We start from the raw sequence: 56,098 nt of genomic DNA, 5'->3' as shown, positions 1-56,098 counted from the left end.
AATCGTCTCTATCAAAACGAAATCTACTGAAGAAACAAACCAACAAAAGAAAATTAGTTCGGATCTGAAATCCGAAAGGTACGAATTCTCTTAAATTTACAATTTTTTTGTCATTTTGTAGTATCTAAATTGAAGAGTAAATTTTAGATGTTGATTTCAATCCGTTTTTGAATGATTTGATTTTAAAAATTTTCATCTAAAAAAGATTGACAAAAACAATTGATAGTTAATAATTATTGATAATAATAAAAATTATATAATAGATTTTTTTGAAAATTTTCTTTCAATTTTTATTGAATTTTAAAAATTATCCAGTCAATTATTTTTGATCAATTTTTCTATAAAATTGTATTTTTATTTAACTGAATTATATTTACAAATAAAAATAAAAATTATTTCTTGTATTATAAAATGTATTAAATTATTCTTATGTTTTGGAGCTCTATTTTGTGGAACATGTTTTAATTAATTATTTTATTATTCCACCGATTTATTAAAATATATATTTTTTTAACAATTAAAAGACATCACTGTATTTTTAACAATTTAAAAATGTAATAATGTAATTTTTTTTGGTGACATATGTTTTGTACCAAATTGGTCATTTTGTCACAGTGTTTGAAAATGACCAATTTGATAAAAGGGATATAAAGAGTGCAATTACTGCTCGTAAGATATTATTTATGTTTTTATGTTAATAATTTTTAATTTATTGTTTTAAAAAAATTTAATAGAAGTTGCAAGTTTTTGTCATAATCAAACAAAAAAGTAATATCGTCCATTGAACAGCGTGCAATAATTGCTCGTAAAGTATTATGTAACTTTTATGTTACTAATTAATAATTTATTTATTTATGATAATTAGGAATGAATAAAATTAAAGCGATAGTAAATAGATTTAAAAAATATTAATATAAGCTTCAAAAGTTTGTAAAACCAAACAAAAAAATTAATATTCAAAAACATTGCAAGATTTTATAATTTAAAAAATGTAAAAAAAAAAAACTTTGTAAAAATAAATAGAAAGAATAAAAATTTGTTTTTAATTATTTCTTCAAATTTATTACCTTAAACGTTTGAACTGCGATTGATTATATTTATATTTGAAAATATTTCAGTTATCGTTGTCATTATAAATTCGTCATGTGAAACTTAAATATCCAGTAACAAATTATTTTGCCTGTGTTGCAAAATAATTTGTTACTGGATATTTAAGTTTCACATGACGAATTTATAATGACAACGATAACTGAAATAATAATTATAATGTAATTCGCAAAAAATTTTAATAAATATAGAAAATAAGTATGAAATTAAATTATTTTGACATTTTTATGAAACACTTTTTTTCAGTATTAAAAACTCTTACTAATTCTTTTGACATTTTTATAAAATACTTTTTTAAGTATTAAAAACTCTTACTAATTCTTTTTATAGCCTATAAATTTACTATTGAAAGTTTTAAAAAGTCGGAATAATTCTTTTTACAGCCTCAAAAAATTATTCAAAACTTTTTTTAAGTATTAAAAACTCTGAAAAAGTCTTACTAACTCTTTTAGTAAGTTTTATTAACTCTGAATAACTCTTCTGGCAGAGACCGAAAAGATGGAATAATTCCTACTTTTTACGTCTTATTAGATCTTATTCAGAGTTTATAAGACTTTTTCAGAGTTTGTAAGAGAAAGTAAAACTTTAAGAACTCTTATTTAAACTTTGTATGCCTTTGTAACAGTTTATTTTTTCCATAAGGGTATGCCAAAGTAATTTATAATTTTATGATCTTGAGCTACAAAGGGCACAACCAATGATGATTGAAACTTTAAAGGTAAGAGAAGTTATTTTTTTAATTTTATATCAAAGTTTAAACCTAAAAAATGGTAGAATTGCGTGTCAGATTAAAATTTAAAGAATTTAGCTATCACAATCTGGAGTCCTTCTCTGTATCTATCAAAATTTTACAAAAACTTGTACTAGCGTTAATAAATCTTACAATGATATTGTAGCCAGCAAAAAGATTGACCATGTTACGGCTTGTCACTTATTTCAAAACCAAGACCAGAATTTCTATATAAAAAAAAAAAATATATATACTAGTACTCCATATATTGTAAGTTCGCATGCTAAATCAATGAATATGAGAGAGTTCATATGTACATATACATTACGCAATGTGTACAAGAAAGATACTATTATATGTTTGTGTGTATTCTTGCTTTTTTTCGTGTATGAAACTCGTAAATTGAACAGAGGAAATATTGAACGTAAATATTAGAAATTCCAAAACGATTCTGTAGATAAAGATCTACATATGTGTTCAATTTAGTTACTTGGAAAAAGGTATGACAAGCTTTGTGTGTATTTGAAATGGACGACGCCGAAATTTTAAAATCCAGATAACTTTTAAGCTGAACGCAGGACAAATCTAAAAAAAATTAAGGATATATATTTTCTTAATATTTATGTGTGGCCAAAAGATGAACTCTAACATTTCCTTCAACACTTATGTCGTCCCTTAAAAAATTCTTAAATTGATCGTTAAAATTAATTTTACACTTTTTAGTTAGAATTTTCAACTATATTTAAACATTTTAAATCAATTTATTATTCCTAATTGAATTTAAACATATAACTGTTATATGTTTTTGTAATACCCTTTTAATTTTATTTATTATTAACCTATTCGATAGGTTTGCTCAATTTTTTTTACCTAAAAACACCACCCATTGTAAGTTTTGTAAATACCCTGACTTCTGAGCTAACTTAGAAAAATTCAGACAACGAAAAAGTGCTAAGTTTTCGAGGTTGGATTTATTTTAAATTGGTCTAATTTTACATGTTGTTTAGTAGACTACGACCCAACTTTGCCGCCGGCCGATTTATTTTATCTCATCTAGAACAGGAGGTATTTTTTTAAATGTGTTTGGGGCTATCCTTTGTAATTTGGATTTAAACTAAGGATGCCTAAATTTTGAATTTTTCCCTATTCGCAATATTGGGCCCAGAGTAGCCCCAAACGAATTATCATTAATATTTCCGGTTCTAGATGCGATAACTACTCTAACAACTTGTAAAATTTGGCCAATCTAAAATAATTCTAACCTTGAAAACTTACCACTCTTTCGCGGTAAGTAAACTTACCAGAAGTCAGGGTGTTGACAAAACTTACAATGGATGGCGTTTTTAGGTTATAATGACCTAAATCTACAAGAATTATTTTGATTTATTTAAATAACTGTATTTTTTGGCCAAAAAACTCAATTTTGCGATTTTCCAGAAATGTTTGATTTTGGCTCCGGAAGTGGCACTATTTAAAAAAAAAAAAAAAAAAAAAAAAAAACGAGGTTAAACAGTGTGACACAACCATTTATCACATTTAGCTAAGACACTAACCATTATTTAATAATTACTTTACCGACGCACAGATGTCAGATATATATAAGTTAAATTCTTTTTCTTAAAAAAATCCTTATAATTATATGTTATGAAAAATATTAACATTTTCTATTTACATTTTCAATTTCTGAAATATTAAAAATACTTACAGTAATTTTGTATGTATGAATTTTGCATAAAAAGGAAAAAAATAATTAATTGTTGGACAAGGAAAGATGTATACATGGTTAACATATAAATAATAGAAATAGATATTTAAATTCAGATATAAAAGATAGTCACTGAATATCATACAAGCAGAGAGGAAAAAATGTCTTCAGTCTAATTCAACTCAGCAGTAACCAAAAGTCAACACCATGGAATAGAGGAAACTATATATACATCTTTCTTCGAGCAACAAGGATATGTATAAACTTCATTAACTTTATATTCTATTTCAAATGTAAAGGTGAGAAACAAAAAAAAAAACATTAAATATTTTAATTTAATTTTTGAACTTTATCTTATTTTATTTAATAAATTTGATAATAGTTCTATTAATTCAATCTAAGTGCTAAATGACAATCAAAAATGATTATTTTATTGATTAGTAAGCTACTTTAGATAGATGATATACGATTATTATTTTATACAGTACGGGAAGATTTATGTAACTTTTGGGTAATTCATGTGTTCTTTGGTGTGTGATGAATTTAACACTCCAGGATGTAGTTTAACATGAACTTTTTTTTGTTGTTATATTGTGTTGTCAAATGAGGACATTATAACTAATATTTTTTTTAATGATGTTGCATAAATCATCCCTGCTAATTTTTTTTCGAAACAATTTGTTTCCTTTAGATATGACTAACTCTTTATTTTAGACTATGTCATTTATATATTTTTCTTTTAAAGTTTATTAAATAAACTTTGGATTTTTTCTAATCCATTTAACCATTTTGACGAAGAAGAAATGGCCAATTCATTCATAACGACTTTGCATAGTGAGCAAGTGAAAATGTGTTTGAAATTATTAATTGAAATTGAAAAATTAAAAGCTGATAACCAAAGATATTGTAATAGTATAGATGGAACATAGGCAACGGGTATACGTTTCCGTGTAGCCGACCAAAGACGATGAATATTGTCACTGAATATTAGTATTCAATCGACCACTGACCAGTGAACATCTCAAGTAAATTTACATATTTCGTGTTTAAAATTGTAATTTTTTGTTATAAAATGGTTTCGTGCAGTGTGAAATCTTGTAATATTTAGGGTGTAAACTCGAAAAATAAAATTGATGGTGTAATTTACAAAAAGTAAGTACAAAAATATTTTTACCATTTTTTTATCCGCCATATTTGTTAATATATAATAAACTGTCATTATTTGTCAGTTTACCAGGTACGGATTATCGAACTTTTTTTAAAATTTTGTTTTATTATTTTCATGTTTATTTCTTAAAATTTTTATAACTGACAACTTTGATATAAGATTTATTATAAGAAAATAAAAGTATATTTTACGGGATAGAGAATCAAGTTATTTTTTTGGCTTTTTGGTTGTTTTGGAAAATGTTAAAGTTTTTCATTTCATAATAATATGTTTATATTTGTCGAAATTATGTCATGAAAAATCTGTTTAACTTGTATGTTAAATATAAAATACACAAATCCTTCCAAAAAATTATTAATATATTAATACGAATTCACAATAAATTTAAAAAATGTTAACTAGAGACAGTTAATAATAATAATAATACTGTATTTAAACCCATGGTTATTACAGGTGATTGGTACACAAAACAGAGAAAGAAGAGAGAAAAGAGCAATTAACAATAGTAATAATAATACTGATAAGAACAATAGTAATAATAACAATAACAATAGCAATAACAATAACAATAACAGATGTAAAAGAAAACAAGAACCAGAATAATAACAATAATAATAACAATTATAATAACAATAACAATAAGAAAAATAGCTTCAGTAATAATAACAATAATAATAACAATAAAAAAAAAATCGCTAATAATGTGGGATTACGATTCTAAGACTGAGAGCAAAAATGAGTGGATAACAATAATAATACCAATTTAAATAATAACAGTAAACAACAGTAACAATTAATAATCATATAATGTATATAAATGCATTAAAATATTCTGAAGATACAGTTTATAGGCGGATCGAAAGTGTTTTCTACTCAGACAAAACAAAACTTCTCAATTTAAGCGCGTTGATAGTATAGAAATAAATATCATTTATTTTGGAGATGCTGAGGTTATCAAGCAAAGATGCTGTTATATTTATTACATTTGTATGTTTTCTGTATTTTGAAATGTATTGATCCCTTAAAGATTTTAGAATTGGACATCTATGCAGAAAATGATCTAAGGTATCAAATTCATCCAAATTGCACATCCCACATTTCAATTCTGAATCCCATCTATAAACTATACCTCTTGTGCATATTCTGATATGGTTCTTATTTATAACGCGCATCTGGAAAATGACTCTTTTTTTATCAATTGGTATATCTAGCTCAAGGTATGAAGAGGTATTGGGTGGATGAAAATATTTATAATTTAAGTTATAATTAGATTCTAAGATTTTATTTTCATCCCTTGCTCGAATTTTATTTATATAACTTTGTATTATTTCTTGTTTTAATTGCTTAATTGACCGTGCATTCTGTTCTTCCCAAGTATAACCATATTCTAGATCAGTAACAATTTTCTTAAGTTGGGTGGCCCAATTAAGCTTATGAACATTATCAGGACTCTTATCTAGCTCCGCCATTCTTAAATAACTCACTTTGGTAAGTTTCGCACTGGGTGCATTCAGCATCTTAATCCACCAATTTAAAATTAAATTTAATGCTTGCGATCCTATGTGTGCTCTTGCGTTTCCGATCTCAGCATATAGTGTGGTGTGCTTCGCGGTAAGCACATAATGCTCTTGATAAAATTGCTTTGAATTTTATCCAGCCCTTCAAGGTAACGCAAACTCCATGTTTCGGCACAGTAGAGTAAAGTAGTTACAACTATAGAATTTAAAAGTTTCAGCTTTGTATCCCATAAAGTTGATTGTGACCTGACTAATGTTTCCCGTACACAACCAATTGCTGAATTTGCTTTTTTTGTAAATGTATTCAATGATTCTAGGAATAAGCTTGGGCTAGTGGAGGGGAAGCCCAAGTAGACGAATCTATTCACAACTTCTATTAGTTCATTGCAAAGATAAAATTTCTGTTGCTTAATCTTTCCTTTTTTTCTGAAGACTACAATTTTTGTTTTTGGGATGTTAATTTGTAACTTATTCTTGTTACAATATTTTTCGAAAAAGTTCAGATTTCTTTGGAGATTTATAGGCGAGTCTCCGAATATTGTGCAGTCATCTGCATACAGTAGATGAGTAATTTCTAATTGCCCGTTGAGACTAACTCCTGTCGCTCCATTTGTCTGGAAGTAACTGTCTAAGTCGGCTATAAACAAAATGAATAGAAGGGGACTCAAGGAATCTCCTTGCAATATTCCCTGTGTGATATGTATGTTTAAGGTATTTTCAGGATCTCCAAGATCAACGATCATTTTGGCGTTAATGTACATATCTTTTAATATCGACACAATTTTTCTGCTAATACCCAGCGAGTACAATTTATCCCATAAGAGGGAATGTTCTACTTTATCAAAAGCTTTTTTAAGATCAATAAAGCATGCATAAACTTTTCGTTTAGGTTGTCTAATGTGTGATTGAACTAAATTTGTCAAAATGAATATATTGTCTTGGCATCCCCTTCCTTTCCTAAAACCCCCTTGATGCTCGGGTAATATTTGCGCTTCTTCCGCCCAAGTAAGGAGTCGGTTGCTGAGAATTTTTGTGTAAATTTTCGTGATTGCATTTAACAGAGCAATACCCCTATAATTTTCGGGTTTTTGAGTGTTACCCTTTTTAAATAACAGTTTAAGTTTTAACTTGGTCCAATTTTCACCGCACTTTTCATTTTCGAAGGCTAGATTTAACATATTTAATAAGTGAGTCTCAGCTACTTCAGGTAAATTTTTAAGGAAATCGTTTGTTAAACCATCTGGGCCGGGAGCTTTACCCCTTTTAATTTGTCGTAATGCGGCTTGAAGCTCTTCAGCAGCGATTTCGACATCTAGGTATGGATGGTGGGCATCAAAAAAGGTGTGTTCATTTATAATACTTGGAGGATACAAAGTTTGAAAATACTGATTCCACTGATCTATATGTATAGGGTTTATGTTTGATAAATTACCTTTATATCGAAATTGTTTAAGAATACTCCAAAATTCCTTACTATCCCTGGACTTAATAAGGTTATCTTTAATAGCTTGGAAATATCCTTCTTTCTTGGCCTTTATAGTATCTTTGTACCTTTTTTTACTTTCTACATATAGTTTTGTAATCGTTAGGGAAAAGTTTGTGGTTTTTGCTAGTTTGAAGTTATTTTTTAGGGTTACTTTTAGTTGTTGACATTCCTTGTCAAACCATATCTTATTTTTATTTTTTAATATTTCCCCTGAGCTTGTAGTGATAATAGTTTTTTCATTGCACATATCGAGTTTAGTGGCTACATTCGTTATATTAGTAACCATAGTCTGATAAAACTGTGTTGCTGAGTGCAAGGTTGGCCATTGAGATTCTCTGAGCAATTCTAAGTATGACGAAACTTTTTCCTCATTCCACTTAAAGCTTTTAATTTTACTATATCTACGCTTGCTTCTACTACTGGAAACAGTGCTGTCGATGATCAGCATACAAGGTAAATGATCTGACGTTAAAACAATGTCTGTAATTGCAAAATCTATAACTTCAACCAAAGCCAGATCATTTCCCCATACGAGATCCACAGCGCTGTTTCCGTTTGTATTGAAAAACGTGAACTGTCCTTCTGGGTCCGACCTACTTCTACCATTTATAACATAAAAATTGGAACTCTCAAAAAATTCGTTGAGTTTTATACCTCTTCGATTGACTATATCTTGAGATTTTCTGTTTTTGTTCAAAAGTGTACAATCAAAAATCTCGCCATGTTCTTGACCCAATGTGCCAATCCTACAGTTCATATCCCCCGCAATAATAATTGCTGTATCTCGATAGTTTGTACTTATTAAACTCAACAAATCATTTAGTAAATCTATCACCACACCCACATCATAACTAGGCTTAAAATATACAAAGATCAAAATATAATTACAACCTGTTAAATTTACTTTTACTGCAATCCATAGATTAGAAGAATCTATCAACTCCGTATTAATAGACTTATTTACTAACAATATCAACCCTCCACTTGGTCTTCCGAACTGTTTTTCCTTAACAGCTTGCACCTCATAGCAATGATATTCCTCTTTTAATTTAAAGTCATTTCTAAAATTTCTGCATAGCCATGTTTCACTCAGTCCTATAACACTACAGTTTTTAAAATATTGTTGTTGTTTAGTATCTAAATTTAAAAAGTTATTTATTCCATTACAGTTCCAAAATATAAATTTTACTTTGTCCTTTAGTTCATCACTTTCTCCAATCATTCTGCTTCCATTCCCAGTTTGTAAAAGTTTCAAGTTGGATTGCTATTGCGTAGGTTGTAACGCCAGGCTGCTTTGGGGTTTTGCCTGGTTATCATTACCGATAGAGTTAGATCTCGGCCGTATGAACTGATCTAAAGTTGATGCTCTAAAAATATGTTTGCTTACTTTCTTGTTTACTTGGTTGTTAATTTTGTGGTCTTCGTAGCTTTTTTCTTCCGATGATAGTGGTCGTTTTTTTAAATTATATTCCATTTTTAGTTCATCCATATTTATATTTTGGCCATTTACAAACAGCTTATCTTGTTTGATAACTGCTTGCTTCCCTTCGTTACGAAGTTGTACCATATAAGGTATTAAATCTTTCCTTTTCTGACGAGCTGCTGGCGAAAGATCATCAGATAAATAAATGGACGTTCCCTTCAATAGTTTTCGGTTTTCCAGAATCTGGATTTTTATTCGCCATGACACAAAACCAACAATAATAGGACATTTAGAGCTATCTCCACTTGGTCTGAGTTTCCGAATAAAATCAATGTCTTTTATTGTACAATTAACTTTCAGCGTAATGTTAAAGAATGATATTATTTGTTCTTCCATAACATTTGTATAATGGCTTATATCAATTAAACCGTAGATTATTAAGTTTTTCTTACGATTTGTTGATTCTAAATTTTCAACTTTTTGTTCCAATAATTTTACCTTTTCTTTTAAATTAGTTTGCGCTAATTTCAATTCTTCGAATTTTTTGTCTAATTTTTCACTAACATTTTGCACATCATTTTTCAAATCATTCTTCAAATCCGCAATGGCCTTTAGTATATCTGCATTTGTCATTTTGGGAGTATTTCAAGTTCACTTGTAAAGGTAGTATTGATTTATTGTTATCAAGCAATGCTTAACGCTATTTGGGATAATGGGTTGTAGTTTACAGTGTTTTTAAGTAGAATAAACAATAGTTAAATCACGAATGTATATTTTATAAACAACAGTTTCTGGTTTAATAACACTATTTTTAAAGTTTGATAATATTGAGATGATTAAAAAATAAAACTAACACCAGTCGGACTCGAACCTCCGATCACCAGTAACTCTGCGATATGCACAATTGGTTCTGATTGGTTTTCTAGGGAACTTAAATTAGCTATTTCAAATAAAAAAATATACCATAAGCTTTACAAACAAACCAATTCAATTCGTTATTATGATCTCTTTACTGAAGCTAGAAAAGCCTGTAAATTATTGGTAAAACAACACCATAACTCTTATATTGATTTAGTACAACAATCTATTCCTCAAAATATAAGTTACTTTTGGAATTTTGTTAATAAACTCAAAAAATCAGGAGGAATACCAAATCATATGTATTTAGATAATGTAACTGCCGATGATCGTCAAGGTATAGTCAACTTGTTCGCAGCTAATTTCTCTTCTGTTTATGAAACTGCAGCAAATACAAATCCGAATTTCAGTTACCCCTCATCTGTTAATATTAACTCATGCTATATATCTCCAGAAATTATTTATAAAAAGCTAAATTCTTTAGATGTGAATAAGAAGCCAGGTCCTGATAATATCGCTCCTCTGTTACTAAGAAATCTTGCTGAAATCTTAGTCAATCCTCTTACATACCTTTTCAACTATTCTCTTGCAACTGGTGTGTTTCCTGACTGCTTAAAAATAAGTAGAGTTGTACCACTTTATAAATCTGGCAATAAATCTGACGTTCGTAACTATCGCCCAATCACAATTCAATCTACAATTGCGAAAATCTTTGAAAGTTGCGTGTTGGATTTTATTACTCCATTTTTCAAAAATATTATAATCTCGGAACAGCATGGTTTTACTCAAGGACGCTCAACTAATACAAACCTCTTAATATTTCAAAACGAAGTTCTTAATGCATTTGAAAGAGGCAATCAATTGGACGTCATTTACACGGATTTTAGTAAAGCGTTTGACAAAGTAAACCATAATATCCTTATTTCCAAACTCCAAGCCTATGGTTTCTCCGGCCCATTATTGGACTGGACATCCAGTTATTTAAGTGGAAGACGGCAATTCGTTAATTTGGAATCTTCTTCTTCTTTTATCTATTTAGCAACTTCAGGAATACCCCAAGGTTCACATCTTGGACCGTACCTTTTTTTGTTATATATTAACGATATCAAACCATTCTTACAACGTTGCTCCTTTCTGTTATTCGCAGACGATCTTAAATTATTTTTGCCTATTTCCTCTGATAATGACTGTGCAATTCTTCAAAACTGCATTAATCAATTAGATAACTGGTGCGAAATTAATCAATTATATTTGAATTACTCCAAATGTTCCATCGTTAGTTATTATAAAAACAAATCCCCAATTTTCAATCCCTACACAATTAATAGTCACACACTGGCTCGGTATGAGAAGGTGCGAGATCTAGGTGTAATTATGAGTCATGATTTGTCCTTTGCTCATTATATCGATACCACCTGTAAAAAGGCGCATCGAATGCTAGGCTTTATTTTTAGAACTTCTTCTAACTTTACAGACATGAACGTTTTACTTACCTTGTATCTTGCATTAGTTCGTCCTATCTTAGAATATGGTACATTAGTTTGGTCCCCGCACTATGAATGCTACATCGACAGAATTGAAAGCGTACAAAGAAAATTTTTGAGAATGATTGGTTTCAGACTTGGCTATACATTTGACGACCATAATTATGAGGAGTTGTACAGTAGATTTTCAATTGATTTGTTGAGTAAAAGACGAGATACAGCTGATATGGTATTTCTATATAAATTACTTAACAATACAATAGACAGTTCCTACCTCTTAAATTTAATTAATTTAAATGTTCCTAATGTGAACTTAAGAAAAAATCAATTATTTAATATTCCATTTGCCAAAAGTAATTATTTATTTCACAAACCAATTAATAGAATAATGCGTAATGCCAATAACTTTTGTGATTCCATTGATTTTTTTCAACAAAATTTATATACATTTAAGAGAAGTATACAAAATAATAATTCTTAGCCATAGCACTAAAATTCATTGCTTTAATGTATAAGTTTTCACTTTCTTTTATTTTATATATACAAATTTTTTTTGTTCTTTTAAATTATATTTTATAACAATTTTTATTGTATTTATTGTAGATATTTATATCATTTTTTTTTAAATTATTGTATTTATTTTATTCCTAAATTTATTGTATTTCTATATTTTATATTTTAATTATTTTTATTTATGTACATACTAATTATACTTGTAAAGGGTTAGCTGCCCGTTTATAATAAATAAATAAATAAATAAATTGGTTTCACGACCTTACTAACTGCGCCACCGAGTTCTTTTGTGAAAGTACGTTTTTTTTTTAAGAATTATTAAAACTGGCCACTTATTTGTTTTACGATTTTTCGTATTCAAAACTATCGAAATTATTCGCTGAGAATATTCTATATTCAAAAAGAAGTTACGTTTCCTTTTTTGAGTTCCTTGCTTACGATAAACGTGAATCACATCAGAATTAAATATTTATTTAACACAATGAAGCCATTTTACACTATGGTTTAACTGTCACAGATTTTTTTTTTTTTTTTAAATCACTTAATCATTAATCATTAATAAAGTGATTTTAACACTTATCACCACAATATTTAAAAAATATTTTGCACTTAAAACACTAAACTAAAATTATAAAATAAAAACTAACTTAAAATTTGTTTAAAAGATCAGGGCATATAAAACACGTCTTTACTCAATGACGACTGGGTACCAACTTAGACAACTAGAGTTAACTAGAGACAGTTTAATCGTTATCGTTTTCATATAGCATAAGTAATATGATAATTGTAAATTTTATCATGGGCATAACAATTTAAATAATGTGATAGTATCTAATAAATACATTTTTTTGTAGATTTCCACGTGATCTTCGGAAAAAAGGGTGTGGGTTGCAAAAACTATGAACGCCGATAGTTGGATACCAACAAAAAGTAGTGTGATTTGTTCACTACACTTTGAAGAAAAATATTTTTATTTATCTAAAAAAGCCGTTTGCTCAACGCTCATGCATTAAATAAAATCATTATTTTTCAAGAAAAATAAAAATATATAAAAAATGTATAAATTTTATTATTTTTTAAAAGATATCCCTCCAATTCTTCAATTATTCCTTAACAGTTCACTCACAAAATTTATATTTTTAATTGAACTAAATAATTTAATCTAAAATTACTCTGAGTACTTCGCTGTACAAAATAATACGTCATGCTTTCCCTACCATACATTCTTACTTCGTTTTCTACCGCACCATACCGCATAAGACGGCTTCATTGGTTTCTTAACATTTTAATACTGTATGGTCCATCTCTACTATTATTTTATCTATGCTGATAACCTACAATTGTTGAAGCTAGTCCACCCAGTGGCAACAACTAGCAACTCATCTGTCATCAAAAACATAAACATTAATGATGGCAATACTCAGGCTAAAAGTAAACAAAATTTGTCAACACAAAATAATAATAAACAAAATAAAAACAAACAACAAAGGTCAAATCGTACGAAAATAATAAACAATGCAGATGATACAGAAACGGAGCAGAACTTAACTGAATTGAGCAAACCTGAATCTGGTGATGATGAAGATGGATTTACCACTGTAAGATATAAAAAGAAACGGCAACAACCTGTAAGAGGAAATGGACCACAATCGCAAGAACTCCAATTTGCTGAATCTAAAGTGTGGGTTTTCTTGGGACGCTGTACCAAAAAAACAAGCGTGACAAATGTTAAGAACTTTTTAAATGAAACATATCCAGGTCATGAATTTCTTGTGGATTGTTTGGAAAGCAAAGGTCAATTTGAAAGCTTTCGTATTGGTTCTGATCCTACATTGCAGAAAGATATATATGGCCAAAATAAATGGCCTAAAGGTGCAATAGTAAAACGTTATTTTTTTTCGAGGACAATCAGCAAAGTTTAATTAGTAATTTTACTATTAATAAACCAAATAGTTCAGTGTCAAATAGCATAATAAACCACATTTCATTAATCCATACAAACATTCAAGGATTAAACAATAATATAATAATAATAATAATAATGGGGTTTAACCTCCGTTTCTCTGACATATACGCCTATAACAGAGGCCACCCACATCATTATTTGTGAATCTTTATTTTATTTAATTACAAATTATAGGATTAAACAATAAAATTAATGAATTTGAAATTTTTTTGCAAATTAACAATATTGTTGGTGATATTCTGTTCTTCGAAGAAAATTGGCTAAACGAGGATGAAATACAGTAAAAAAAATAGAAGGATATAATCTTATTGCATATCATTGCCGAACTGATATGATAAGAGGGGGTGCTAGTATATATATAAAAAAAGATCTTGAAGCTCAAAATATTAAAAGTATTAATTCTTTTAACATTGATGGTGTTTTTGAGTGTGCAGGTATTACTATGAGCTCAATACGAATAGTGATTCTATGTATCTATAGGTCTCCAAGTGGAGATATAAATCAATTTCTTGATATCCTTCATGAATGACTCCATACAGTTATAAGAGGGAATAAAATCAAATATAATATTATCATATGCGGAGACTTTAATATTAATTTACTAAAACATGATAAAGATTCACAAAATTTTATTGAGGTCTTAGAATCCTTTAACCAAATGCAAATAATATACACCCCAACAAGAATAACACAGAGTGCCGCCACCTGTATTGATATCATTTTTACAAATGTAAAAAAGTTTGAAACAAAAGTAATAAACAATCTACTTTCAGATGATACCTCACAGACAATAAATTTTTGTACAGAGATCAGTCCAAATAGAAAAAATACTATCAAATTTATGAGATCATTTAGTGACAATCAGATCAACGAATTTAATTGGTATTTAAGCCAAATTAATTGGTTAAAACTTTAAAAAATCTTAAAGATGCAGATACCATGTATGAAAATTTTTTTTTGGAATTTTTACATCTTTTTGAAATCTCTTTTCCGAAAAGAAAAGTATGCTTCCAGGACTCAAAAAATAAATGGATTTCCGAGGAAGTTAAAAATTTAACGAACAAAAAAAGGATACTTTTCCATATTATGAAGTATATGCAGGATTCCAATGAACTTAGGCAACGACGGCAAGATTACAAAAGAATATGCAAGCTAACTAGGTTAAAGGTTAGATCTGACAAATTAGCATATAATTCAAATAAAATTAGAAACTCCTAGAAAACAGGAACAAAGCAATTTGGAAACTAATAAAAGAAGCATCCAATAACGATCACAAAATCGAAACCATCAAGAAACTCAAACTTAAGGGCAATGAGGAATACATCTACGATAAACACAAAATCGCAAATGAGTTGAATAAATATTTTATTGATATCAACAAAGTTAAATCTACCGAAACCAGAGTATGATTGTAATATTAATGGTAACAATGCTTCAATGTTTCTATACCCATGTTCTCCTCCTGAAATTTCTGAAACGAGCATAAACTTAAAAAATAAAAACTCAGTTTCTTGGGATGAAATACCAGTGAAAGTGATCAAAGAGTGTGCACACATTATCTGCGAACCAACCAGTCTTATTATTAATAAATTCTTCGAACAGGGAAAGTTTCCAAGTAAGCTAAAAATAGCGATTATAAAGCCTATCTATAAAAAAGGTGATAAAAGTATGTGTGATAACTATAGACCCGTTTCACTCTTATCCAATATTTCTAAAATATTTGAAAAAGTCATCATAAACCGATTAAAATCATTCTTTGAAAAATATAACCTTATTTCAGAAGTACAGCAAGGATTTATAAAGAAGGGGTCTATAGAAAAAGCAGTCTTCAAAACCATTAGCAGTATTTCGAAGGCTTGGAACAAAAAATGGGCCAGTTGCAGGGCTATTTTTTGACCTTTCGAAAGCTTTTGATTGTGTTGACGTAAAGTTATTATTGTACAAACTTCAAAAGTATGGGATAAGAGACAAAGCTTACAAACTGTTAGAATCTTATTTAACAGGGAGATACCAAGCTTTGCAAATTCAAATTGGTAGAAGCAAAGTTCAATCTGAATCATCAAAAATAGCGTACCACAGGGCAGCATTTTGGGTCCGTACCCGTTTATAATTTACATAAATGATTTAGTCCTTTGTTTGGATCAAAAGCCAATAATATTTGTAGATGATATTTCTATTGTGTTTGAGGCTGAGAATATCAGTGAACTACAAGATTCTGTCACTAATACCGTGAATGATTTATGTACATGGGCCCAAAAAAATCGATTATGCTTAAACTTAGCAAAAACGCAAGGTGTTAAATTTAGTAATTATGGTGAAAAAATCGACCATCTCAAAATAGACTCTCAATTAAATATAAAATACGATGAAACTATAAAGTTCTTAGGAATACACATTGATAAAAACCTTGATTGGAAAAGGCACATTGATATGACAAATAAAAAAATTAATAAATACATTTATTTACTTAAAGCACTCAAAAATCAAATTCCTATCAATGGTATACTTAATGTGTATTATAGTTACGTATATGCAAGCATGAAATATGGAATAATTTTTTGGGGAAATAGCAGCTATGCTGAAAAATTATTCAAAACTCAAAAGAGATGCATTCGTATCATTTTTGAATTAAAGCGATATGAATCTTGTAGAGAAGTATTTCTGAAAAACAAGTTGCTTTCTCTATATGGCATTTACATATTGGAGTCCGCCTTGTTTGTTAGAAATAATTTTCAATTATTTAACGAAAATCAGCGCGAACGAACATATGATACGAGATCCAATGCTCCATACACAATCGACCAGACAAAACTTAATGTAATACTTGATGGCCCATATAATAACTTCATTAAAGTTTTCAATAAAATACCAATTGAAATTCGTAATCTACATAGTGATTCAAGATTTAAGAAAGCACTAAAAAGTTTATTGACTGAGAGGTGTGATTATAAAGTTAAAGACTTTCTGTACGCTATGTAAGCTAATTATAAAGATCATGACTATTTTCCATGTACAGTTTTGTATATTATTGTATATATATTTTGGAAATAAATTATTATTATTATTATTATTATTATTATTATTATTATTATTATTATTATTATTATAATGTTTTGGCCACCATTTTTTATGTTTAGATAATATTTGCATTGTTGGATCTTTTTATTATCCGACTGTCAAGAAGTAATTATATTTTTCGTACATATCTTGTATGTTTCTTTATTTGTATATTTCTTTATTACCTTGTACCTACCAAACGGCTGGATGGCTAAGGTATTTCATCGAGCCGTTTGGAAGATACAAGGTAATAAAGACATTGAAATGAAACTCCTTAACAGTCGAATAATAAACAGATCCAAAACTTCAAATATTACCCTAAAATAAAAAATGATAAAAAAAAATTAAAAGAAACTGCTATCTATGGATTCCTACGGTAGAAGGGTACGCAAACCCAAAAAAGTAGTCATCAGAAAAGAGATTATTCTGAAAGATTGTATATGTATAGTTTTGAACGCAAAGTTATTTTCTATAGCAAAAATGCGAGCTGAAAATGTTTAAAAATGCCTTCTAAATAGTATAAATTCCTATCTTTTAAATGTTAAATATCGACAACTTTGAAAATTTATAACAGCTAACAGAGACGGTCAATGGTCAATGGTCGTGCAGTAGACGCATGTCGTTAGAAATACCTTAAAACGAATATAACGATACCTTAGCTGTCAAAATCCACCGAGCCGTTTCGAAGATACAAAATAATAAAGAAATTTACAAACATACAAGCTACGCGTGTAAAATGCAAATATTATCTAGATATAAAAAAATGGTCGCCAAACCATTATAAGAAACTGATACTACCTGTGGATTTCAACGATTGAAAAATATCCTAAGACAAAAAAGGAACTTTCCCTTTTCCCAAGGGTCTCATTTTACATTTCTCAATTCTAAAACAGATCTTGTGACATTTTGTCCTGAGTTTTAAAAAATATTTCAATTTCAATACAATACCAAAATGTATTTTCCAAACTTCGATTTTACCCCTTCATTTTTATATGATAACAATACGATTTTCGCACGTACGAGTAAATTACACAATTTCAGTCTACTTACTTCTCGACATATTATGAAAAAATCATGAATTTTTATGATGCGCGCGCACAGGATGCGAGAAAACTACATATTGAAGTTAATTACAAATTTTAACACCATGAAGTTAGCCGATAAACGAAATGTCACTCATATTAGACAAGGATGGTTAAATATAAGATTAAATGTATGAAATGTGAAATGTAAATGAAACTAAATAGTAAAATATACAATTTTCTTAACCCCATTTGCGAAAGTTTGTGCGAGTTTCCCGTATTTTATTAAAAGTTTTAATGACATTGAAAAAAAATCTGTTAATACTGGCGTTTTTCTTCCTTTTTAGTATTTATTTTCTTTATTTCAATTACAGTACACAATTATTGAAAGTATCCAGTTTTAAATAATGTTTCTTCAGTGTTGAGTTTATGTTATTGTCAACTAGCATATCACTTTGTCCTTTTTTGCATACAGGTGACTGATTACTTATTTTATTTATTTTTCATTAATTTTATTTATGTTAACTTTATATTATTACTAGCTTCATACCCGCCCGCTTCACTGAACTTAGGAGTAAAATCCACCGCTTTATAGCCTCCATCTCTCTTGATCTCACTTATCCCCATTCCATAACACTCGCAGGAATTGTTTTACACAACTAAAATATATGCAAGTTTTCAATTTGTTAAAGTGTAAAATAGTCATAATTCAAAGAGTATATTAGAAAAGTTGGATATGAATTGTTTGACTTTAACTATTTAAAATTTTTACACAAAGCTTTAATTTATGATTCAGAATGATGTCCATAGATGGGGCAGTAAAATGTCAGCTTAAATTTTATTATATTTTTTTAAATATATCTTTATAAATTATAGCTCATGTGTTATTCTGATGTATGAGCTATATTATTGTTAAGTTTGATTCAAATACATGCATTATTTTTTGCGTGAAAACGTAACAAACTAACAAACAAACATCCTTACTTTCACATTTATAATATATAGAGATTTATATTTATTCAAATTTATATCGACAGATCATGCCAATACAGTGATGCTACCGATGCTACCAGTAATACTATGCTACCGATTCATAAAAATCAGAGCATGCTTTAACTTTATAGCTTTAGCAAGCCACAAAAGTATATAAGTGAAAAATTAGAAGTTTTATTTCTTCAAATCCTAAATTTTGGAGTTCCTCAAAGTAAAGCTCTCTACAATTAATAACAAAATTCGTTCTTTCTGAAGTCAAATGCGATCAGAAAGTACCTACTTTCGACTAAGGGATATAGAAAAAATTTTAATATTATTTTAGATGGTTTATTAAAACGCTTTACAACTTTTGTACAGTATACTGGAAAAAAAGAACACCTAAAAATTTACAAATATGAAATTTTCTTCTCTGTTTATAACAGCCTAAATGGCCGAGCGGTCTAAGGCGCTAGTTTTAGAACGTTTGACTATTTAGACTTAGGTTGCGGGTTCGAATCCAGGCAGCGGCAGTGTGAACAATTTATAATTAATGGGAGTGCAGAATTGATCACATTGTCATCGCTTGGATAAGAACGAAGTAACCGACTCCACCCACATCGAAAATGTAATTGTAAATATGTTTGTAATTTAATAAATAAAGTTTAACAAATAATGATGTGGGTGGCCTCTGTGATTAGACATGCGTCGCAAAAACGGAGGTTAAACCCCCCATTATTATTCTCTGATATAATTTATAAAGATTAATTTGTAAAGAAAAATTAATTTAATCATACATTACTATAAATTACAGATTTCTGCAAAAGTAGTCATTCGACATTACTATAAATTACAGATTTCTGTAAAAATAGTCAATATAAATTATTTCACGGCCATCTTTTCTGATATACTCAATGAATAATTACGACTATTCTACATTTAAAAAAATAGAAAACCATACATTTATTTTACCTGTGTAAAACAATCCTTACCATTATTTCGTTTCGTCATTAAGTTTCTAATATTTTTTGAGAGTTTTCTAAGACTTATTAAGACTTATTCTTTTTTCAAATATTTTTTCCACCAGGGCTTACTTTTAAACTCAGCGAAGCGGTGGGTATCACTCTAGTTTTAAATAAATTTCTTCAGTTTTTTGTATGAAGTTGAACTAAGTTTAAAGCAATTTTGAAAATTTTAGGGGGCAGGTTTCCGATTATTTAAATAAATAAATTACTTCAAAAGTAGGCATATTTAACATTGCTTTTATGGTAAAACGTTAGAAGGATAATGTTTTCAAAGATTTCTCCAAAACTAGTCGGTGGGATTTAAAAAAATTTTCCGTCTACACTCATGAAGTTATAAGAAATTCATAATGAAAGTTGAAAACAAGGTACAAATAATTTCAACCCTAAATCTAAAATTGCCTTGGTGCTCGTACTACTTGTAGTAATATTAAGGTGACAAGGTACTTAAATTTATATTTAGATCTCTTACTATTGTAATAATTATATAAAAAAGACTGATATCTTTAAATAAATTGAATTTGAATTTATTTAGAATTTAATCATCCGAATATGTCCGTACGGGTTCAATTTAACATGGTTTTTCACAAATTAACACTTTCGAGCCTCCCCCTTATAGAGTCCAACTGAGGTTTTCGTATACGGAATTGCCTCAAAATTTTGTTAACCACGAACATTTATCTATTAAGAACTTATAACAAAAGTTTCAACATGTTAAAAATATTTTTCGAGTTATAGCAAATTTTTTCTGTATAATATCACGATGTATGTTCAGGACGTAAAAAGTGAACTTAAATTCATAAACGAGCAACCAAAGATATTGTAATAGTATAAATGGGACATAATCAACGGGTATACGTTTCCGTGTAGCCGACCAAAGACGATGAATATTGTCACTGAATATTAGTATTCAATCGACCACTGACCAGTGAACATCTCAAGTAAATTTACATATTTCGTGTTTAAAATTGTAATTTTTTGTTATAAAATGGTTTCGTGCAGTGTGAAATCTTGTAATATTTAGGGTGTAAACTCGAAAAATAAGTAATTTACAAAAAGTAAGTACAAAAATATTTTTACCATTTTTTTATCCGCCATATTCGTTAATATATAATATACTGTCATTATTTGTCAGTTTACCAGGTACGGATTATCGAACTTTTTTTAAAATTTTGTTTTATTATTTTCATGTTTATTTCTTAAAATTTTTATAACTGACAACTTTGATATAAGATTTATTATAAGAAAATAAAAGAATATTTTACGGGATAGAGAATCAAGTTATTTTTTTGGCTTTTTGGTTGTTTTGGAAAATGTTAAAGTTTTTCATTTCATAATAATATATTTATATTTGTCGAAACTATGTCATGAAAAATCTGTTTAACTTGTATGTTAAATATAAAATACACAAATCCTTCCAAAAAATTATTAATATATTAATACGAATTCACAATAAATTTAAAAAATGTTAACTAGAGACAGTTTAATCGTTATCGTTTTCATATAGCATAAGTAATATGATAATTGTAAATTTTATCATGGGCATAACAATTTAAATAATGTGATAGTATCTAATAAATACATTTTTTTTTTTGTAGATTTCCACGTGATCTTCGGAAAAAAAGGGTGTGGGTTGCAAAAACTATGAACGCCGATAGTTGGATACCAACAAAAAGTAGTGTGATTTGTTCACTACACTTTGAAGAAAAATATTTTTATTTATCTAAAAAAGGTCGCCGTTTGCTCAACGCTCATGCATTAAATAAAATCATTATTTTTCAAGAAAAATAAAAATATATAAAAAAAATGTATAAATTTTATTATTTTTTAAAAGATATCCCTCCAATTCTTCAATTATTCCTTAACAGTTCACTCACAAAATTTATATTTTTTAATGAACTAAATAATTTAATCTAAAATTACTCTGAGTACTTCGCTGTACAAAATAATACGTCATGCTTTCCCTACCATACATTCTTACTTCGTTTTCTACCGCACCATACCGCATAAGACGGCTTCATTGGTTTCTTAACATTTTAATACTGTATGGTCCATCTCTACTATTATTTTATCTATGCGAGCAACATAAGTCAATTTTTTTTTTTTTATTAAGGTAGTTTAACGCCTGTACGTTAAACAGCTTAGGTCATATGTACAGCCAATAATATACAGTGTATTAATGTTATAATTTGTTAATTAATTTTGTATCTGTAAGGTAATGATTGAGCTTGGTCAGTATTGTGTTGTTGTCGGAGAGAAGTTGATTTAGATTAGGAGGCCGGTTGTGTTTATTTCTTGTATTTTCATATTTTCTGCAGTGGATTAGTATGTGTTCTATTGTTAATGTTGTATGACATGTTGTACATTGTGGTTGTAGATATTTTGTTAGTAAATACGAGTGAGTGAGTTTGGCGTGTCCGATGCGTAATCTAGCAAGGGCTATCTCAAATTTTCGATGCTGTTGATAACTGGTATCCCAGGTTTGGATGTCGGTTTTGATTAGTTTCAGTTTGCTTAGTGGGCTGTTTTCCCAGTTTTCGTTTCGAAGTAGAATGACTTTTTGTTTTCCTTGAATGATTGCGTCCTGGGCTGTGGATTCATGTGTTGGTGTACCGTTGTCATGAGCTTGTTTTGCAGCATTATCAGCCTTTTCGTTTCCACTTATTCCAATGTGTCCAGGAATCCAGAAGAATTTTAGGATTATTTTTGTTTGAGATTCATGTATATATTTTGAATTTCTTGTATTTGTTGCTCTTGCTGTTAAGTTTCATGTATGTTGGTGTAGTTTGTATTTGTATATGTTTTTGTTTTCTATGGAAGCACTTCCTGTCGCTGTGTTGTTTTTGGAACCGTCAGTGTATATGTATTTGTATTCACTAGAAACTGTATTTAATTTTTCTCGAAATGCTTGGAGATATCTCTGGGAACTTGTTGTTAGTTTTGGAAGTTCGCTTAATGTCAGATCCGTATCTATGTGCCATTTCATCCATGGTGGTTTGTTTTGTGGGATTTCTAGTTTTGAGGGGTTGAAATTGTGGGATTGTGGGTTTGTGTGGTTTGTAATATTTTTTGGATATTTATATGGAAATGTTTTGAGTAATTTTTTTTTTTTTTTTTTGTATTTGTGGAGAAACAAATCTGAATGGACAGTGTTAATTAGATCGAGAATATAATTTAGTCGCGTGTTGAAGTAGTATTACATTATCTGTTGGTGTCTGGATTCGGTGAGAGTAAGGAATCCACCTTCGCAATATAGTCTTGTTATTGGTGATGTACGAAATGCTCCAGTTATTATTCGAAGTGCTGAGTTCTTGATTGTTTCGAGCGGTTTTAGAGTTGAAGTGCTTGCGGAAACGTATATGTGACAGCTGTAGTCTATTTTTGACTTGATAATTGCGTTGTAGACTTGTGTAAGAGTTTTTCTATCGGAGCCAGTATTTTTGTTTGATAAAATTTTTAGGATATAATTCGAGGAGTTAATTCTGTTTTTAGGTTTTGTACGTGATTTTTTCATGTTAATTTTTCGTCATATATTAGTCCTAAAAATTTGTGTTGCTATATTGTTTGTATTAACTAAGGGTAACTTATTAATAACTGTAATTCTTATGTCACTTGTAACTGCACTGAAAAAATTATTAAAATGAAACATTTACTCAACAAAACTTACATAATAAAATTTTCTTTGACATAAGTAACTAAGGTTTTATTTTTGATAAGCAAGCCCTTTTCATTTAATTTATATAATGAATGAGATTTTTCACTGTAAAATAAAAATTATGTCATGTGGTTTAGAAAACATCTCTTCAAAATTTTATGGAGTCCAATTTTTTGCAAAATATGTAAAAGTTTATTATTATTATTATTGTTATTATGATAATATTAATATTTAACATTATTTTTATTTTATAAATAATATTTAATATTTATAAAATTAATTACTTTTGCGAATATTATTAATATTTTATCTGTTTAATTTTTTTGAAGCATTTAAATAGAATCGTTTTTACTACTATACTACTTAGAGCGTTGGTTGAGAACCCTATTCATTGAGGCATGCGCAATGGCGTCCAGCTGGTATTTAGCATCCTTGTCTAACTAGTAGCATCACGGAATCACTCTCTGTCACTTTATTTTCAATAACTAGCATCTTTAAGGGTAGGAAACTTCGATTTGCGATTTTTTTTACAGATAACTTTATAATGTGGCGCCCTTGGTCAATTCTGATTTTAATATTCAATATTGTGTGATTAGACAACCCTGATATTTAGTACACAATTAAAACATTTATTGTCGCCACAATGCAGGCATATAACAAAACAGCGAATCTTATTGGTTGTTGAGTAATCGGGTCAAGTCGACTCAGCTCGGCAAAAAAGACGAAAGCTGACCGCCAAGAATGAAGAAGACAAAAAGAAGCATTAACGACGAATTCTTCAATAAACACACATTAAAAAAAATCATCTAACAATATCTTTACAATCGAATATTTATATTTGGTATTTTATCAATTTAAATGTGAAACTATATGTAGTGGAAATTAGAATAAAAATTATTTTAAATATTTAATTAAATATACAATTTATTTAAATAATCATTCACCATCCCCTACATAATTCGTGACCCCGACGACAAAAAACAACACGTGCTACATACTTTTGGTCACTCTACATAATTAGTGACCTGACGACAAAAAACAACACGTGCTACATACTTTTGGTCACTCTACATAATTAGTGACCCGACGAAAAACAACACGTGGTTCATACTTTTGGGTTATTCTACATAAATAGTGACCCGGCGAACAATAAAAACAATACGTGCAAGATATTAGTGATCCTGAACGTTAAAAAGTGCAACATTTTGGTCATTTTACATTAATGGTGAGCACTCAACTAACAAAACGTGAAACATGTAAGTGGTTACGTACAACAAAAACACGTAATTGTGAGAACATTTTATTTTACTATACATACGCAACACATTGACATAAAAAATATAAATTTTTCAACACATTGACTACTGAAATAGTACGATTTTCAATCAAAATTCCACCGTTTTGGAAGAAAAACGTGAAGCTTTGGTTCACTCAACTCGAATCACAATTTGTTACCTGCGGAATTACGAACGAAACAACAAAATTTCACTACGTACTTGCTGCAATGGAGAGCGACATCCTAGACAAGTTAGCGATTTCATCACAAATCCACCAACGGAAAACCAATTTACACAACTCAAGGATAAACTAATTTCACGCTTCAGTGATTCCGAGGAGCGTAAAATCGAAATTCTTCTCAACGAACTAGAACTTGGTGACAAAAAGCCATCAACTCTACTTCGTGAAATGAAGAACTTGGCCAGCGATCAAATTACCGGAGATTTTTTGCGCGGCATGTTTCTTCAGCGATTACCATCAAACGTACGTTCCATTTTAGCCACCAGCACCGAAGAACTGGACAAACTTGCATCAATGGCTGACAAAATTTTGGATATCTCTACGCCTAACAATTGTTCTATAACCAGCGTTAATCAGGTACAATCGCATAATATTGAACCATCAATTACCCTTCAAATTAATTCATTACAATATCAAATTTCCAATTTGAAACAAATAATTTCGGCTATCTCAAGAAATAGCAAATCACATTACCAGCGTGGACGTTCTCGATCAATCGCTCGTGACACGAATAGGTACCCAAACTGTTGGTATCACTATCGTTATGGGAATAAAGCTAAAAAATGTTCACCTCCTTGTAAATTCAATATGAAATCGTCAAACTACCGGATCTGTTATCAGTGGCGGCCTATAACGGATCAACAACTAGCCGCTTATTCATCTGTTGTACCTCATATTAACAAACCATACGCCAAACCCAACGATTTCATATTATTCGCGGCAAATGGTGCGGCAATCAATACTTACGGTGAAAAACTTTTAAACCTTAATCTAGGATTACGAAGAGAATTCGAATGGAACTTTGTCATCGTAGATGTCGATAAGCCCATCATCGGAGCCTATTTTCTCCGACATTTCAATCTTCTGGTCGATTTAAACAGACATTGTTTGGTAGACGGTATCACGCAATGTCATTCATTCAGAAAAATCTGCCAAATTACTCCAGTTACACTCTCGACTGTAAACGCCAAACTGAATTACGCAAATTTACTTAAAAAATACAACGAAATTACTAAACCTCGCCAGTTTTCAAAACAAATCAATCACTCGGTCGTTCACTTTATCGAAACTAGTTGACCTCCACTAACGGCACGCGCACTTCGGCTATGTCCTATTAAACTCGAGATAGCGAAAAACGAATTACAACGCATGGTAGAACTTGAGAATTTGTCGTCAAAAAGAAACTGGGCTAGCCCACTTCATCTAGTTCCCAAAAAAAGATGGTAGTTGACGCCCATGTGGTGATTACCGCGCGCTTAATAATATAACAATACCAGATTGTTATCCTTTACCACACATTCAAGATTTCAATCATTTTCTCGACGGAAAAACTATCTTTTCCAGATTCCAATTAACAAATCTGACATTCCCAACACCGAAGTAATCACGCCTTTTGGTTTATTCGAATTTCTGGTATTACCTTTCGGACTTCGAAACGCAGCTCAATCTTTTCAAAGGTCACACATGAAGTACTAAAAGACTTTTGTTTCTCTTACCTTGACGACATTCTCGTAGCATCATCGTCAGAAATCGAACATCGTCAGCACCTCCAAACAATTTTCAAAAATTCGTTGAATTCGGAATATCAATTAACACCGACAAATGTATTTTCGGATCATCTGAAATTCCTTTCCTGGGTTATACAACTAACCGTGAAGGAATTCTTCCACTCCCTGATCGAGTTCAAACTATTCAAAGCTATCCTGTACCTAAAACCGTTTCCGATCTGCGACGTTTCATCGGAATCATTAACTATTATCGTCGATCAATTCCCAGAGCAGCTGAAATTCAGAAATCATTAATTGAATTATGCAAAGGCAATAAAAAAACACGACAAATCTTCTATCAATTGGTCGGAAGATGCAAACACTGCTTTCGAAAAACTAAAAAACGCCATAGCTAATGTCACTTTGCTCGCTCATCCCTCTAAAACACCACCTTTGTCTTTACTAGTAGTGCATCAAATTCGTCAATGGGTGCAGTACTACAACAATTACGAAACAATACAAATGAGCCGCTCGCTCCTTCTTTTCTAAAAAATTCACTGATACCCAAAAACGTTACAGTACTTTTGATCGCGAACTCCTCGCGGCATATTCAGCTGTTAAGCATTTTCGATATATGTTCGAAGCCCGAAAATTTATTATTTATTCGGATCACAAACCATTTACCTTTTCTCTTAAGCAAAAATCAAATAATTTATCTCCGAGACAATATCTCCATTTAAATTATACATCGCAATCCACGACAGATATTCAACACATTCCCGCTTGTTCTAATGTTATAGCCGACGCTATGTCTCGTATCGAAACATTAGATATACCACAATCTATCGACTACAATAAATTTGCACTTGCTCAATCGAAAGATCAGGAACTTCAAAATCTGATCCTGTCACCCAAATGGTCACTTGTATTCAAAAAGTTAAAACAAGCGCTCCTAAAAAAAGATTTTATAATTTAAAAAATGTAAAAATAAAAACTTTGTAAAAATAAATAGAAAAAATAAAAGTTTGTTTTTAATTATTTCTTCAAATTTATTACCTTAAACGTTTGAACTGCGATTGATTATATTTATATTTGAAAATATTTCAGTTATCGTTGTCATTATAAATTCGTCAAGTGAAACTTAAATATCCAGTAACAAATTATTTTGCAGCGCTTATTGTGCGCTGTTTTTGAATATTAATTTTTTTGTTTGGTTTTACAAACTTTTAAAGCTTATATTAATATTTTTTAAATCTATTTACTATCGCTTTAATTTTATTCGTTCCTAATTATCATAAATAAATAAATTATTAATTAGAACATAAAAGTTACATAATACTTTACGAGCAATTATTGCACGCTGTTCAATGGACGATATTACTTTTTTGTTTGATTATGACAAAAACTTGCAACTTATATTAACTTTTTTTAAAACAATAAATTAAAAATTATTAACATAAAAACATAAATAATATCTTACGAGCAGTAATTGCACTCTTTATATCCCTTTTATCAAATTGGTCATTTTCAAACACTGTGACAAAATGACCAATTTGGTACAAAACATATGTCACCAAAAAAAATTACATTTTTAAATAGTTAAAAATACAGTGATGTCTTTTAATTGTTTAAAAAATATATATTTTAATAAATCGGTGGAATAATAAAATAATTAATTAAAACATGTTCCACAAAATAGAATTTTTTAGAGAAAATACAATTTTATAGAAAAATTGATCAAAAATAATTGACTGGATAATTTTTAAAATTCAATAAAATTTGAAAGCAAATTTTCAAAAAAATCAATTATATAATTTTTATTATTATCAATAATTATTAACTATCAATTGTTTTTGTCAATCTTTTTTAGATGAAAATTTTTAAAATCAATCATTCAAAAACGGTTTGAAATCAACGTCTAAAATTTACTGTTCAATTTAGATACTACAAAATCACAAAAAAAAATTGTAAATTTAAGAGAATTCGTACCTTTCGGATTTCAGATCCGAACTAATTTTCTTTTGTTGGTTTGTTTCTTCAGTAGATTTCGTTTTGATAGAGACGATTTTCTTCTGTCGTGTATCTCTTCTTCTCGGCTTTCGTAAACTGTTTCAAGTTCAACGAATAAATTGTACTAAAATTTTTAAAATATGTTAGCAATGCAAATTTTACAGAAAAAATTTTCGAGCTTTTTATATAAAAATGCCACCAGGTTACCTTCATATTTGTTTAGTTTTGTATTTTATTTTATTTAGAGCCAATATTAATATATTATAACACTTAACTGATATGCTCTCTGTACACAAGTGTTTAGTGTTATGTCTTGTTGTGTGCGACACTTCATGACTTCACCACCCACCCTTCTTTAAATCTGTTGTACAGTTTTATATAAATATACTTAATATTAAGTACGTTCCTTCCTATAACCTATTGTAAAATAAAGTATGTTCAGCATGGATTAATCATATCTACCAATTTTTACATGTTTAGTTTTATAAAATTGCCCACAACCTCTTAAAACCAAAATTTAAATAAAAAAAAAACAAGTGAAAACAAACAAATGACTGAATCAATTTTTGAAATACCATGTACATACTATGTATATAATTTGCGCCCTCAAGGGTAAATAGTGAAGTTTACGAAAAAATGTTTCAAACAAAAGTTGTTAATTTTTTTATAAGGAATATTTTTTACACTTTTGTTCAATCTATAACGACTTAAAATATTGATCTCTGGACTCAAGACCCAATTTTTACACCTCACTTTTTACGTCCTAAAAACAATATTGTTGTCATTCGCAGCCCATAACTGAAAAATTCTAGGAGTTATTAGAAATGTGCAGTAAATACTGTTATTTACAACGTATTTGCAAAATAATTTTTTTACTTTTGGGCAGTAAATTTTATATTATATTGGCAATTGTTGTTGCTTAAGTGATAATTAGTTTCTCCTTATTTGTCGATTACAGTGTTCTCGATTTAATTATAAAACTTACAGTGATTGTTAAAATTTATTATGCATTGATATGAAAATTTTTGAGAATTTGTATTTTAAGATTTCTCTAACATATTTTATTTTATCAACAATATAAAAAAAGACGTGTCGTGAGCACCCGGTAGGAAGTATGCCACTTTTGTTTTAAGTTATGCTATATTGAAAAACAAGCTAAATGAAGGGAGGATGGTAATAAAATTGTATTTAATAATTTTTTTAATACAATTTTCATAGGGTCTGATAATCGATTCTCTTATATATTTTGAAACTGGAATAAAATTTTTTGTTTTCTGAAAATTTGTAGTCATTTGAAGCCAACTTAGCCGATTTTGAAGTTCATCGCTAATTTCTTTTTTTTTTTTTTTTTTTTGTGTTCAGAATTCTAAACTCGCATTTGAAATATAGCTAAGAACACTCTCCATTTAACAACCTTTCAAGTCATTAGAAGCCAAATAGTCTCCGGGCGCTTTTTTAATCTTTATTTCATTAATGTATTTTTATATGTATTTTTTTCAGTTTTATTTGTGTATCAAACTTTAATTAAGTTTTTCTCAAAACTTTTTCGGTTGTCAAATCGGTAGTCGAAAATATTCGGACCGATTTCTCCTATACTTTGTACATTTCATTTACATACTAAATAATACTTTCTGAACTTAATTTTTTTTTCAATTACTTATTTTTTAAATAAACAAAAATAATAATTTTGGCAAAAACCAAAATCTAAATCAGAGTTTTTTGAGTGCACTTTGTTGAATATTTATTATCAATCCTCAAAAATAAAATTTATGTTTTATTTATTTTAAATAATAATATTTTAACAGAAAATCTTGTAAAACATGAATCATATTTGTTAAAGTAACCACATGTGTGTATGTTTAAGTTTGACCAGAATAATCTTGTAAAAATATTATTGTATTAGCCACCATTATATCATATGTACATTTACTTTATGAAGTGAAATAACTAATTTCATTTCAAAACTTTTGTGAAATATATTTAACAGTAAATATAATTATTTTCGAATATTAATAAACCATATTCTATGATATTTGTATTCATAAAGAAGACGTTTGTTATTTAAATTTTTCAAAAAATATTTTTTTTCAAAAATAAAAATTTTCAGACCCTATGAAAATTATTAAATACAATTTTATTACCATCCTCCCTTCATTTAGCTTGTTTTTCAATATAGCATAACTTAAAACAAAAGTGGCATACTTCCTACCGGGTGCTCACGACACGTCTTTTTTTATATTGTTGATAAAATAAAATATGTTAGAGAAATCTTAAAATACAAATTCTCAAAAATTTTCATATCAATGCATAATAAATTTTAACAATCACTGTAAGTTTTATAATTAAATCGAGAACACTGTAATCGACAAATAAGGAGAAACTAATTATCACTTAAGCAACAACAATTGCCAATATAATATAAAATTTACTGCCCAAAAGTAAAAACATTATTTTGCAAATATGTTGTAAATAACAGTATTTACTGCACATTTCTAATAACTCCTAGAATTTTTCAGTTATGGGCTGCGAATGACAACAATATTGTTTTTAGGACGTAAAAAGTGAGGTGTAAAAATTGGGTCTTGAGTCCAGAGATCAATATTTTAAGTCGTTATAGATTGAACAAAAGTGTAAAAAATATTCCTTATAAAAAAATTAACAACTTTTGTTTGAAACATTTTTTCGTAAACTTCACTATTTACCCTTGAGGGCGCAAATTATATACATAGTATGTACATGGTATTTCAAAAATTGATTCAGTCATTTGTTTGTTTTCACTTGTTTTTTTTTTATTTAAATTTTGGTTTTAAGAGGTTGTGGGCAATTTTATAAAACTAAACATGTAAAAATTGGTAGATATGATTAATCCATGCTGAACATACTTTATTTTACAATAGGTTATAGGAAGGAACGTACTTAATATTAAGTATATTTATATAAAACTGTACAACAGATTTAAAGAAGGGTGGGTGGTGAAGTCATGAAGTGTCGCACACAACAAGACATAACACTAAACACTTGTGTACAGAGAGCATATCAGTTAAGTGTTATAATATATTAATATTGGCTCTAAATAAAATAAAATACAAAACTAAACAAATATGAAGGTAACCTGGTGGCATTTTTATATAAAAAGCTCGAAAATTTTTTCTGTAAAATTTGCATTGCTAACATATTTTAAAAATTTTAGTACAATTTATTCGTTGAACTTGAAACAGTTTACGAAAGCCGAGAAGAAGAGATACACGACAGAAGAAAATCGTCTCTATCAAAACGAAATCTACTGAAGAAACAAACCAACAAAAGAAAATTAGTTCGGATCTGAAATCCGAAAGGTACGAATTCTCTTAAATTTACAATTTTTTTTTGTGATTTTGTAGTATCTAAATTGAACAGTAAATTTTAGACGTTGATTTCAAACCGTTTTTGAATGATTGATTTTAAAAATTTTCATCTAAAAAAGATTGACAAAAACAATTGATAGTTAATAATTATTGATAATAATAAAAATTATATAATTGATTTTTTTGAAAATTTGCTTTCAAATTTTATTGAATTTTAAAAATTATCCAGTCAATTATTTTTGATCAATTTTTCTATAAAATTGTATTTTCTCTAAAAAATTCTATTTTGTGGAACATGTTTTAATTAATTATTTTATTATTCCACCGATTTATTAAAATATATATTTTTTAAACAATTAAAAGACATCACTGTATTTTTAACTATTTAAAAATGTAATTTTTTTTGGTGACATATGTTTTGTACCAAATTGGTCATTTTGTCACAGGTCATGACACAGTGTTTGAAAATGACCAATTTGATAAAAGGGATATAAAGAGTGCAATTACTGCTCGTAAGATATTATTTATGTTTTTATGTTAATAATTTTTAATTTATTGTTTTAAAAAAAGTTAATATAAGTTGCAAGTTTTTGTCATAATCAAACAAAAAAGTAATATCGTCCATTGAACAGCGTGCAATAATTGCTCGTAAAGTATTATGTAACTTTTATGTTCTAATTAATAATTTATTTATTTATGATAATTAGGAATGAATAAAATTAAAGCGATAGTAAATAGATTTAAAAAATATTAATATAAGCTTCAAAAGTTTGTAAAACCAAACAAAAAAATTAATATTCAAAAACAGCGCACAATAAGCACTCCTAAAAAAAGATTTTATAATTTAAAAAATGTAAAAAAAAAACTTTGTAAAAATAAATAGAAAAAATAAAAATTTGTTTTTAATTATTTCTTCAAATTTATTACCTTAAACGTTTGAACTGCGATTGATTATATTTATATTTGAAAATATTTCAGTTATCGTTGTCATTATTAATTCGTCATGTGAAACTTAAATATCCAGTAACAAATTATTTTGCCTGTGTTGCAAAATAATTTGTTACTGGATATTTAAGTTTCACATGACGAATTTATAATGACAACGATAACTGAAATAATAATTATAATGTAATTCGCAAAAAATTTTAATAAATATAGAAAATAAGTCAGAAAAACTCTGAATAATTCTTTTGACATTTTTATGAAATACTTTTTTTAAGTATTAAAAACTCTTACTAATTCTTTTGACATTTTTATAAAATACTTTTTTTAAGTACTAAAAACTCTTACTAATCCCTTTTTATAGCCTATAAATTTACTATTGAAAGTTTTAAAAAGTCGGAATGATTCTTTTTACAGCCTCAAAAAATTATTCAAAACTTTTTTTAAGTATTAAAAACTCTGAAAAAGTCTTACTAACTCTTTTAGTAAGTTTTATTAACTCTGAATAACTCTTCTGGCAGCGGCCGAAAAGATAGAATAATTCCTACTTTTACGTCTTATTAGATCTTATTCAGAGTTTATAAGACTTTTTCAGAGTTTGTAAGAGAAAGTAAGACTTTAAAAACTCTTATTTAAACTTTGTATGACTTTGTAACAGTTTATTTTTTCCATAAGGGACTACAACGACTCGTACTGTGCGTAAATTTCATTTTCCAAAACGTTTTCTTACATCAAATTTTCATGGGACGTTTTCTAGAAGTGTTATGTTACAAAACATTATTATTGTAAAAATTTAAAATTTTATCTGCGCAACCGCACAAAACATACCCGAGCTGTTATGAATGCGAAGGCGAATGAAATCTTCCTCTTTAATTATCGTACTCCGTCGATTCAACATCTAATCGATCATACGTTCATCTAAAAATAATTGGTTTTAAAATTAAACATGTCGACGAAACAGTAAATTTATATTTGATTCGTGATTAATTGGTCGCGTAAATTGTATTCTAAATTCAAAGAAACGAATGTAATTTAACTATTTGTAAAATGTAAGATCAATAAAGGAAATAATTTTAGAGCAAAATGTTAGTTTATTGAAAATTTGGAACACGTGTGTTGAGCCGCTTTACAGTGGATCAACAGTGGAATAAATTGGAATTATTATCCATTAGGCGGTTATCCTGAAAGATAAATATCCCCTACAATGGAGATCAAAGGTAATTTCAACAATATTCTACCAGTTTTCTAAATTAATCAAGAACTTTTCTTACCTCGCTATAATTTGTTGAAGTTTGAAATAAAATTAATGACAGCTACGAACTTTCGTACGCCATATTCAACACTTTGTTTACTGAGTGAATTTGGATAAAGTCATTGTACCAACTTGAAGAAGTAAAATTTATATGTTTGATGAAGTTCAAAATTCTATTTTATAAGAGTTAAGTTTGGATTTATGTTGTGTCACTGAGAAATGGGCCAAGGATAAACCGACCAAATTTCCACAAATAAATATCAATCATTAATAAGTTTTATCCTGAAAATCAATTACAGCAACGTGAAGATCTTTACTAAGGGCGACATCTATACAGGCGATCAATAATTCCGTTAATCGATTTACCATCGTATTTAGCACGCACATAAAGCATTTCACTTAGCCGTGAAACAAACCTATTATCGATTAATGTAATATTGATCCACACCAAAAGGGGGATTTCACAACGTTAGTGTAATTCATATTAAACTCACAACGTCATCTAGTAGCACACAACATAAATGGTAGCAAAGCTTTGAACTATTTAAAAATAGATATCTACAGGTTAGAAAAAAAAAAAAAAAATTCAAATTATAACCATAAATTTCATAACAAGATTAATTCAAAAAGCGAAGCATTTGGATTAATCTTAAGAATAGAATTAACACGGAATTTCACACTAAATAAAACACAAAAAAAAAATTTCAAACAAATTAATTTATTATTTATAGCGAGTCTGAAAACATTCCAAAGAATTTTTTTCTTTATAAGATCTTTCAACAAAAAAAAAAGAAACATATTCTGCTTTGTTATTTATTATTTACAGACTGAACCAACTTCGTCATCTGCAAGTGGAACCAAGCATTCCGTAGTAGGAGATCAAACATAAATTGAAGTCATCATAATAAATTGGTGGACAGAAATTTTCACGATGCAGCAAACACTTTCGCATCAACAACACACTCGGTGGTCGTCAATCATACAAAGGTAGAATAAACATGTACCATTAAACCGAGAGCACTCTGCACCCAACCTTTAATCCTATTTCCACATTCAGAACCTAACAGACAATTATCGACACGTGACCCAAACCTGACGGACAAAATGGCTATCCATAACAGTTTTTTGCTTGATACACATGAACGCATAATCAGTTAAATCCGGTCGTGCTGACGTTTCATCCTGATATCCACAAGCTTTGTGAGGGAATTCCAAGAACCGACGATGATGACTCTGAAAAATTGAAACAAATTATAAAAATGTTTCAACGAACAATAATTGGATGTACAAGTATTTCAATGGAAAGTTTTTAAAGGAATATACCCCAATCCGAACCGTATCACAAATCACCACCTACAAGGCCTAAAATTTCACAAAATTTTACAAATTTCGACGATTATTACGACCAAATGATGACACAATAAAACATTTCAACATTCAGAAGAAACACTTAAACGAGTGAAAGAAAATGGTTTGACAGCAGACCCAATAAATACAAAATACAAAATTTCATATACAAGAGAAAAAAAAAAAAAAAAAAAAAAAAAAAAAATTTATTATCAACATCTGAAAACAAATCCATATATGAAAAAGAAACGTTAAAATTAATTCACTCAATACAAATTCGATAATATTTGTTGGTACACCTCCACGAAAATTCTAAAGGCTCAGCTAAACTGGAACGTTGGAAATTGAACTTATCACAACATAAGTTCATGGTTGAATACATTCCGGATGCAAATAACAACATCGACGATGCTATTCACATCTTTGCAAAATGGAAAATCGAACCATCCACAAACTGAATCACTATAAACTACCATTCCAAGAAAATTTACCAGACGATACCCTACTATTCTTACGGATACTTATGAAAATTCCCAAACGTTTCGCGTGGTACAAGCACTGGATGGAGTACGTAAATACATCACTGCTCGTTTAAAACACGACAACCTGATGAAAATTTTACAAATTCAAGCCGGGCTTCTCCGTAAACTAGTGAGAAAAACATAAGGAAAGAAGATTGGAGGAATATGTATCGCGACGTGGTATATTACGTAAAATCTTGCAATCTGTCAGAAACGCAAATCATCGCCATCACAACGACGTCCAAGTGGAAACACACTATATGGCCTGAAAAGTTCCAAAAGAGTCCACCATCAACCGATTCTTGGATGAATCCTTAAAAATGACGTAGAGACTACTTTAATAAAACCGGGCGTAAACATGTGTATAAAGTAAACGACTGGGTACAACTAAAGAAACATCAAATAGCCATGGACAATATTTAAGACCATTCAAAAAAAAAAAAAAAAAAAAAAAAAAAAAAGGGCATACGTACACCTCCCGAACAGTGACCTCCTATCCTTCTGATTCCCCCCCCCCCCGAGGGGCCAGTTGTCTGGACCCCATAACAATCCCACACAGATTGTTTCCTCGGTGGTGTAGTGGTCAGCAACTCCTCGTACATGCAAGAGTGTAACACCCCAATCTTCTGGAAGAAGGGTGGAAATATGTTATGTTACAAAACATTATTATTGTAAAAATTTAAAATTTTATCTGCGCAACCGCACAAAACATACCCGAGCTGTTATGGATGCGAAGGCGAATGAAATCTTCCTCTTTAATTATCGTACTCCGTCGATTCAACATCTAATCGATCATACGTTCATCTAAAAATAATTGGTTTTAAAATTAAACATGTCGACGAAACAGTAAATTTATATTTGATTCGTGATTAATTGGTCGCGTAAATTGTATTCTAAATTCAAAGAAACGAATGTAATTTAACTATTTGTAAAATGTAAGATCAATAAAGGAAATAATTTTAGAGCAAAATGTTAGTTTATTGAAAATTTGGAACACGTGTGTTGAGCCGCTTTACAGTGGATCAACAGTGGAATAAATTGGAATTATTATCCATTAGGCGGTTATCCTGAAAGATAAATATCCCCTACAATGGAGATCAAAGGTAATTTCAACAATATTCTACCAGTTTTCTAAATTAATCAAGAACTTTTCTTACCTCGCTATAATTTGTTGAAGTTTGAAATAAAATTAATGACAGCTACGAACTTTCGTACGCCATATTCAACACTTTGTTTACTGAGTGAATTTGGATAAAGTCATTGTACCAACTTGAAGAAGTAAAATTTATATGTTTGATGAAGTTCAAAATTCTATTTTATAAGAGTTAAGTTTGGATTTATGTTGTGTCACTGAGAAATGGGCCAAGGATAAACCGACCAAATTTCCACAAATAAATATCAATCATTAATAAGTTTTATCCTGAAAATCAATTACAGCAACGTGAAGATCTTTACTAAGGGCGACATCTATACAGGCGATCAATAATTCCGTTAATCGATTTACCATCGTATTTAGCACGCACATAAAGCATTTCACTTAGCCGTGAAACAAACCTATTATCGATTAATGTAATATTGATCCACACCAAAAGGGGGATTTCACAACGTTAGTGTAATTCATATTAAACTCACAACGTCATCTAGTAGCACACAACAGAAGGGGAGTACTGTGGTGCCCTTGGTGAACCCTGATTTTAATATTCAATTTTGTGTGATTAGACAACCCTGATATTTAGTACACAATTAAAACATTTATTGGCGCCACAATGCAGGCATATAACAAAACAGCGAATCTTATTGGTTGTAGAGTAATCGGGTCAAGTTTACTCAGCTTCGCAAAAAAAGACGAAAGCTGACCGCCAAGAATGAAGACATTTGAAAGAAGAAGAAACAAAAAGAAGCATTAACAACGAATTCTACAATAAGCACACATTACAAAAAATCATCTAACAATATCTTTACAATCGAATATTTATATTTGGTATTTCATCTTATTTATTTATGCTATTTATATTTATTATATGTAGTGGAAATTAGAATAAAAATTATTTTAAATATTTAATTAAATATACAATTTATTTAAATAATCATTCACCATCCATGAATATGAAAATCATGAATATGAATATGAAAATCTATCTCCAGCGTGAATCCTTTGATGCTTAGTAAAATTCGGGTGTTTTGTGAACATAGATAAAATAATAGTAGAGATGGACTATATAGTATTAAAATGTTAAGAAACCAATGCAGCCGTTTTATGTGGTATGGTGGGTAGGAAACGAAGTAAGAACGAACGTATGGTAGGGAAAGCATGACGTATTATTTTTTACAGGAAAGTACTCATAGTAATTTTAGATTAAATTATTTAGTACAATTAAAAATATAAATTTTGTGAGTGAACTGTTAAGGAATAATTGAAGAATTTAAGGGATATCTTTTAAAAAATAATAAAATTTATACAATTTTTTTATATATTTTTATTTTCCTTGAAAAATAATTATTTTATTTAATGAATGAGCGTTGAGCAAGCGACGACCTTTTGTAGATAAATATAAATATGTTTCTTCCAAGTGTAGTGAACAAATCACACTATTTTTTGTTGGTATCCAACTATCGGCGTTCATAGTTTTTGCAACCCATACACGTTTTACCCGAAGATCACGTGGAAATCTACAAAAAAATATATTATTTATTAGATACTATCACATTATTTAAAATGTTATGCCCATTATATAACGATTAAACTGTCTCTAGTGAACATTTTTTAAATTTACTGTGAATTCGTGTGAATATATTAATTATTTTTTGGAAGGATTTTTGCATTTTATATTTAACATACAAGTTTAACAGATTTTTCATGACATAATTCCGACAAATATTATTATGAAATGAAAAACTTTTACATTTTACAAAACAACCCAAAAGCCAAAAAATTACTTTGATTCTCTATCCCGTAAAAAATAACTTAATTTTCTTATAATAAATCTTATTTCAAAGTCATCAGTAATAAAAATTTTAAGATATAAACATGAAAATAATAAAACATAATTTTAAAAAAAGTTCGATAATCCGTACCTGGTAAATTGACACATAATGACAGTGTTTTATATATTAACAAATATGGCGGATCAAAAAATGGTAAAAATATTTTTGTACTTACTTATGGCAAATTACACCATCAATTTTATTTTTCGAGTTTACACCCTTATTATTACAAGATTTCACACTGCACGAAACCATTTTATAACAAAAAAATTACAATTTGAAACACGAAATATGTAAATTCACTTGAGATGTTCACTGGTCAGTGGTCGATTGTATACTAATATTCAGTGACACTATTCATCATCTTTTGTCGTCTTCACGGAAACATATACTTGTTGCCTATGTTCCATCCATAGATAAAATAATAGTAGAGATGAACTATACAGATGCTATACAGTATTAAAATGTTAAGAAACCAATGAAGCCGTCTTATGCGCTTTGGTGCGGTAGAAAACGAAGTAAGAATCTATGGTAAGGAAAGCATGACGTATTATTTTGTACAGCGAAGTACTCAGAGTAATTTTAGATTAAATTATTTAGTTCAATTAAAAATATAAATTTTGTGAGTGAACTGTTAAGGAATAATTGAAGAATTTAAGGGATATCTTTTAAAAAATAATAAAATTTATACATTTTTTTAAATATTTTTATTTTTCTTGAAAAATAATTATTTTATTTAATGCATGAGCGTTGAGCAAACGGCAACATTTTGTAGATAAGTAAAAATATTTTTCTTCAAAGTGTAGTGAACAAATCACACTACTTTTTGTTGGTATCCAACTATCGGCGTTCATAGTTTTTGCAACCCACACCCTTTTTTTCCGAAGATCACGTGGAAATCTACAAAAAAAAAATGTATTTATTAGATACTATCACATTATTTAAATTGTTATGCCCATGATAAAATTTACAATTATCATATTACTTATGCTATATGAAAACGATAACGATTAAACTGTCTCTAGTTAACATTTTTTAAATTTATTGTGAATTCGTATTAATATATTAATAATTTTTTGGAAGGATTTGTGTATTTTATATTTAACATACAAGTTAAACAGATTTTTCATGACATAGTTTCGACAAATATAAATATATTATTATGAAATGAAAAACTTTAACATTTTCCAAAACAACCAAAAAGCCAAAAAAATAACTTGATTCTCTATCCCGTAAAATATTCTTTTATTTTCTTATAATAAATCTTATATCAAAGTTGTCAGTTATAAAAATTTTAAGAAATAAACATGAAAATAATAAAACAAAATTTTAAAAAAAGTTCGATAATCCGTACCTGGTAAACTGACAAATAATGACAGTATATTATATATTAACGAATATGGCGGATAAAAAAATGGTAAAAATATTTTTGTACTTACTTTTTGTAAATTACTTATTTTTCGAGTTTACACCCTAAATATTACAAGATTTCACACTGCACGAAACCATTTTATAACAAAAAATTACAATTTTAAACACGAAATATGTAAATTTACTTGAGATGTTCACTGGTCAGTGGTCGATTGAAATTGAATACAGTGGCAATATTCATCGTCTTTGGTCGGCTACACGGAAACGTATACTCGTTGCCTATGTGCCATCTATACTATTACAATATCTTTGGTTCCATCTATACTATTACAATATGTTTGGTTCCATCTATACTATTACAATATCTTTGTTTGTGAATGTTTTCGCACATAAATTACACGAATATGAATGAATTTGTTCTTCTTCGAATGTTGCTGAGTGAAATGATTCACATTGAATATTTTCGGCGTCGATTAGATGTAAATTTATATTGGTATCTTGTTCACATGAGTAAGATTCTTCAAATATTTCATCTTTAATTATATTGTTAGGCCCTGGACAGCGTTATCCTTAAAAACGTGGTTCTATCACACTAAATCATTCATATCATTATTAAGTAATCATTTTATTAACAACCTAATTTTAAATATTGTAATATCGTAATAATTGAATTGAGGTCTAATTTATATTAGCAGAATGGTTCTAATTATATTTACTTGTCAGCAAAATTAACATTTAATATTTTAATTTTTACGTCAAAATATTTAATATTTTGACCTACAAATTTTGTATTTAAGACATTGGAAATTGATTAGAATCATACAGTGATTATACAAACTTAAACAACATCTATGCAGTGATTATACAACTTGAAGTAACATCGTAAAAGAATGCAGTAAATATTTAACCTTGATGATCAAGCTAAATTGAAATCAACAAAATATTTATAATCAAATACAACAGTATTATTAGTGAAATTAAATATTCGTTTTAAGAGAAATCAAAAGTGTTGGTTATTATCCTACAAGGATTTTCCTGATTAATCCTTCACAATAAACAATCAGGTGGTGGCAGCATCTTCCCTGGACCATACCAAAAGAGTAATATAACAATATACTCTGAATGCATTTGTTCATGTTTAACATTTTCTTCTTAATTGGTAGATTTTCATTACTATGTTCATCTTGAATTGTTACCTCGGTTTTGATATTTTTCAATTTTTATGTCTCCGTCAACATTTGACATGTTAGTATTTATGTCAATAAATAAAAATTTATCCATTAATAATATTATTATTGATACTATTTGTACGCAAATTATACTTTTTAATTTTTATAAAATTATTGACATTACAGTGATGACAACTAGTTTCGAGGCATAAAAACGTCATGTCAGATTTCACAGACTTAATATACCTAAACTAGACTATCATTGGTTGTAGCAACTACAAGTTTACGTCTTAAAATTATAGTTTCCAGTGAAAGAAACAGTGTACTCAGGTACTCAGCTCACATATGTATATTTGATTGAAGTAGACATTTAGCTAATTTAATAAATAATAAAATATGATAAATAATAGCTCATTTTATTTCTATAAAATGGATTTCCACAAATTGAATCTCGAAATTATATATACATTGTGTTTTTGTTAATGCCGAAGACAAATGTTAATCTTATTATTATACACGCGAGTTAATGAAAAATGTTATTGTAGTTTTATTCAATTTAAAAAATATAAAATACTGGAAAATTCGGTTTGTTTTTTATTAGAAAATAATTTTACAATGCACAACTAAATCTCAACCGCCATATCCAATATCTTTTCCCAATTTGGCTTATTTATTTCTTTTTCCTCTACACTCTACAGCTAAACATTTATAATGGGCTTTATGTTTATGCACAGCTTGCTGCATCCATTATTTATTTTATTAAAAATATTTCCCAAAATCCCAGCCATTATATTTTATTAATAATATTTAATCAAACTACAGTTATATCTTAATTAAATACTAATAATAGTACAATTGAACTAAATATCTAGAAGAAAAAAATTAATATATCAAATTTTCCACAGTTGTTTATTAGGGTGTAAGCATTTCGTAAAAAATAGTCGACATCTCAGGGGCGTACCTAAATACCTTTTTTGCGGGGTAGTTGGGATTTTAATCAGTTTTTTTAGAAATTACAGAAGAACTATATATCAAATAAAAAAAATTCAATTAAAAGTTTTAGCCGAAGTATTTGTGCACATTTTCGTTTTTTTTTTCGACTTTTTAGCTTCAAACTTGACAGAGATATACGCCTTTCAAAATGGAATTTTTTTGCTCACTCAATCAAATGAAAAACTTCCAATCTTGTAAAACGTTTGAGATAGAGCAAAAGTTGTAATGTAAAAATTATTCTTTATAAAAAATTAACAACTTTTATTTGAATCATTATTTCGTAAATATCACTGTTTACCCGCGAGGGAGCAGCTTAGGAAAAAACTTTGATGTCCATTTTCTCCACAACTATTAAAAAAAAGTGTGTTGATCTTTTTCAGGTTAATTTCAACTAGTGGTTTTCTAGAAAAAACAAAAAGAAATTTTTGAAAGTATTTTGAAGACGCCCTCACGTATAAAAAGGGATGTTTAGGAAAAAAATGTTTGAAACAAAAGTTTTGTATAAGAAATAACTTTTATATTTAAACTTTTGTTCTATCTCTAACGGTTTACAAGATGGTTTATTTTCATTTGATCGAATGAGCAAAAATTTCTAGAAAATACTCTCAAAAATTTTCGCAAGTATTTATGGAATTTTTTTGTTTTTCTAGAATGTTTCACAAAACTACTAGAAAAAATCAACACAACACACTTCTATTTTATAGTTTTGGAGAAAATGGACACCAAAGTTTTTTCTTAAGTTGCACCCTCACGGGTAAACAATGATATTTACGAAGGAATAACTTTTACATTTAAACTTTTGATGTCTAACTGTTTACAAGATGGTATACATGAGCAACAAAATTTCATTTTAAAATTGGCAGTTTTTTGTAATTTGTGAAGCACTTATTAATACCCCCAACTACACCCCAAAAAAGGGGATTAGGTACACCTCTGAGAGGTCGCCTTTTTTTACAACCTAATAAACAAATGTGGAAAATTTGAAGATGCATTAATTTTTTTATTTTAATTTTAAAGTAAATTTTTATCCAAAATGTATCAACAGATTTAGAGAACTGCATAAACAGATATGGAAAAACTTGTAAACCGCGATGTTACGAGAACTGTTCATTATTTCAAAATTGATGCAAAATACCTAAATACCTCTCACCGTTACATTTATATACAGATTTAAATACTGTTAGAAAGCATATTAGAATCATTTAAGAAAAAATTTAACTTGGCAGGAGGGAAAAAATAGTTTTTTTAGCTCCTATGGCCGAGATGGCAGCGTTTTTCCGATTAAAAAAATGCCCATGAATAGAAGATTTTGAGTTTTATGACCTTTTCGTATTCCGGAAAGAAATGTTCACATGACCACAGTAGCCGAAACCATTATTGGTAATTTTTAGGCACTTGGGTACGTTGTTGAAACATAGCCAAACGAAAGAACCACTGAAAATATTTTTTGTCGACCTAAAAAAAATCCCAAAACGAGACCGAACTAAATACACCCAATGTCGGAGGAACCAGCGATTTGGCCACAACTAAAACCGCTATGGAAGGATGTCTAAAGTTTTCTGGTAACCGTCCCACCAGCGAATGTCCCAAGAAAACCTCAAATAAACCGGTTAACTTTGTTAATGCGGTGATGATTACCACCCGGCTACTTCAAAGGTTGTCAGGTCAGAAAAACAGAAAAAAATGTTGTTATACAGGTTGTCAGGTCAACAAAAAATTGTAAAAAACAGATAGCCTGCGTTAAGAAAATGCCAGATTAACACACCCATCACAATTTCCCGGGCAACTACACCGAATTTCACCCGGGAAAACTTCTCTGATGCCCAAGCAGTCAAAAAAGATAATCAAAATAACTAAAAGCCAACAGTTGAAGAACCCCGCTTCATTTGCAATTAAGAATAAAATCTTGTAACTATGAAAAAATCGTTTCTTCTCACAAAACGCTAGCATCTAAACTCAGAAAAGCGTAGATTAAAAATCTGGCGGTAAACAAAATTTTCAAGTGACAAAAATACCTTCAGCAGAACTGCACAAAACTTAAAACGTGTGATAGAAAAATTTAACGAAAAAAATTACATTCAAGGCTATCTAGAAAACCTATGCCCCATAAAAGAGACATATTACTCATTTTGGAAAGCTACAAAACGTTGCAATCAATCGCAACAACATCTTCCACCCCCTAGGATCAAAGATCATTTGTGGGCAAGGTGCAATAAAAAAGGGGCTGATTTTTTTGCTTAAGAGTTGAAAGAAACTTTTTCCAATTCACTAGACCAAAAAATTGAACAATTCTTGAGCGCTGTTTTACAATTACCCCATCAATCGAGGCTTTTTCTTTTAAAAAAATAAGAGTGGTAATTAAGGTAGTTCCTCCGCGACCGTCCAGTCAAAAAGTTTTGGACTAATACTATCATTCAGTGCATTAACTGTGCTATGACTATTATACATATACCATATATTATTTTCACAAGACTGTAGTTCCTCACTACTGTTTCTAGTATACATATAAACACACACACTATGACATATGCCTTTAACATTAGTCTTCATATCTTTTCCACAAAAATCATCGCTAAAACGAGTTATTTATTTAAGTTTTTTATCGAAACTATATGGTAAATAATTTTTATTTTTATTTATATATTTTCTAAATATAGTATTCTACATTATATTAGTTTTTCATAGAGATGGTGGACGTCATTCATTGGTAAATAAATATAATATTTGTAAATTTGTGTATTTTTATACACTTCTCCCATGTACACGTACAAATTGCGTCACTTTTAATTGCTAATATCTCATGTATGGCATGGTAAATCATCTTCTAATTTTAACAGCAAGTGTATTATGAATTAAATATTTTATATTCTGAGTTTTGAGAAATTCTTGGAATATCACTTTCGTGTAGGTACTACCTTAAAACATTAAACCCGAAAAAATCACCAGGTTTCGATCTCATAACAACTAGAATTTTAAATAAGCCAAAAAGTGGGATTATCATAATTCGCAATATTTTTAAAGCGATTTTGAGAGTGGGCTATTTTCCATGTCTTTCTAAAATATCACAAATAATTCTAATTCCAAAAAGAGGAGCCAATCAAGGGAATCAAATTATATTTACTTATCAGTTTATAACCAATACTAGCTAAACTCTTAAATTAAAGATTATACTTAAGGAGTCGCAGATCACACCAGACCCCCAAGTTGCTTTACCAACAGCTTTAAAGAAAAAAATGTTGTTATACAGATTCATTTCTTGACGCCAACAGATCAATATTAAAGCAACAGATCTCTAGTATACATCACTGATTTTAGAAATCATATTTAGAATAACGACTTTTTCTGGTCAAGGTTGAAGAGGAGTTATCTGACTTGTTTTCTATTCAATCTGGTGTACCGTAGGGTTCCTGGGCCCAACTCCCTACTTGATTTATATCTCAAACTTACCAGTTTATGGAAAAATAGCACAGCTACTGTTGCAGGTGATACTCCTATATTATCCATAGATGTGGAGCCAATTATTTAGCTTCTCAAAGGCTACAACATAGTATAAAAAAAGTACAAAACTGGTTACAGAAGCGGTGTATTCAAGTAAATGAACAAAAATCCGTTCAAGTAACATTTACTTCGAGAAGACAAACTTACCCAGCTGTAAAAATGAACAATGTCAGTTTTCCACAGACAAATGAAGTGAAATATTTGGAAATTCACTTAGATAGAAGGCTATCTTGAAGCAATCACATCTGGTCAAAGAGAAAAGAATTGAATTTAAATTTTTTTTACTGATTGTTAGGCCAGATATCAAAGTTATTATTAGGCAATAAAGTGCTTGTGTGTAAAAAAAAATTATGAAACTTGTGTGTACTTATGGGATCCAACTATGGAAAACTGCTACCAACAACAACATCGAAATTCTTCAACGGTTTCATTCAAAAATGTCATAAGCAGTTAGTGAATCTCCGTGATATGTACGTAATGGCGGAATTCACCGTAGTCTCGAAGAGCCCAAAGAGCGTGAAGAAATTGCGCGTTTCAATGACAGTTATTTGAATCGCCTTAAACGGCACCCAAACGTGACCAATCGCTTAGAGTCTAAGCCTTAGTAATTAAAGCGTAAATAGACTAAAGAGACAAAATATACTATAATTATGATTTAGATTTACGCAAATAGTTTCGACAATGACATTGCGATTGTGTTTCTTTCGAGTGTATGTATATTCGATAGATACAACTTTGCTTTGTAAACAAATATTACCTGAGCAAAGCTTATTGTTTGAACTCCATTATTGCGGATTAAAACTTTTAAAAAGTGCCCCTTTTGATTTTTGTTTCGTTTTTAGCTTTTAGCAGTTTTCTTATCTTTTTTTTCAATTATTTCTTGAACCTCTTGGATTTGGAAATTTGTAGGCAATCATGTTCAAATAATTTAAACGATTGCATGGTGCAAATTGCATGGTAAGAAAGTATTTTCAAAATTGAAATTGCAGAACTCTTATTACCATATACCTATCTTTAAAAATAATATCGAAAAAACTGCTATAAATACCAGTTTTGGAACTTTTAAATTTCCTAATTAAAAAAAAATTTTCCACAGTCAAATTTTAAACTTATGGTAGAATTTTTTAAAAATTTTGATTTTGTGTTTATATCATGTGACACTGATTTTTAGTGAAACTGATACTCACATCAAAAAAATTTAAAAGCTGTATTCGAGGTTGACAACGAAGCAAAAATTCAATTAAACTCATTGAAATACATTTTTAGCGTTTCAAAAATATATTTTTAGAATTATGAAATCGATTATGAAGGAATTTCTCTGTCTCCTTCTATCTTTGAATCAATTTCAAATTTCTAAATTCCGAAAACTCCTAAATCACTTCAAAATTGTTTGGGGAAGATTAATTATTCTCGGAAACAGTCAATGTGCCAAAATTAATGCATCCACTTTCGAATGCTGAAACTTATTTACTCACAAACTCCGCACCTACAGGACTAAATGTCACTTTACAACAAAGAATTAATAGTACGTATAGAAACCTTTATCGTTCGCATCAAGAAAAATTACTGATACTGAACAAAGGTTTAATCAATGTTTTCAAAAATTACTAGCGATGGTCTTTCGAATAAAAAAATAACATTTTTTTGATTCGAATCGAAATTTTACATTCAGACCAATTTAAATTATTTATCTAATGCTATTAATTTAATGATTTATTCAATTGAAATTTTCATTATTTGAACTTTATAGACGAATATACAATCGATATTCGTCGTAACGAAGAAAATGAAAACTTTTTGCATAATTTTTTACCAAAAATCAATTCAATTTCATTATCTTTAAAAGATGATTCAAATCGATCGTTAAATTTAATTCAAATGATGAACTGAATCCTTCCTTTTTTTGCCTAGGTTTAGTGAGTTCATTATACCCCTTATGGAAAAAAAAACTGTTAATAAGTCTGAATAACAGTTCTTAAAGTTTTACTTTCTCTTAAAAACTCTAAAAAAGTCTTACAATCTCTGAATAATTTTTAACAAGACGTAATAAGTCGGGATAATTCCAAGATTTCGGACTCTGCCAGAAGAGTTATTCAGAGTTACTAAACTTACTAAAAGAGTTAGTCAGACTTTTTCATAGTTTTTAATACTTAAAAAAAGTTTCTTATATTTTTTTTTTTGCGGCTGTAAAAAGAATATTAAGAGTTTTCTGACTTATTAAAACTTTCAATGGAACATTTTTGAGGCTATAAAATGAATTAGTATGACTTTTTAATACTTTACAAAAATTTTTTATAAAAATTTATGCGACTGTAAAAAGAATTATTAAGAGTTTTTCTGATTTACTAAAACTTTCTGTTGAAAATTTGTGCAGCTTGAAAAGAGTTATTTGGAATTTTTTATATTTATTAAAAATTTTTTCGGATTACATTCCCGTCTGCAAAATAATTTGTTACTGGATATTTAAGTTTCACAGTGCGAATTTATAATGCCGACGATAACTGGAATATTTTCAAATATAAATATAATTGTAGTTCAAATGATTAATAATAATAATAATAATTTTATTTGTTTAGGACCAATTACAGGTATACAAATCGTCAGTTTACATTAACTTAACTACAGCAATATTGATAAGTCGTACGGTGCAATTTCAATTAAATATTTTCTCAATTTCATCTTAAATTTATTAAATTTGTTTTCGTTTCTAATATCTTCAGGTAAGTTCTGGAAAAGTTTATGACCTGTATAAACGGGAGTTTTTTCAAAGAAGGATGTTCTATGCGCAAAATCAAATAATGTACTTTTTCGTGTATCATATTCTGTTCTTGCTCTTGATGTACAGAAGTATTGTTTTTCTTTCATATATTTAATCAATTCATATGCATATATTCCATGAGTCGTTAATAAATCATTATTTTGAAATATACTTTTACATGATTCTTTTGAGCCAATATTGAATATGATTCTTAATATCTTTTTTTGTGCAACAAGTACCCTATTTGATTCTACGCTTCTTCCCCATATTAATATACCGTATTTAATGGCAGAAAATACGTGTGCATAATAAAACATGAGCAGCTGTTTGTGTTCTACGTACATTCTTAGAGTTTTGATTTGAAATAAAAATTTATTCAATTTTTTGCAGATTTCATTGACTTGATATGTAAATTTTAAATAACAGTCTATGTTAACACCTAAAAATTTTGTTGATTCACTTGGTTTTAATAATCCACAAGCACTACATATTTCCAAGTTCACATTATAGGGCCTTCTTAACTTGAAATCCACAAGAGTTGTTTTGTCCAGATTAACAATAAGTTGATTATTGTAACACCAAGTTTGAAATTTATTGAGTACCTCATGCGCTAGGCTCTTGGCATCATCAAGGCTGCCCGCTGATATAAGCACTGTAACATCGTCGGCGTACATTATTAACTTGCCAATATTTAAATGCTGCTGCAAATCGTTCACGAAACATATAAAAAGTAAAGGTCCGAGCGTACTTCCCTGTGGGACACCTGTTTCAATCTTTCCAAAACTCGAGTTTTGTCCGTCAATTTCCACAAAAAAAGTTCTGTTTGATAAGTACGATTTTATCAAATCATTACTCACCCCTCGTATTCCCATATTGTATAATTTCTCTAAAAGGAATTTATGATTGACGGTATCAAAAGCCGCGCTTAAGTCAAAGAATAAACCAAGAACCTGTTGACCATTATCTAACGCCCTCGATATATGCTCATAGAATTCAAATGTGGCACTAGTGGTAGAGTAATTGGCTCTAAAGCCATGTTGGGTGCTATTTAATAGGCTATTCGCTTCAAGAAAACTATAAAATCTAGTTGAAATTACTTTTTCGACTACTTTTGAAAAGACCGATAGTAAAGATATTGGCCTATAGTTACACACGTCAGTACGCTCATTTTTTTTATATATAGGTTTTACTCTTGCAATTTTGAGTTTTTCTGGGAAAACCCCTTTTTCTAATATTAGATTGACTATTGGTAGTAATGTGTGAGCGAATGTTAGAGCATTGTTCTTTAGAACTTGCGCAGGAACTTCATCAGCACCTGTGGATTTCTTATTAGGCAGATTCATTAGAATGTTATAAATTTCACTTTCATATGTAGGAGAGAGAAATATGGATTTATGACAGTATAAAGTTACAGCTGTACACCGTGTTGACAAGGTAGGGCCAAAATGTTCGAGGAGCTTCTGTTGAACTGAGTTCAAGAAATAATCCCGAAATGTTTCTAGAATATTCGCCAAATTTTCCACCACCTTGTTATTCTGGATTAGCACAGTTTTATTATTAGTCTTATTGCCCTTATTAAATAATAATTTATTTATTCCATCCCAAATGTCTTTTTGATTACAAACACTCAAATTTATATCTTTAAACAATGCACACTTTTTAGCCTGATCGATGTTAAATTTATGTGCTTTTTTCAATTTTACATATGATGACATGAGTTCACTGCTCGAATTGCGGATTTTAAATAAATCCCTCAATACTTGACCCTCTTCAATAATTTGTTCAGTTACCCAAGACTTCAATTTTTGAGTATTAATTTTTTGATAAGTAACCGGAAAACTGACATTAAAACAATGCTTAAAGTTATCTAAAAAACAGTCAACTTGAGAATTCACATCATCTAATACAGCAGCAGTCCAATTTGATGTATCTGCCAAGTGTTTCATGAATTCGAAATTCATCTGACAGAAATTACGTTTTTTAATATGTATCAAACTATTTTTCTCCTCATTGATTTTGTCAAGCGTAATAATTTGACCTGTATGGTCTGATAGTAATGTGTCCAGAATTTCGGAACTTCGATATTTTAACCTTTTGTTTATTATTGTATAATCAATACCTGTAGCCGAGGCTCCATAAATACGAGTAGCTCCCTTTATAATATTAAAACAATCGTAAGAATCTAATACATCAATTAAGGTAATAAATTTGAAGAAATAATTAATAAATATGAAAAAGTCTTACTAACTCTTTTAGTAAGTTTAATTAACTCTGAATAACTCTTCTGGCAGAGTCCGAAATCTTGGAATTATCCCGACTTATTAGGTCTTATTAAAAATTATTCAGAGATTGTAAGACTTTTTCAGAGTTTTTTAGAGAAAGTAAAACTTTAAGAACTGTTATTCAGACTTATTAACAGTTTCTTTTTTTCATAAGGGACTCCATAACATGATATCATTCAGTGGTTCTGCCCAACTGGTTTCAACATACATCATGTGTCATCACATTGATTTGATGTTTCTTCTGATTTCTGAATACTTCGATTGAGTTCTTCAACATCACCAGATCCTCAACAACACCAATCTTCAGTTGGCCATCAATGAATGTGAATACAAGTGTGAAGAATTTACAAATTCATAAAATTTCAATAATGAAATATACTGAATTTACAGAGAGTATTAGCACACTCAATAAGACGGAAAATTTGAAAAAATGGTGGAACAGCTCCGATTTCAAAAATTTTTTTGTCCGTGATCCTTAGACGTTCATGGACATTTAGCCGCGCTTACCTCGGCATTACTATAAAAACTGAGAAAATTAGGGTAGTTTTCCCATCTCCAAAGCACTCCAAGTAGTAACAGTGGAAAAAAAATTTTTTCATCATCTATAATTTCACCTCGGAAATCGTCTCCCTTTTGTCATTTCTAGGGGTGGTTTTAATAGGGATGGAGCCTTCTTCAGTTGCTATTTGACCTCAAATTCATGATCAGCGACTCCAAAAACCACCGAGACAATTTCTGAGGTGAAATAAACACTTTTCTAAACTTTTTTTATCATTAACACCTCTAGGGTTAGATTTAAAGCGGTTGCAACCGTATTCAGTTGCTTTCATCTTGAATTCATGATTAGCGATCTCAAAAACCCTCGGCAGCTGATTTTCGAGGTGAAATTTTGATTAAAAGAATTTTTTCACTGTTACTACTTGGAGTGCTTTGGGCAGTGCTGGATTTACACTAGGGTCAGTCGGGGCTAGCGCCCAGGGCGGCAAATTTTCTAGGGCGGCAAAATTTGTAAAGTGAGAAAACATTTTCTATAAATATATAATTAACTAATTCTTTTAAATAAACATTGTTTGAAAAAATAAAATTTGATTTTTTTTTTTCTGGAATTGTAAAATATAGTTTTTTTTTGAAGAATTAAAAAAATTTTTTTTTCTCATGTTTATTGAGAACTCTGGACATAAAGCTGAAGATTTGCTAGTTGCTGTATTATCTGTTCTTGAGTTTATTGATCTTGATCTCTCAGATTGTCAAAGTCAGTCATATGATAACGCGAATAATGTATCAGGGATTTATTCGGGCTTTCAGGCAAGAATTCATGAAATTATATCTTGCAGAACATGCTCCTTGTGCTGCTCATTCTATGAATTTAGTTGGAATGCAGTAGAATGCGCCCCAGAAGCTGCTTTATTCTTTCATACAGTACAAACTTTATACAACTTTTTTACTGCATCGACGCATCGCTGGGAAGTCTTACAGTTTCATACTGAAAAAAGAATTGCGTTAAAATCTTTATCTGCAACCAGATAGTCAGCTCGTCAGGTTCTTTTTTCTGCAATTAATTAGTTATTCTAATTCTTAAAAAATAAGATATCAAAACTATTAAAATAAAATTTCAGTCATAGGGCGGCATTTTCTTCAGTGCCCCAGGGCGGCAGAAATTTAAATCCGGCCCTGGCTTTGGGGGTGGGAAAACTACCCTAATTTTCTCAGTTTTCATAGTAATGCCGAGGTTAGTGCGGCTGAATGTTCCTTCTAAGAAGCACGTACAAAAAAAATTTTGAAATCGGAGCTTTTCCACATTTAATGGTATTTTCCGGCTTATTTACTGTGTTATATTTCTTCATTGTAATTAGAAAATGTTTATAATTTTTGATATTTTCAATATCACCATATTTTTCACCGCAAGGCCGGAGTTTTTTTGTATGTGGTTTCCCCCAACTACGAATAATCAATCACATACATTAAAATCAAAATTTTCGTTTTGAGTTTGTTGCGTTCATTCAAAGAAAAATACCTAGAATCGAAAATTCGTAATATTCTTAGTTCGTTCCCACACATTTTTTTCTGGCCCAAGGTGTTAATGTAACGACATTGCGATTGCGTTTCTATCAAATGTATGCACAGAGTGGGCCAAATTCGATGTTTAATAGGGCATCTCCGTAACTATACGAGATAGAAAAATGGATAGTATTCTCTCGTTCTTTTTTTTTTTGAGCACAAGTTTTATGGGCGTCAACAAAAACTGGCGCACATTTTTTGTTTTCGAGTTTTAAGCAAAATATAGATTTTTTCGACTTTTAAACTTATGTGAATAACGTCGTTGTTTGAAAAGTTAAGAAAATATAACTTTTACATCTTAAAGGCACTTTTTCCTTTAGAATCCAGTGGCGTCATTAAAATTTGAATAAAAAGGTTGAGTTATGACCCAAAGTTACGTCTTTTTAAAATAGGAAAATATTATTAATGGCGAACTTTTTACCAAGCGAAGATAAAAAAATTACAACAATGAGAATGCTGAAGAAACAAATATTGGTGTAATTGCCATGACGGTTGCAAACCCTACAGTTTAGAGCCGCCAGATTGAATCTGAATCTGGTATTCCAAGGCGTCGAGTCTTAAGAATCTTGAAGCCATAGACAAACAATAAACAAATAATATTTTTATTGATTTTTTTTCTATTTTAAGTGTTTGCTAATAGATCTTTCTCAATAAATATGGAGGAATAAAGAAACTTTTTATAATAAAACGTTAAAGATAAATCTAACCTAAATAAAAACTTATTCAGCTATTTACTAAGATATTGAAATATAGTGAAATATACAGATTAAGGAAGTGAAATATTTCCTATGATTAAAATTTGTTTCTAATTATATAGTAAAAGTGTCGAATTAAATAGTGAAAAGTTTTTAAAAAAAAAAACTGCCTTGCATATTATCGTAATACAAAATTCTTAAGAATTTGATAAACCTCTCACAAACAGAAGACTTAAAACAAAAACTACAAAAATTAAAGTATTTGTAACATCGCTTGTGGGGCAATCAGCTGCGTGCTGGACGTAAGATTGTTCCGAGCCTACTAAATTAGGTTCGATATTAGTTTAATACTCATATTTTTATTATTATTTTAATATTCACCATTCTTTATTATTATTATAATTTACAAACTATAAAATAACCCACTCCAGTGAAATTAATAAATCAAATGCGAATAATTTTCCAATTAATGGTACGGTTTCTTTTAATAAATCAGTTAAAAAATAATCAATGAATTTTAATGGATAATTTAATTTAACCTGAGAGTTTTCCATAATTGTGTTTTCTGTGTACGCAAAGTGCTACAAAATGAGATTCGATCGAATTTTAGATGCAATAAAAAAATCAAAAGAAAATGTAAAATTAGAAATAGCGAATTCAGTGGATAAACTGTTAAAGCAAATCCAGCTGTTAAGTTCAACCCAAGCTTCACTTCAAAGTGAAATTCATGAACTAAAACTAAAAAACGAGATCCACAACCAAGAACGTAGACGTAAAAATCTTATTGTATATGGTCTTACTGAAATAGAAATCAATTATCTGGACCTGGAAGCTCGAGTATTCGATTTAATAACTGGAAAATTACAGGTACCCTGTGAACGTTAATCACTCAGTTATTTAAATTTTTTGTATAATAGAAACAATTATATTTAGAGTATAAGTAGTGTAAGATAGATGTCTATTATATACAGATGTTTATTATCATACTATTTTCATACAGAATACGTGATAAATGGACAGTTAAAAGCATGTTAAAATTAATACTTATTTGAGTGTGCTAAGCATATCTATACGTACATACCAATGCTGTATGATGTAGTATACTATTTTTACAAGATTGTACAAATACAAATACCTTAAATGTTGCCAAATAAACTTTTGTTGACCGCAACGTTTTTGATTTATAGCCATTTTCAAAAAATCCAAAAAGAAAATTTTATGCTTGAAATACCGAAGGTGTATTACTCATTAAGATAAGATTCAAATACTTTCCAAAAAAAATAAGACAAAAAAAATTTAATTATAAGTACAGTATTGAATTTTATAGAAAAAGGAGAGAAATTAAATTTATACATTTTTTAATGGCAGGGTAAGCGAAATTAAAGAAATGCATGTCTTTAATTGAAAAAAATACCTATTAATGAAATTATTTGTGAGAAAAGTATTACGTACTAAGACTTAAAATTTGGTTTACACATAAAAACCAAATTCTAAAGTTTTCTTTTTGTTTATCGAAATTTTTTTCGCTAAGCGGTGATACAAAAACTGGTAACGTCATGATATCTTGGTCGCATGTTGTCTGAAAAAAAAGTTAAAAAAAAAAATTTTTTTAATAATATAATCATCTGGCCAAAATAAAACATTGGCGAAACATGTAAAATAAACATCCAATACTTTTAGTCCCCATCTTCCAAATGGTTTTATTCTATAATACATCATAGAAAAAAACACCTTTTTAATCATCACCGTTTTTTTGTGTCAGACAACTTTGGGCCAAAATATTGTGACGGTTCCTGAAAACTAGTTTTTTTTTTATTTTAACGCTATCTATTCAGAAAAATTTCAATACAATAAAAAAAAAAATAATTAAGAATAAATTTTTGTGTGTTTTTGTATGCAAAAAAAAGTTTCAAGTCCTAAGGTTGTACGGTTGACATGAGAAGAAAAACTATAAAAAATAACTTAAGGATGTATGAGCATGACAACAAAGTTTGATTAAAAATTTTTGTATATGGCAGACTTTTACTCAAAAAATATGTGGTTAAAATTTCAGTATAGGTATCCGTGCAAATTTAAAAAAAAAGAAAAAAAAGCCATTGAAAATCGATATAAAATACCTTGGCTGTTATGGAGGAATCTCAAAAACGACATATCTTGAAAGTTTTTGATAATTTTCACTTGGAATA

General features: G+C 29.2%; 2 protein-coding genes and 2 long non-coding RNA genes across 4 annotated transcripts; 1 reads left to right on the top strand and 3 right to left on the bottom strand.

The window, feature by feature from the left end:
- The first annotated feature begins 24,087 nt into the window (after positions 1-24,087).
- LOC123302832 lies at positions 24,088-38,037 on the top strand. Its single transcript, XM_044885922.1, has 3 exons — positions 24,088-24,101; positions 25,056-25,557; positions 37,911-38,037. The coding sequence occupies exons 1-3, from the start codon at positions 24,088-24,090 to the stop codon at positions 37,980-37,982; spliced, it is 588 nt and encodes a 195-aa protein (XP_044741857.1). The 3' UTR covers positions 37,983-38,037.
- Positions 35,004-37,368, bottom strand: LOC123302111. Its single transcript, XR_006535485.1, has 3 exons — positions 37,261-37,368; positions 36,577-36,907; positions 35,004-35,468 (listed from the first exon to the last, which is right to left on the bottom strand). It is a non-coding gene; the product is annotated as an uncharacterized LOC123302111 (long non-coding RNA).
- A 489-nt stretch (positions 38,038-38,526) lies between the features above and the next one.
- LOC123302831 (THAP domain-containing protein 6-like) lies at positions 38,527-39,483 on the bottom strand. Its single transcript, XM_044885921.1, has 3 exons — positions 39,264-39,483; positions 38,640-38,773; positions 38,527-38,537 (listed from the first exon to the last, which is right to left on the bottom strand). Exons 1-3 carry the CDS (start codon positions 39,341-39,343, stop codon positions 38,527-38,529), a joined length of 225 nt encoding a protein of 74 aa, XP_044741856.1. The 5' UTR covers positions 39,344-39,483.
- Positions 39,484-39,839: 356 nt separating this feature from the next.
- LOC123302114 lies at positions 39,840-41,813 on the bottom strand. The gene is made up of 3 exons (XR_006535488.1): positions 41,656-41,813; positions 40,528-41,028; positions 39,840-39,988 (listed from the first exon to the last, which is right to left on the bottom strand). It is a non-coding gene; the product is annotated as an uncharacterized LOC123302114 (long non-coding RNA).
- Between the last annotated feature and the right edge of the window lie 14,285 nt (positions 41,814-56,098).

The sequence above is a fragment of the Chrysoperla carnea genome, chromosome X, assembly GCF_905475395.1.
Source record: "Chrysoperla carnea chromosome X, inChrCarn1.1, whole genome shotgun sequence".
Taxonomy (NCBI): Eukaryota; Metazoa; Arthropoda; class Insecta; order Neuroptera; family Chrysopidae; genus Chrysoperla; species Chrysoperla carnea.
The sequence above is the reverse complement of the archived record's forward strand: the minus strand, read 5'-3'. Positions and strand labels throughout refer to the sequence as shown.

What these genes read in the sequence shown, in the direction of transcription:
- LOC123302832 (XM_044885922.1), top strand. An exon ending in CTATAACCAGCGTTAATCAG is followed by an intron (nt 25,558 to 37,910) that starts GTACAATCGCAT and finishes TATTGGTTGTAG; the next exon opens with AGTAATCGGGTCAAGTTTAC.
- LOC123302831 (XM_044885921.1), bottom strand. Translation starts at nt 39,343, where the DNA reads ATGGTTTCGTGCAGTGTGAAATCTTGTAATAATAAGGGTGTAAACTCG. An exon ending in GATGGTGTAATTTGCCATAA is followed by an intron (nt 38,774 to 39,263) that starts GTAAGTACAAAA and finishes ATTTTTTTGTAG; the next exon opens with ATTTCCACGTGATCTTCGGG.